The sequence below is a fragment of the Hordeum vulgare genome, chromosome 4H (genome assembly GCF_904849725.1).
Source record: "Hordeum vulgare subsp. vulgare chromosome 4H, MorexV3_pseudomolecules_assembly, whole genome shotgun sequence".
In the NCBI taxonomy this organism is placed as follows: domain Eukaryota; kingdom Viridiplantae; phylum Streptophyta; class Magnoliopsida; order Poales; family Poaceae; genus Hordeum; species Hordeum vulgare.
The window spans coordinates 597491613-597561943 of NC_058521.1; the positions used below are offsets into that span (position 1 = coordinate 597491613).

General features: G+C 48.1%; 6 protein-coding genes across 9 annotated transcripts; 2 read left to right on the forward strand and 4 right to left on the reverse strand.

Moving 5' to 3' along the window:
* Window positions 1-8719: 8719 nt before the first annotated feature.
* Window positions 8720-13057, reverse strand: LOC123449910. 2 transcript variants are annotated; one of them, XM_045127274.1, is made up of 3 exons: window positions 12051-13057; window positions 10184-10373; window positions 8720-9491 (listed from the first exon to the last, which is right to left on the reverse strand). In XM_045127274.1, the coding sequence occupies exons 1-3, from the start codon at window positions 12591-12593 to the stop codon at window positions 8842-8844; spliced, it is 1383 nt and encodes a 460-aa protein (XP_044983209.1). In that variant the 5' UTR covers window positions 12594-13057; the 3' UTR covers window positions 8720-8841. The 2 variants fall into 2 exon arrangements, with proteins under 2 accessions (XP_044983209.1, XP_044983210.1); XM_045127275.1 differs by having other exon boundaries at window positions 10193-10373; window positions 12051-13055.
* Window positions 13058-27290: 14233 nt separating this feature from the next.
* Window positions 27291-28238, reverse strand: LOC123447437 (ethylene-responsive transcription factor ERF024-like). The gene has a single exon (XM_045124038.1). It carries the CDS (start codon window positions 28100-28102, stop codon window positions 27401-27403), a length of 702 nt encoding a protein of 233 aa, XP_044979973.1. The 5' UTR covers window positions 28103-28238; the 3' UTR covers window positions 27291-27400.
* Window positions 28239-37019: 8781 nt separating this feature from the next.
* LOC123449911 (pentatricopeptide repeat-containing protein At5g66520-like) lies at window positions 37020-40181 on the forward strand. Its single transcript, XM_045127276.1, has 2 exons — window positions 37020-38781; window positions 39844-40181. The coding sequence occupies exon 1, from the start codon at window positions 37048-37050 to the stop codon at window positions 38764-38766; it is 1719 nt and encodes a 572-aa protein (XP_044983211.1). The 5' UTR covers window positions 37020-37047; the 3' UTR covers window positions 38767-38781; window positions 39844-40181.
* On the reverse strand, window positions 39452-42586 carry LOC123449912 (protein-ribulosamine 3-kinase, chloroplastic). Of its 2 annotated transcripts, none has more exons than XM_045127278.1 (9): window positions 42325-42586; window positions 41832-41985; window positions 41633-41723; window positions 41159-41233; window positions 40963-41051; window positions 40634-40752; window positions 40361-40501; window positions 40067-40143; window positions 39452-39796 (listed from the first exon to the last, which is right to left on the reverse strand). In XM_045127278.1, exons 1-9 carry the CDS (start codon window positions 42452-42454, stop codon window positions 39650-39652), a joined length of 1023 nt encoding a protein of 340 aa, XP_044983213.1. In that variant the 5' UTR covers window positions 42455-42586; the 3' UTR covers window positions 39452-39649. The 2 variants fall into 2 exon arrangements, with proteins under 2 accessions (XP_044983213.1, XP_044983212.1); XM_045127277.1 differs by having other exon boundaries at window positions 41120-41233; window positions 42325-42582.
* Window positions 42587-43527: 941 nt separating this feature from the next.
* LOC123449913 (riboflavin biosynthesis protein PYRD, chloroplastic) lies at window positions 43528-46097 on the reverse strand. Its single transcript, XM_045127279.1, has 3 exons — window positions 45766-46097; window positions 45026-45578; window positions 43528-44376 (listed from the first exon to the last, which is right to left on the reverse strand). Exons 1-3 carry the CDS (start codon window positions 46080-46082, stop codon window positions 43639-43641), a joined length of 1608 nt encoding a protein of 535 aa, XP_044983214.1. The 5' UTR covers window positions 46083-46097; the 3' UTR covers window positions 43528-43638.
* Window positions 46098-51686: 5589 nt separating this feature from the next.
* Window positions 51687-53919, forward strand: LOC123449914 (peroxisomal membrane protein 11-1). Of its 2 annotated transcripts, XM_045127282.1 has the most exons (8): window positions 51687-51898; window positions 52364-52570; window positions 52667-52741; window positions 52814-52888; window positions 52967-53047; window positions 53247-53321; window positions 53430-53603; window positions 53724-53919. In XM_045127282.1, exons 2-8 carry the CDS (start codon window positions 52379-52381, stop codon window positions 53763-53765), a joined length of 714 nt encoding a protein of 237 aa, XP_044983217.1. In that variant the 5' UTR covers window positions 51687-51898; window positions 52364-52378; the 3' UTR covers window positions 53766-53919. The 2 variants fall into 2 exon arrangements, with proteins under 2 accessions (XP_044983217.1, XP_044983216.1); XM_045127281.1 differs by lacking the exon at window positions 51687-51898 and having other exon boundaries at window positions 52337-52570.
* Window positions 53920-70331: the final 16412 nt, after the last annotated feature.

Sequence of the window (70331 nt, forward strand, 5' to 3'; positions counted from 1 at the left end):
CTATTCTGACCAGTTTTCAGTGCTACTACTCCCTAATTTTGGGTCCCGCTGCGATCCTAACTTTGAGTGAACCCCGACGGTTACGGGGAACTCGTTAAAACTCACAGATTTGGCCTATTATGGCCAGTTTTCTATATTATTATTCACTAATATTGGGTTCTGCTGCGATCCAAACTTTTGGTGAACCTCGAGGTTCAATTACGAGGAACTCGTCAAAACTCACAGATTTGGCCAATTGTGGCCACTTTTCTATGCTATTACTCACTGATTTTGGGTCCCGTTGTGATCCGAATGTTCGGGGAACCCCAAGTCCGGTTGTGGGGAAATCGTCAAAACTCACATATTTGCCCTATTCTGCCCAAATTTCTATGCTATTACTCACTAATATTGGGTCCCGCTGTGATCCATACGTTCGGTGAACCCCGAGGTTCGGTTACAAGGAACTCGCCAAAACTCACAGATTTGGCCTATTCAGGCCAGTTTTCTATATTATTACTCACTGATTTTGGGTCTCGCTGCGATCCGAACGTTCAGGGAACCCGCGGTCCGGTTATTGGGTAATCGTTAAAACTCACAAATTTGGCCTATTCTGACAGTTTTGTATGCTTATTACTCACTGATTTTGGGTCCCACTGCGATCCAAATGCTCGGGAAATAACCCCGGGGTCCTGTTACGGGGTACTCGCTAAAACTCACAGCTTTGGCCTATCTTGGTCAGCTTTCTATACTATGACTGACTCATTTTGGGTCCCGAGGCGACCCGGTCGTTAGGGAAACTCCGAGGTCCAGTTACGGGTAACTCGTCAAAACTCGCAGTTTTGATTTTTCTGCTAATTTTCTATGTTATTACTCATTGATTTTGGGTCCCGCTATGTTCCGAATGTTCGGGGAACCCCGAGGTCCGGTTACAGGGAACTCGTCAAAACTCACAGATTTGACCTATTCTGGCCAGCTTTCTATACAATTACTCACTGATTTTGGGTGCCGCTGCGATCCAAAGGTTCAGAGAAACCGGGTGTCCGTTTACCAGAACTCTTCAAAGCTCGTAGTTTTGGCCTATTATGGCAAGTTTTCTATGCTATTACTCACTAATTTTGGGTCACACTGTGATCCGAACTTTGGGGAACCCCGAGGTTCGGTTGCGGGGAAATCGGCAAAACTCAGATATTTGGGCTATTCTAGCCAGCTTTTTATACTATTACTCACTCATTTTGGGTACCGAGGCGACCCGAACATGCGGGGAACCCCGAGGTCCGCTTATGGGGAACTCGTCAAAATTCATAGATTTGGCCTATTATGGCTAGTTTTCTATATTATTACTCACTCATTTTGGGTCCCGGGGCGACCCTAACATTTTGGGAACCCCGAGGTCCGGTTACGGGGAACTCGTCAAAACTCACAGATTTGGCATATTATGGCGAGCTTTCTATACTATTTGGCCTTGTAAAAATCATAGTACTTAGTCAGACGTCATATTAGCTAAAAAATACATAAATACAAAAAATTAAAGTAGAGAGTGTCAAGGGGATTACCAGATACTTATGTTTCCTCATAGCCAACTCTGGTTTCAAAGGTTTCTTGCACTTGGTGTACGTATGCCATTGGAGCCCACAACTACTACATGTTATTATCACTATCACATGCAATGTCCTCATCACTACTCTTATATCCCTCCTCATTCTCTTCTTCAAACATAGCTTTCAACTTCCCCTTGCTGACATTTCTACTCTCTTGTGTGCACATAGCAGTATGTTGAGAAGGTTGCAGTGTACTACTGTTGCTGTCGTGACATCGAAAAACCTACACCATGATCATCAATGGCAAGAACACCAGGCTCGTTGAGATCATACACAATAGTTCAGTCATATAAGATTGCAGCTAATTCATCTATTGTGTGATTAATGTTGCCCTCACTAACAAATTCCAAAATGAAAGTTGTTGTTGCCCTCACTAACAAATTCAGAACTAATGAATCCTCATATTGCTACTTCAGTTGTTGCATCTTGATGTTTGCTTCAATAAGTTCTAGTCCATGCTCTTTGTTAGCTCGAGCAGCAGTATTCTTCATGTGGTACAGTTCATCATTGAAATTAAATCCTAGTGATGTCAACAATTCCTAAATATTCACATATGTGACATCTGAGCTGCAAATCATCCTATCCAAGTTATGTCCTATCTGAATTATGTCGAGCATCAAAGTAAATCCTTACATCTCATCTAGCATGAGCTAACCTACAAGCCACGGCAAAATTGAATTTTATCAGTGCTTTCGAACCTAGCCCTCTGATTTGAACATGAGAGAAGAAAAAATAGATGTTGGACTTACAGCAATCAACCCGCTCCACTAGTCGAGTGATGGCTTGTGGTGACGTTGGCCACCCACATCTCAGCGAGCCGCACCCGTTGGTCCATGGACAGGGGCGCCTCCTCCTCTTCTTCTTCGTCATCGGTGTAATAGGACGAACTAGAGTTGTCCAAACCCATGTGGTCATCGCTCCCGAGGCCAGGGTGGCCGTCGTAGCCTCCCACAACACCGCCATGTCGGGGGTCGCCGCAGCCATCGCGTGAGATCCGTGGGGAGAGGGGGTAGGGAGAGGGGAGAACAAGAGCTAGGGTTCGTGGGGGTCCGGCTCGGTCTGACCGAGCCCACTAAGACCGACCGCGCCCGCGTCGTCCTAGTCAGCGCACCAGCATGCGCCGATTGTCCAACATGACGCCTATCAGGTGGGCCCCCGCTGTAAGATACATGGTCAATACGCGGTTATACGGTTGTGTGTCCATTTTGTAAAAATTAGGCCGAATAGTGGTACTGAACTGCGACATGCATGAACTATGGTACTAATTCGTTATATGGTGGTGAGAGTGGTATTGTGACGCCCTCGGCTTAATCGTACGCTAATCATACACACAAATGCGTACGATCAAACCCAAGGACTCACGGGAAGATACCACAACACAACTCTAGACACAAATAAAATAACATCAGCTTCATATTACAAGCCAGGGGCCTCGAGGGCTAGAATACGAAAGCTCGATAAACACACGAGTCAGCGGAAGCAACAAATATCTGAGTACAAACATAAAACATGGGGTGCCTTAGAGAAGGCTAGCACAAAAGATACAACGATCGAACAAGGCGAGGCATCCTGCCTGGGAACCTCCTAACTACTCCTGATCATCAGCGGCCTCCACGTAGTAGGCACTGTCGGGGTAGCAGTCGGCGGCGGCGGGGACCTCCATCTCCTGGGCTTCATCATCTGGTCGCAGCAAATGGATCAAGGGGACAAGGGGGGAGCAAAGCAGCGGTGAGTACTCATCCAAAGTACTCGCAAGTCTTACATCAGATCTATTCTAAGTATGCATCAGTATCAAAGAAGGGGGGTTATATGTGGACTGACTACAGCAATGCGAGAATAGAGAGAGAAGGCCTAGTCCTATCGAAGACTAGCATCTTCAGGGGTCTTGCAGCAATAGACGAGAGTAGAACAGGGGGTAACACATTAATAGTCATATTGTTGCAGCAATATTAAAGTGAGGTCACGCCTAAAGATCCTCCCTCGACTCCCTGCGAGGAAGCAATCCCGAGGCAAACTAATTCCAGTTAAGTAACAATTGTAGTTGTAAAAGATCGGGGCACAACTCCAAGTCGTCCTGTAACCGTGGACACGGCTATCCGAATAGTTAATTTTCATCCCTGCAGGGGTGCACCACATGTCCCGTCACGCTCGATAACACTCTGGCCGGACATACTTTTCTGGGTCTTGCCCGGCCTCGGAATATCGACACGTCGCAGCCCCACCTAAGACTAATCAGAGAGGCCAGCCCGCCGGTCTAAATCCTAAGCACAAAGGGTTCGTGGGCCCAGTTCCCCTTCACGCTCCTGCACGTGGCGTGGGCGGCCGACGTCAGTCCTAGCATCCCTTAATCACAAACGCGATGCATCTCGGGACCACTCGGGCGCGCGCCGCTACATTGCTGGCATCTGAAAAGCTTCGGCTGATACCGCGACGTCGAGTACCCATAATTCTTCCCGCGTAGCCGGTTAGTGCGAAAAGGTCTCCGACCAACCCAGATCAAATACCCAAATCCATTAGCATTTTAATTAGGCCAACAACACAGTCTCACGGGAATCCACCCGTCTTACAACTAATCACCAATGATCCCAGTAACATGGTCGAGTAACTGTGTGGTTGCAACATCGGGGGGAATCCGAGGTATCACCCTCGTTGGATTCCGAACGATGTACCCGTCAAGGTGGGCTTAGAGGAATCACCCTCGGGGGTCCCACACTTGAGGGGTTGCACGACAGAGGCGTCATCGGGAATGGTGAAAGAGGAATCACCCTCGATAACCACGACCGACTAGCTATACTACAGAGATATCATCAGGAGTACTTAGTGAGGTGTCACCCTCGGTACTCGATAGTATCTCTGTAGCGTCGTACAACGAAGGGGGTGAATGTGCTATGTCGGGTCTGGCTCGTCGATCAGAGATCGGGATTGAAAACAAGCGGGGCAACTGAACTACGGGGTCAGAGGGGATGACTGCTCCACCTATACTAAGCAGGTTAAAGGTACAGGACTGAAAGTAGCAGTTCATAAAAACAGGCTATGCATCAGATATAGGAGCTAACTACAACAGTAGCAAAATACTAATGCAAGCAGTAGGAAGAAATACATAGGCGATATAGGAATGATCAAGGGCGGGTTTGCTTGCCTTGCTGCTCTGCGGCAAAGGACTGATCGGCTGGGTCGTAGATGTACCCGGCAGCAGCATCAGTCTCGGGGTCTACCGGTAAGAAGAGGGGGAAGAAACAATAAATAATAGCACCGATGCAACACAAAGCATGACATGGAAAGATGCAGGCTAGACATGAGCTAACGCGGGAACATCCGTCAAAGACGGGTCGGAAGAATATCTGACGATATTTTCCGGGTCTCGGGCTACTACCGGTTATACTGGAAACGAAGGAAAAGTTCCAAGTTTGCTATGCTAGGGACGCGTGACAGACGAATAGACCGTGTATCCGGTTTCGTCTCGCTTTGCTGATCAACTTTCATGTTGAAATTAATTTGATCTGACTTACGGATTATTTTATATTAATTTTCAAAGTTTTATTAATTATTTAGGAATTAAAAACAGATTTAACTATTCTAATGAAATCCTATTATGACATCATCGCGATGTCATGCTGACATCAGCAGTTGACTGGTCAACTGACCAGCGGGTCCCGAACGTCATAGGCACAAGTTTTATTTAAGATTAAATATTATTTAATCAGATTAATTTAGTGGGGGACCCACGTGTCATACTCTCATTAGGTTAATTAATTATTATATCTATTTATTTATTTATTTAATAAAAAACATTATTTTAATTTTTTATTTTAGCTATCGCATGGGGCCTCCGTGTCATAGACAGCGGGTGCATTGGCCCCACCGGTAAGTGGCCATTTACTCATTTTATTAATCACAAATACATAACCATACAAATGTCGTATTCCTCTAAATATCCATATACGCAAATACATACATCGCATCTCATACATACATACATACGCATCTAATACATCATTTATTTTTTATTTTCTCTCAAAACTCTCATCTCTGCCCCCTCTGTTCATCTGTTCATTCATCTGTTCATCTCTCAACAGAGAGGAATGGGGCAAAACTCCACCACCCTACGAGACCTCAACGGCGCCGGAAAAGGGAACTAATCTCCGGAACGGAACCGGGACGGAAAACGGAAGGAGAGGGTGGGAGGAGCCCGTAAAAGGGCTCACCGGCGTTGCCGGGGAACGGGGCGGCGAGGCTCGGGGTCGGCCGTTGTGGAGGATGACGAGGAGGCCGATGGTGCGGTGCCGGCAAGGAGGAGCCCGAGGTGGCCGGGCCGGTGGGGACCCCGGCCGATGCGCCGACGGGGGGGCGGCCACCGGAGAGGTGAGGGCCGCCGGAGATGGGCCTCCCGGAAGGGGCCGGTCGACGAGATGGGGAGGGCCTCGGCCGCCGGATCTGGAGGAGTGGTGGCCGGCGGTTGGAGGAGCAGGGGCTCGCCGGCCGGGAGAGGGGCCGACGGGGGAGAGGCTGCCGGCGGGAGGAGGTGGCCGTGGGGGGGGTCGCCGGCGGGAGGAGGAGGCCGTGGGGGGGGCTGGATCCGGCGAGATGGGAGAGGGGCTCGGGTGGGAGAGGGGGTACGGGAGAGAGAGGAGGGTCGTGGGGAGGGAGAGTCGTGAGGGGGAGCGTGGGGGGTCTCGGTGGGGTGGGCTCTGTCGTGGGGGAGGGGGTGGAACGAGAGGGAGGGAGCCTCTCGGTGGGGAGGGGTAGGTGGGACGGGAGGTGTCGGTGGGGGGGTTGGCGGCGGCCAGGGGGCTGACGAGGGAGGGAGCGGGGGCGGCTAGGGTTAGCTGCGGGTGGGCCGGTGAGGCCAGTTGGGCCGCTTGGCCCAGCTCGGCCAAGGGTGGGGGGTGTTTTGCCTTTTTTTATCATTTGTTTTTCTTTCTTTTACTTTCTGACATTCTATTATCATTATTTTCTTATATATTTATATCTTTCTGTTCTAACTATATAGGACTTTTAATACAATTAAAAATGTTCGATTCGTTTCTATAACATATTAGGGAATTTCAACAACTCTCCCGACATTTTTACTTAACATCACGAAATGTTTCTCGTTCGACTTTATTCGTAAATTTCGAACTCGACTGGTTTTTCGACTAACACGTGATCCACGATAGAATTTATGATGGCGTGGCTTCACTAGCGTGGGATTACTGTCGCTTGACTACAGGAGTTACTGTAGCACCAATCCGAGGATGTCACAGGTATCACAATGCAATTAACTCTCTCGAACGCTTTGTGGTGTTAATTCGCCTCGACAACATTCGAAATACTCCCTCTGTTTACTTATACAAGGCCATTATGAAATATACATTTTGCATCTATATAAGGCCATCAACAGTAATCAAGGCAAAAATTAATGGTGTTTTCTTAAACTAACAACTTGTTCAATACTTGCATGCATACAATCATAACGATACTCAAGTACCTCTTCCACTCATGCCCTCCATTATGTAGGCCAAAATCGGTGCCATATTCACTTTTGATTCATTTGGCATCGGTGTCCTCCATTGCCCAGCTGGTGTCTTAAGAAAATTTGTGGGAACCGGAGCAAGTAGTTGCTCCGATGCTAAATTCAGTGAGGTAATAAAAATTCTATATCTTGCATGCATACTAGATGGAAACAGTTTCGTGTGAGAGAAAAACTTAATTACTTAATAGATGTGGGTCAGTCTTTCATTGATGCCAAATTGTGTACATTTTGAGGTCATCTCCAATGGTTCTAAGATAGTTGTTGGTAAATTTTGACACATATAATTTTTGATGATGAGTCATGCAATAAATAAGGAAAGAGGGTAAGGTTGTATTTAAATTAACCAGCATCCTTGCACAAGCTTCAATAAGGAATGAGAGAGCACCTTATTTATTTCGTCATATCTTATTAAACAAACTAGATATAACCCATTAAAGTAATTATATGTTAAGGTGTTGGTTGATGACATGTCATATTTTATCAACAAGTTAACCAACAAAATGTTGAAGATGCCCTTAGAGGGGTGCCAAAAGCTTTTCATCTGACATTCACGTATACGTGGCACACTTGACAGAATTTTGACACCGGATACATAGTGAAAGGCCTCAGTGTTCTTGCATGCATGTAGTGTATTAATGATCCTAATGTATGAAAAAAGCTAGATTATAAAACATGTATTAAATTTGATCTTGATATCCGTAAATAAAAATGAAGGAAGTATATGTAATCATCCAAAAGCGAAAGCCACATAATTTTACCTTTTTTTAACGGACAGCTATAAACCTTTGCCCTCATCATGTATTATAGCCCTCCGTGTCATAAAATAAGATCGGTTTTCATACTATAATAGTTTTAAAACCACTGTTATATTATAGAATGGAGGAAGTACGTATTAAGGATGCCCGTAATAGTAATATCATAGCGAATATTGCTTTTGGCTCCCGAGCTCACTGGAGGCCTTTAAATTCAAACTTCAAATTCAGTGAAAATTTGTATTTTAATGTTTCAAAAAATTCTAAAAAAAATACATAGATAAATGAAGGTATAATACACAAGTGTGTAAATTTTCAGAACAAAATACGTTGAAATGAGGGCTGTGTAAAAAAGACAAATCTAAGGTTGTGTAACACATGTTACTATTCATCATTTCAGATCATGAAATTGTCTTTTTTATACAGATCACGTTTTAAAGTATTTTGACCTGAAATTTTACACACATGTCGGTTACATCTTTACATACATGCATATTTGTTTTCAGAATTTTTTGAACCATAAAAATTTGAATTTGAATTTTTCAAAAATAAAGGCCTTCATGGCTCCTGGGAGCCAAAACGTCATTCTCATACCATAGGTAGTACCATACATGCGAACTAGGCAATTTCGATGAGGTGGCATAAAATTAAATGAAAAAATAGAGGGTTGAGTATCATATATGATACCGTATCATACTAAATGATGTATTACTATGTGTCTTACATGACAATAAATGAACTATATATGATACTAACATATGATATTATGCATTACGGATGTGGTATTATACACTCGTATCATATACTAGTATATGATACTAACCATTACAGACTAATCTGCTGGCGCCACTCCGGTGTACGGGACGAACACCCAAGCATATCAAACCACGTCGAGTTTTAACACTCATCAAAGTTAACGTCCACCCAACGCGGTACAGTCTACCCTTTCCTACCAAACCAGCGGCACACGCACGACGAGCACATTTTTTACACCGGTACGTCAACGCCGTGCAGCCAGTACCAGGTCACGCACCAGCTCGTCCACCATCGCGTCCATCACCAGCCCTTCCAGCAACCCGCCGACCTCCCGCTCCTCCTCGGCGACGCAGACCCAGCGCCGCCCGCGCTCCATGTCGGCCAGCGCGGCCTCCCCGGCGAACAGCACGTCCTCCGCGCCCCACCGCGTCCCGGCGCCCTTCACCCATTCCCGCGCCGCACGCACCAGCACCGACACGTCGTCCAACGGCCTCGCCGCGCCGACGGCCAGCCCCGCGTCCGACGCACGGCGCCGGCCGAGCCCCTCCGCGAAGAAGTCCAGGAGCAGCCGTTCCGTGGCAACCGAAGAAGTAGTGGCCGCCGTGTCGCCGCCGTCGTCCTTGAGGAGTCGCGCGAGGAGGCGGTGTGCCTCGTCAGGTCCGCGCTCCGCTGTACCATCGGCGCCCCGGCACCGTGGTGACCACGTCGTCGCAGCGCCGTGGTCGGCGCCTGAGTTGCTCGTCTGGGTGCGGGCGTCGTCAGATTCCCCGGGCTGGCGATCGGGCGCGCCACCGAAGTGCGCCTCGAGATCCACGGGGCACACCGCGTGCGCCAGGCCGTCGAGCCGCCGGATCTTGCGCAGCAGCAGCTCCTGCGCCTGCGCCTCGTTCGACCCTGCAGCCCCATGCATCGACGATGTTAATTAAATCAAAATCGACGGCTGTGAATTGTTAACACTAGATCCATGAAAATTGTTAACAGCACTACTCCTGATGGTTGACCTAGCTAGCGCTGCTCATACTACTGCGACTCTCCAGGTTCCAGGCTGTGAAAAAACTTATTTACTACTCCACACGATGCGTTGAGTATATAGGAGTATATATACATGATCGACTCGACAAGCGTCACGATCACATGCGACGGCCTAGATCCCGCTGCTCATCGTAGCATGCATCAATGCATGGCGGCAAGAGTCAATTCATGGGAGGTCTCAGCCAGCCAAGGAGACCGGCCGGCACGCCAAACGGGGAGAGGTGCCTGTGGTCCAGTCCATGGGCAATGGGGACTACTCAACGGCTTCGATGGAGCTCTGGAGTCTGGGCCGCTGGCCGATCTGGAGGTTGAAGATTCAGCTGAGGCGGCTTTAATGCCCATAATAGTGTCGTGTCCGAGCATGGTGCCTACACCGGCGTGGCACGCTAGCCAACATTGATCGACCACGTACGGCACCGATGAATTTTTCAGTGTTATAAATTGCCGGAAAACTTGACACATGCAAACCAACACATACGTTCATTGCAGTTAGATGCCCGTCGTGCAATACAGTACGTGGTAATCTTGGAGGGAGAAGAGAAGAGAAGGCTTACGTAACGTACGTTGGGAGTCATCGGGGAGGCAGTGCTGGAAGGAGGTGGCAGGCGAGCAGGTGCCGGCGTCGCTCGTTTCATCGTCGTTGTCGTCGTCGTGGTGGTGGTGGAAGGGGAAGTCCATGACGGACACGGGGCTCAGCTGCTGCTTCCCCTCCTCCGCCGATCCCACGCCATCCGTTAGCCTCTCCTGCAACGCACGCACAGACCGGGTTAATATATTTACCATCTCGGTCATTTTAACCACATACACAGGCAAGTAGAGCAAGCAAAACAAGATGCCAGACGACAGAGAGGACCGGCGGCAGGGATGGAACCAAAAGACGAGCGTCGCGTTGCAAATGTCAGATAGATAGATAGATAGATAGATAGATAGATAGACACTTGTCCTCTTTGCAGCTGACAACCATGGCGGATCATCGGGTCATTTAACTCCGATGGTCGCCGCCGATGGTGGCTGTGGAGGAGAGAACGTGGCTTGGCGCTTTCGAGGCAGCTGGCTAGCAGACGTACACGTACTCGTGAGTGACGTGACGTGGCAGTGCCACCGTGGGCGATACCTGGGCAAGACGCTACCACGGAAAAGTACACTTGATCTGCCAAAATTTATGACCACGAGCGGTGAAGTGGATGGCTCTGCTCAGCCCAAGCAATTATTTTATTTTCTTTTCTTTTGAAATGCAGTCGATTAGAGCTCGTTAACTCCTTAGCGGTGAGCCCACCCGAGCTCACTTGAACTGACGAAACCGTACGCTACAGACAACCGGAGCACGCAGGCGCAGGCACGTCACACACTACTGCTCCCTATTCACTCCACTCATAATGTGACCGTACGTAAACCACTCGATGCGTTCGTTGTAACTTGTCTACCGCTAGAATTAAAGAGCTTTTGGTGTCTGGGCTCAAGTGCCCAGCTGCCACGGTAAAAAAGCGATCCCCATTTCTGAGGCACGTCGCAGAGGACCTTTCTGGGGACAGGGAGTATACCAGCAGACGGGCCCATATGTCAGTGTGTTGAGAGCTGTTAGTGTCGGTCCGTAGACCTGAGTTTGACAGCGACGCACGCGCGGCGCCGGGGGTACGGGTACGATCTTATTAGGAGGGGTGTTTCTTTCCACGGACTTTTTGGTGTAAGGACTAAAAAAAATTCATTTAATCTCATGTGAAAGAAACAGGAGGGACTTTTAAGAATTAAAAGGGGTATTTGAGACTAAAGAAAGAAGTCCCTACAGAAGGGGCTTTTTGAGACTTTTTTAGCACTTTTTCCAACAGTGCCCCTACTTTTAGCATGTCATTTAATAACCTCTAGTATATTTATTAGGGGTAACATGATCTTTTTATATGTCATTTAATGACCTCTAGTTCATGTTTAGTTCTTAAAAAAAGGGATAGGAACTAGAGACTTTTTAGTTGAGAGTAAAAAAAGTCTTAAAACTTTTTAAAGAAACAGGTCCTTAGTCGTCTCCATCACATCGAAATCAAGAGAGAATATTTCGGGCTCACCACTAAACGCACAGAGCCCATCCCATCCCATCACCTATAGATTACTTGAGTCTCTCTACGACCCCTACGTGCGGTGTCTGCCCATGCATTGCTTTCCCGGCGTTGCCGAAAATCGTTTGGAGAATCCAAAGTGATTAAAGTTTCACATGTGATATGTATGTATGTATGTATGCAGTGGCGTTGCCCATGCATAGCGATCGATCACCAAACTCCACTGTATTTACGCCGCGCCAACTAACAAATCGCGCGATGATTGAAGCGGCATTCAACGCGCGGGCACCACCAGAGAGAGCCAAGGCGAGCGGGCGGCAACTAGTCAAACATGCAATGGACTGTGCTGGGCCGGAGGGAGGGGAGGACTCACCGTGTGCTTGGCACCGGCATCGGAGGGGTCGACGCTGCCCGAGCTGGACGACGGAGACGGCGAGGGCGAAGGCTTCGATGCTGGCTTCTCCAGCGCCGCGTCCACGGGCGGCGAGCCTGGGGTTTCCGCCTCCGACTCGGCGTAGTCGGACGCGGAGCAGCTGCTGACGACGGGCGACGGGAGACCGAGGGAGTCCCGCTCGCTGTCGTCGCCATCGTCGTCGTCGTCGTCGGGGTGGCGCCTCCAGAATACGAGCCGCCGCGAGAGGGTCCTGGAGAAGCGCGAGATGGCGGCGAGCGACCGGGGGCTCCTGGGGAAGAGGAAGGACGAGAGCGTCCGCGACGGGCTCCGCCGCAGGTCGGCCTCGATGAGCAGCCGCACGGGCGCCGCCTCCGCCCTCAGCTTCGCCTGCGTGGCCTCGTCCTCGGAACGGACGGGGCACGGGAGCAGTCGGCGCGGGTAGGAGCGGAAGCCGTCGCTGCAGCTGGAGTCGCACGCCATCTCCAGGAAGTCCCGCAGCGTCAGCGGCGCCGTCGCCCCCATCGGTGCCGGCTGCTGAGCGCCCTGCGTGCGCGCGCGCGTGCTACTGCCGGCGAGCTGCGGCGCGCGTCGGTGGGAAATGCATGTGGAGGCTGTGTGCGCGCAGTGCGGGCTCGACTTGTGCCGGCTGCCGGGCCGGCGAGGTTTTGGGGTAGCTGAGACTTGAGAGGCTGAGATGGACGAGTGATGGGGAGGGAGAGGAGGGAGGAGCGAGGTGGCTGCCGGTGTGGCAGCTGTGGGGTGGCTCAGGTTAAGTAGAGGCAGTTCGATGCACGCAGTGGGCCGGCGTTTAAACGAAGCCCGCTGGCTGGCTGGCTGGCTGTTCCCGCTGGATCTTTTCCCGTGGTCACCGGCCGGTCAGTCAGATGTCAGCACCATTGCGATACTACGCGATAAGCAACCTGCCACTTGATTAAGTTCACGAGTGTATTAGTTATGAACCGGAGTGGATACGAAAACCGACTTCCGTAAAATGTATGATTATGTAAGCGTATGTGCTTTTATTTTTATTTTATATTTGATGCGATAGATTTTTTAAATAAATTAGGACATCTTCAGCGCAAACCCTTTTAAATAAATTAGGACATCTTCAACACAAATCCTTAAACCGTGTGCATACGCTTTGAACCACGTGTTTCGGACCGCTAAAACCATCCAACGCGTACGTTAATCGGTCGGTTCAGCAGTTCGGCATATATTTTTTGCAACCCACAAAAAAAGGGTAGGGGTTTGCGTGCGTCCGAAACGTTACCACGCCTCCTTCTGATTGCCCACCCCATCCAAAACTATCAACACACGTTTTTGGTCATCTGTCTGCATTCATATTGTTATAGACCAACCGCTACAGATTGATGTCAGCTTAGAGCGGACGCAACCTTTCATAGTGGATATTGAAGCAATGGGTTGGTCGAGAGAGCGTCGTCCGCTGCACTCTCGACTGAACATGGCGATTGATTAGTTTGGACAATGACGATTTATTATCCGTGCCATGGTTTTTTTTATGATGGACCATGTTAAATTTGTTTTCTACATAATAATGCATTTTATTATCTTTATACACCATGGCAAATTTCTGTTTTGGAATTTTTGTTCCATGATGGCAATTTTTGTTGTTGAACAAGTCATGCTAAACTATGTTTGTATGCCATGGATTTTTTTTTTAAAAACTATGCATGTCATTTACATAATGCAAATTTATATTCAAGCAATTAACCCCACTATCATGGCAAACTTACACCGTTTGTGTGTCTTTTGGCTTTGATCTGCATCATAGCAATTTTTCTACAAGTTCTATCTCTCCACATTTTGCATGCAAATTTTACTATGCACATTTATTTTGGTAATGTAATAGACGTCGGAAAATAATCTGTACATAATATGGCCATTAATTATTGTATTCTACTCCCTCTATCTGAAATTACTTGTCGCACAAATATATAAAAATAGATGTATCTCGAACTAATATACATCTAGATACATCCATTCTTATATATGACGAGTATTTTCGGACGGAGGGGGTGTATGATAATAATCCCTTCATTCCATAATGTGGTATATATACATTAATTTGAAAATTAAACTTTGTCAATTTTGACCAAGTTTATAGACCAAAATGTCTTACATCTACACTACCAAACACGTATAGTATGAAAATATAACTCATGATGTATCCAATGATGTGCATTTGGTTTTCTAGATGTATCTATTATGGTCAAAATTTGTAATGTTTGATTTTTAGAAAAAAAATTATACACACTAAATTATGGAGCGAAGGCGAGTACTCACTGCATATGTCATACAATATTTTTTTTGTATATATAATTTGTTGTTAGACAGTTTTGACAATTCTTTTTTTATTGTGCAAAGATGTATTGTGTTTGGACCAGAAGGCCTAGCACGTTGGGTGGTCTTCCCGCTATATTTTGCGATTGCGCAGGGTGTTTTTCCCCGTATCAAACGAAATCATTTACTGGGGGGACTTTCTTTTGCTCTACCCCCTCCCAGATTTAGTCCTGCATGGAAATAATTCTATTATTAGAATATCTCCAGTCGATTATGGATGTGCTTGGTTGCCTAGAGTGAATAACTACTGCATTTCAGCTACATCTCACGACAGGTTGGTTCAGTAAAAACAGTCAACAAACCAAAATCTGCATGTCGTTTGGTTATGTGCATTACACCAATGGCCACTTTAGGGTCGGCTATTTGGTTGCACGTATTTGTGCTTAAAGGGTTAGCAGATGCAAACCACAACTGTTTGGTTGCATACACATTTATGTTCTACTCGCTGTATTCAAATGTGGTGGCCCATCATATTAGACACAACATCAGAAAGAGCACTAAAAACATATAAACTAGCAAGTAAACAACAGCTAACACTAGATAAACAAGCAACTAAAGAGGCATACTCCTAACAGGCATAAGTTAAAAGACAGCAAGGGCATCCCATACCCGTTGCTTCACCATATGGTGTTGAACCCTGGAAAAATAATTAACAAGTTCTCCCATCATCGCAGAAAACTAACTACAAGTTCATACTAACAAGTTCAGAGGATGAAAGCAAGGTCACCGATGAAGTTGTGCCTGCTGCAGGGCACCCTCACCCGATGATCCTATCATGGTTGTAGATTTGGACCTTGAGGCCTAGGCCGGAGATGCGAGGCACGATGAGGACACCGGGGACGATCCTGTGGCGGCGAGAAAAGTACTGCCAGCCCCCGCGAAGGACCATCTGCCCCTCAAAGTTCTGGACCTAAACACAGAACTCGCACCACTTGTTCGTCGGGAGCTTGACGATGTGCGGGAGACTGAGCGTCAGCCACTCGTTCATCATCTCCACGAACTTGGAAGGGATGACGAGCATAGATCCTCATCATCCCTGATTTGCATGTAAAGCGAAGCGGCTCTCGGGACCCCTCCTCGTGGCTTGTCCTACGATCTCGTCCCCTTGAACGTGGCAGGCTCATGAAGGCGACCCTACAAAGAAGGTTCACCCTCTTGAGATAGTTGTTTTTGGGGATGAAAACCATGGCTCCGGCGATGGCACGGGCTCCTCCTTCTCGCCCTGTCCCACTCCGTCTTCCTCGCCTTGTCAGGTAAGATGTAATGGATTAGTAACAGGGCATTGACAGCATGCTACATTTGTACTAGTACCTAAACTAGAAAACATATTGGTCCTACCTAGCAAGAAAACCATGCATGTAAAAAAATCATGCAACATAGCGCCCATTCCAGCACCAATCTAGCTAGCATGCCCATGAACCCTAAACATGAACATCAAACACAAAACAAGCATCATGAACACCTATCTAGCTAACTAGATCAAAGGCAGCACCAATATAGCTAGCATGCTCATGAACCCTAAGCATAAACGTCAAACACACGCAAATCTAGATAACATGCCCATGAACACTAAGCAGGAACATCAAAGACAACATCTATCGAGCTAACCAGCATATGGGCACTAAGCATGAACATCAAATACAACACCTATCTACCATGCCCATGAACACATTGTACATCATGAGCACTAAGCACTAAGCATGAACATCAAACTCACACCAATCTTGCATGCCTATGAACACTACTAAGCATGCGCATCAAGGCAAAACATTACCTTGCCTATGAACATTACCACGCAAGAAGGCATCGAATCTAATAGTGAACCATGACCAAGATGTGTTGGACTAGTATATTTCCACAGATTCAGATATTGCAGCAGTTCGCCACCTCACTCTGCACCAAAACGCTTGCTCGCCTTTTTTTATCTTGTGAATCTCGTGTTTAGGTGAACCAAAACAGGCTGGGTCTCCATTACTAGAATACTCTGGTGCAATACAAAAAATGATCATTCACCAACGCATGCAACTTTGTTGCAATTCCTAATATATCTATCTTCATCTACTTACCAAGTCATAAGCCTAGACCATGCTATATAGCTTTTTTTTAGAAAAGGGGAGTACCCCGGCTTCTGTATTAGCTCTCGAGCAAACTGCTTTTGCAGACCACATGACACATATGGTAAGCAATCCAAACAAAAAAAAATTCTTTTACAGTATTTCTTTTTTCGAAACGGAAGCTTTTTCAGTATGGTTGTGTGCATGAGGCTGGTCACAATGGGGAGTAACTTAGTAGTAACATCACACACTCCAATACAAGTTTGCTTACGTGGCACGTATTTAATGAAGAGAGAGGTGCTTGTGGTAACTAGCTAAGTTACCGTAACATCACACACTTCAAGAAACAATGAGTCTATAGCCTAATAAATGCAACGTTGCATGACACTACATACATGTTACTCCCCATTGTGGAGGTAGGAACATAGTCTAGGAAAGTGTGTATGTTACTATCTTATGTTACTCCCCATTGTGACCAGCCTGAAGGATCAATGATGTGTTTCCCGTACGTCCTAGTATTATAGCTACGCGTGCTCACAAAGTCTCAGTCTGCATCCATGGATTAAATTACCTCCATCACTGTCTTTAATATTCGAGGGTACTACAAATGCGACCTCATAACTAATCTGCTGACAAGAACGAGCACATGCTACTGTAGAGATCCCATGGCTAGGCGGCCATGCCGCTTCACGAATGATGAAATCTAGCTGTAGTTCATTTAGTATTTGCCAATCATGCGTGTTTGCTGTTTCGTCCACTCGGGCTGTACGTACGTACGTACGTGGTAACCTTTATCGACGGCGACGACCCAAGAAATCGAACATGCCATTCGCCTTGCATGCATGCATGCATGCCACAATAGTCAAGCGCACCACGTTGCAATTTTACATCTTGGGAATTTGACAGCCCATTCACTTTACTCGCTTGTGTGTACCTATACGTGTGTGTGCAGCCGTACGTACGTACGTACATACGCGGTATAGTTAACTTTGTGTGGCATACGAGGCAGTGAAGGCGAAGAAGCCACAACCACGCCATTTTGTCCACCTCGACGAGCGATGTCACTGTAGCAAGTACAGTACCAGTACTGAATTCTACCCACGAGGCGTGCGTGCGATTGACCCTGGAGCGTCGAGCTAGCCTTCGCCGCTGTTTCCGCTGTCCAGCTAGATTCGTCGCCGTGAGGACCATTTTTTTCTTATCTTTTACCCCTAATATAAATTTTAAAATTGACCTTACTTTTTTTTAAAAATGAATATGATTTTTTTTATGACGCCAACATCTCTGACGTCTGGTTTGTATGAGAAACGTCAAAATCCCTGACGTCTGGTACGGGTTGGTATGACCGGCTGACGCGTTGAGTCTGTGACGTAGCTTGGTATCAGACGTCAGGATCCTGCGGCCTAGTCCTCGACTAGACGTCAAGGACCCTGGCGTCTGGTATCAAACGTCAAGGATCATGACGTCTGAATGACATCACACATATTATCAAAATAAAACATTTGTACGATCTGTTGGTACCAGACGCGAGGGACCCGGCGTCTGGTTTTTTGTCATGTCACAGACTCAACAGGTCAGTCGATCATGTCAGCTCACAGCAGACGTCAGGGGCCTTGACGTCTTCTATGCAAACCAGACGTGAGAGATGTTGACGTCATCGAAAGAGAATAGATTTGATTTTTTTTTGAAAGTAAGGTTACTTTCGGAATTTGTTAGGGTAAAAGGTTAAAACGGAAAATTTATCCTCGACGTGAGACAGATTCGATTTTTATCTTCCAGGGCTCGAGACGTGTACGTGCGGACCAGCGGAGGCACACATGTTGATAAATGCAGTGGTAGGGGATTAGACAGCTAGTCTCATCATATGGAGTAATTGATACCAAATCCTGCAAGTAAGAACGTAGTACTGTACTACTTGTAGTACGTGTGTTGACAGGCATAAAATAATGAATCGCAGTGTACTCGCATGCAGGTAGTTTCAATTTTCAAGTGGCTCCAGCTATGTCATTAATCGTGGAGTCAGATTCAGATACTGATGGGCGCGGGAAATGGATTGATTAATCAGGCTTTAGTCCCCATGTCAACTCGCACTGAGAAAGAAAGAACGGTTCAGGAGTCAGCACACATCGGCGTGGCGTAGTTGCTGGATCTGCACCCAACGGCCGGCGTGGCAGAAACAGCAGGCGCATACTGCTGCTGGCTGCATCAGCCCGGCGCCGGGTGCCCGCCGGCCGGGCCGCCGGAGGGGAGGCAGAGGTGGATTGCCTGGTTAACTGCGCCCAGGCCGCCGCCTTGATGCCATGGCCCGCCGGGCTGCTGTTAACTGTTACAGCTACTAGCCTACCTGCCTCACACGCCGGATTGTATGGGAGCGCGGCACGTTCGTTGGGTCGTACGTGATCGTGCGCGCATCACGCGCCCCTCGCGTGCCGGTCTGTGATCTGACGCGCGCACGGCCAGTGCCAGCTGCTCCGCTGAGGGTCCAACTGTAGTGAAGTGCACAGCGCAGACGATGCGCTACAGCAAAGCATAAGTACAGTAGACGGGGTGTGGTGTTGCTCTCGAACTGCCCGCTCTGCCGCTGCAGGCATGACACGGTTCCCCGGCCGGTTTGATCACCGGCTCTTTTCGGAAACCAAAAGGTTTCTTTACCCAGAAGAGGCGTCGCAAAGGACGGTTTTCATGGAGCCTTGTCCTGAGCGAGGAATAGTTATTCTTCATCCCAAATATTCGTCGATGTGGACGGGCATCATGGTGCCCGTTTCAAAAAAATATTTTTTACTGCATAAAAAAATTCAAAACTTTGTACAGACACACATACACATATATACTACACATGTGCAAAAATTCATTTCATTTTACATTCATATGTGGCGTATAAAGAAAAGACAAATATATATTTTCAAATGGGCCAGAATTTTTTGTCTTTGGGCAGGCAATTTATTTTTTGGTACAGCTTACAAATTACATTTTTCGAATCAAAATTTTATGGATCAGTAGTGAATACATACAATTTACACAGAAGTATTTTTTGCATTTTTTGAAACTTTTAATTATGGTTTTTATTTCATAAAAAAAGGCACCGTAGTGCTCGAGCACACAAACTTCGCTTCCTTCTTCACCCCCTCTAATTTAACATCAATGCACTATAATTTTAAGTTCTATAAAATATTGTCTTATCATATGTAAAAAGAGAACATAAAATAATATATAATCGTTGTAAAAAGTATTGTTACTTAAAATTACAACCATAAACATAGTGTAAAATATACATAAAATACAATTTTTCTGGTCTTATTACTTATATTTGTATTTTCTTATGCCAAATTTTACATAATCAATCAATATGAATATAACTATTTGTATTCTATATATTGTTAGTGTATATATATAACTATAAAGTTCCACCCGGCATTAAAATGTACTATAAAGTGTATATATACTATTCATCACCTAGGATGTAGAATAAGTTATTCTTCACCAGAAGTAATCTTACATCTGTTTTATAAATAAATTACATTTGAAATACAAATAGTTACATTCATATTGATCCACTATGTAAAATTTGGCATAAAAAAATATAGGTCATAACACTATCAAAATTGCATATGTATTACACTATGTATTTATGATTGTAATTTTACGTAAAAAAATATTTTTTACGGTGATTATATATTTTCTTATGTTGTTTTACATATTAAAGTAAGGTTAAATTTAAGAAATGTAAAATTATGATGTATTGATGTAATAATAAACGAATAGCGTGTCTATATACATATCCCAAAATATTTTCGCATAGCAAGGTATATGGATCGACCAAGTATGTATAATATTTCCCTACCTTTTTTCACATGAACGAATATATACGTCTGCCGAATATGTAAAATATTTTCTACTTTTCTCACATAGCCGGGTATATACATTGACATGGTATTTACATACATACTCATGAAAGTTTCAAGGTATCTACATACTCATGATATATACTAGATTTTCCTATTATATTCACAATATTTCCAAGGTATCTACATACGTATGACATTTCGAAGTATGTTAGTAGGTATTTCAGATACCCGAGGTACATCTATAATATTTATTTTATATAAGACCTTGTTTATGCGTACATATATATAATACCTTGTTTATTTTATATAATTTTCATTAAGTATAATACTTATGCTATGTGTGTAATTTCATTAGATATAGTAGCCCGTGGTGTGTATATTTCCATTAGGTATAACTAGCACAAATGCCCGTGCGTTGCAACAGGAGAAAAATAAAAAATAAAAAAAGTGTAGTCCATTGATAAAAACGCGGGTGGATACTGTAAAAAAAAGGCATGTACGTAAGGTCTTAGATTATAAAATATGTACAAAGAAAAAACCTAGTGCAAGTATGTCATGTCCAAAGATTATAACATTTCCCAAATATTGATGCTTAAGTTAACATGTTACAATACAAATAGTCGATACGAAATAAAGACAAATATTGATTAGCATTGTATCCTAAATAGTATTTTTTTAATATTCAATATGTAAAATAACAACATATTCAAACTCTACACATTTTTCTAATCAAGTTTCATATATAACATGTTTAAATTAGATTTACGGTTTAAAATATGTTGTTATTTGAAAATACATATTTATTCTGAATGGACTTCGAAGTTATTAACGCATATGTGAGGGGTGTACGTAAATTTTTTTTAAAAGATTCACTCTGAATATAATTTGGACCGCGGGTTATTTAGCACGAAAGTAAGGGGGTTTTGTGTAAAATGTGGAAAAAAGGTTCGGCCTCACTTAAAAACGTACCGCGGGTTAATTAGAGGAAACTAAGGGGTGTTTTTGCAAAAATGCCGCGGCGGACGCCAGAAGCAGTGTGTGCTTTATTATTAGGGGAGATACATCAACGTAATATTTGGAATAGAATTATTGTTAGGATAGTAGTGCAAAAATGGAAACCAATCATTCACAATTAAGGATAGTAGTGCATGTAAACGAAAAATGAAAAGCTATTATTTCATTTATTGCACGTCATGCATAAATAAAAATGGCTTTCCATAACAGATGCCTAGGTGCCCACGCACCTAGGTGGCCAAAACAATTTACCTATATATCCATGCACAAATAAAAATGGCTTGCCATAACAGATACCTAGGTGTCCAAAACAATTTACCTATATATATATATGGTCGCGCTATTCATCATCCTGGGTGAGGAATAGTTATTCTTCACCCCCTCTATTTTCACATCAATACACTGTAATTTTACGTTTCTGAGAATTTTAATCTTATCTCATATGTAAAAAGAGACCGTAAAAAAAATACATAGTCACCGTAAAAAATATTTTATATCACGTAAAATTACAAACTGGTATATATATATATATATATATATATATATACATATATATATATATATATATATATATATATATATATATATATATATATATATATATATACCCTCACTTAAGTTTTGTATGCTGTATGTATTAATTATTAAATCCGAGAGTATGCACGCGTAATATGTAGTTTATAAGAATATTTAGGGAGTATATATATACTACTTTTTTGATAGTATGCTTCGTATTTTGAGTATGTTTCTTTTTATGTACAAATATATACGTATTTTGGAAATGTAATAAAAATCATGGTCCAAATTACAATTTTTTCATGCAAGTCATTTGGAAGCATCTTATATATAATATATCAACATATTTCCAATGATAAATTATGAAACGATAGTGAGTACTTACCATCCTTCATACGCTTTAGAGTTATCATGGCCTCACAACCACATCTAGTGACCTTTCTTGCATGTGTTCTTTTCTTATCTTCATTCAAATCCATCTTGGGTTCATCCTCCTTCTTTGTTCGGAATCCTAATTTTGAACAAAGGAAACGCCTCCAGACTATCACATTATCTTTAGTCTTGTTCTGTCCAATTCGAACTGAAAAACCAACATTGTGTGCATAAGCCTTGTAAAACTCCTCGACCGCTTCCATATTGTCGAATGTCATTCCTACAGTTGGCTTTATGTTCTCATTGCATATGGGTGTACATGATGACATCTAAAAATTATGAAACTCAAGAGTCATACAAGTTACCATTTGTTAGTGGAATTTAAACTAAGTTGTGGTGATAATGATACTCACACAAACAGGGTCGTCCATAGCTCTTTTTTTGGGCGTACCGAACCTATCTAAATTGACCGCGGGAGGATGTATTTCCATATCATGGTGGCCAACCTCATTGCAACTATGGGTTTGCAAAACCAAATCACCACCAAGCTAGGAGAAACAACCATGGCATTGGCGTCAACAATTTGTATCAATGGAGGAAGAAAAAAGTCATACAAAAATCTACTGCTTACCTGTGTAGTATTACCAGTACGCAGGTGCGTGGCTGGGGACGAAGGATCGGTGACACCATTACTTATAACAAGCGGCAGTGATGCATGCTGTGGAAGGCGAGTCACAACCGGCATAGAGCAATGGCTCACGGCCATGTCCGGCGAAGGGCGTGGGATCACGGGCAAGGGCGGCGGAGGGCAAGGGGTCACGGTCGAGGCCGGCGGAGGGCTAGTGCTGTTGGACGGGGCGGTCATCGGAGAGCTAGCGCACATGGCGATCGTCGACGGCACAAGACTAGACTCCATGGCGGCACAGATTCGTTTTCCTTTTTTTGTTGAATCGTTACCAAGCTAGGACGTAAGTGCAGGGGTTAGCTAGGACGTAAGTACGGGGGTTAGCTGCAAAACTGCGATTAAGTAGCTAGTTAAAATCCCACCTTTGTTGTGCACCGTACGTGCTTGATCAGACGGCATACCATGATAGTTTTCAGTTTTTACCGAATAGACGTTTTCACTTGATACTTCGCCTATTTAGTATATATACTATCACATGATAGGACATACCCTAGGTGGTAGCATGTATTTTTCATATTTATACATATATGTGTGTGTGTAACAATACTGGGTTGGCCCACTACACATGCTCTTTGAGGCGAGGCGCTAGTTAATCTTGGAAGAACGAAAAACATTTTGAATGGAATTTAGACAAATCAGATGATTTTTGTGCACATAAGATGATTTTCATTTAAATCAAACCACGTTACGACATTTTTGACATATTTTATTAAATAAAAGCAACCGAAGGTTAACCTTGTCTAAATCTTCATCGGCGTTTGTGCGCCAAGTCCCAGTGTTCCCCATTTCTAGCATATTCACCTACCGTGAGGTTTGAAAAGTGAAATTGTGAGTTGCCGACGAGGAAGAATAAGACATGGGACATAGATGCCTCCATCTTCCATGTCATACAACACTTCCTTGTTGGAGTCTGCAGCTTCAACGTCGCCAGCCGAGGTGAGGTTCATGATAAACGTAGATGGTTCGGCCTCGTGGTCGTCACGGCACGGCGCGAACGACGAGGAGTTGCCGACACTACTAAGGAAAAGTCTATAGATGAAGGTTATTAGTAGCGAGGGGTATAAACCTGAGCTATTACTAATTAGTAGTAGCGAGAGATATAAACCCTCGCTACTACTAAGTTGATAGTAGTAGCGCGTGATAGAAACCTGGGCTACTACTAAGTGGTGTCCATCGTGCTCCTCGGGACATGTCGTAGTAGTAGCATGGGGCATAAATCCTGCGCTACTACTAAGTTGATAGCAGTAGCGTGGGGTATAAACCCATACTACTACTAAGTGGTCTTCACTATGGCCTTCGGGACATGTGTAGTAGTAGCACGAGGTATAAATCCCGCGTTACTACTATGTACAATGTTTTTTAACAGCCCTAAAATCTCGATCTCCTTCCCCAAATCCCTCCTCTCTCTCGTTATTATCCCCCTCTCTCCATAGGCTCTCCCATGCTCGCCTCCTCCTCCATGGTGTCGAAAGAGGCCGCCGCCTCACTTCGCCGACATCTAGGAGCTCCTTGGTCTTCCCCTGTGTATCCATGCCACCATGCCGGAGCACCTCACCCTGGCCAAAACCCCGTTGCACCCACCATCTCCTTCCTCTCTTCCTCGTTTCTCTCTCGCGCGAAAAAGGGCTCCTCCCGCTTTGTATTACAAAGAAACCAACCGATATATGAAACCATAGGTGTTGGGGCAGTACAGTCACACCCAAATAAAAAGAAAGAGAAAAAATAAAAGAAATAAATGTCGACAATGGTGGATTGATAGAAACGAAGAAGCATCGCGACCGCTGAGCTCGTCGAAGATTTCCCACCAAGCTCCAAGGCTGTGAAGCGCCCATACCAATCAACACCTCCAGGAAGGACCGTGACGATGACGACGCTGCTTCCAAGGGTTTCCCTCGGTACACGACGAGGCAAGAAGAAGGGTGGACCCCGACGCCCTCTAGGAAGGTCCGACGGCACCCATAGGTGCCACCGTGTCGGTGTTGGTCAGGCCGACACGGATTTCCCCCGATCCCAAAATTCACCTAGGATGCTTCGGAGCCTGCCACCAAACTGACCACCATCCTGCCAAAGTTGTCAGAACTGGGATTCTGAATCGGATCGGAGCTTCGCTGGTAGGATCTGAATCATAGAATCATAACTATCGGGATCGTAGAAACTTAGATTCTATGAGCAAAACTGTAGAATCGGAGGGGCTAGTTTGGATCATAAAGTCGTAAGATTCTAAGACATGAGTCACGATTCTAACAACTTTGCAGCCTACGCCAACATGGTCTTGAGGCCTCCACGCCGTCTGACCATGGCACTACGAAGTGAGGCGTGCACAGCGACGAAAAGGAGATGAGACTAGGGGCAGCAACACCATCAGCACGTGGGAGGACTCAACCTCCACCGTCAATGACCGTAGCCGACCAGACACGATAGGAGGAGCATACCAGGCACGTGGGCCCATGGGACGGGTCGGGCCCTCTACGCCCATAAAGCTCCCGCCATCGCGCTGCAGCACGCACACCATCGGTGTCGCCGCCCCTCGTTTGAGTTGCTCCTCCCTCACACTACACACATGGCGGCGAAGCCACGCCGGGGGCCGACCCGCTAGGACCTAGATGGGGCCCACTCGGCCTAGATCTGGGTTTGGGGGCGCACCGCCGGCCATCCCGTGCCACCATATTGTCCCGCCACCAAGGTGCCATTCCACCACCTCGCATGCTTTCGGCCACCGCCGCCGGGTCCTCGAGCCGCCGCCTAGCCGAGGAACACCGCTGCCTCCCCATGCCCAGGGCACGGGAGCCACACGTGTGGGGACAGAAGGTCCCGCCGCCACCAACACCACTCGAGGGCATCCATTGGTGGCGGGGGGGGGGTGGAAAGGGGGGAAGGAGGCGGCCGAAGGGGAGGGGGACGCACACCGCCCCAGCCACCTCCCGGGGAGGCGGTGCAAGGGTGGATCCGGGAGGGAGGAGAGGGGTGGATGGGGGACGGAGGCGACCGACGGCCGGCAGCGGCAGGGAGGACCTATGGAGGCCGCCGACGGCGGGAGGAGGACGGGAGAGGAACCCGAAGGAGGAGGACGGGAATCGCTTCTCTCCCTCTCTCTGTCTTTCTTTCTCTCTCTCTTCATTTCTCTCCCTCTCTCTCCCTCTTATTTGACTCACCCTCCCATGCTCATGCTAGTGCAGGTCGTCGCCATGGAAGACCTTGGCCGAGAAAATGAGCTCCACACCGCCGCCTTTCTCTGCCTTGGATCCGGTCCCCCTCCAGCAGCCGTCGTCGAATCTAGTCTGACGCTGCGAGTCCGCGCGACCCTTGCCATCACTCAATCGAATCATTACCGCCATTGACAACACAAACGAGATTGATATTCTTTTTGTTCTTAAAATTCACAGTAGTAGTAGCGCGGGTCACATACACGCGCTACAGATAATTATTAATAGCATGGGTGGTACCCATGATATTACTACCATACATAGTAGTAGTGCGGGGTGGCACGCCCTACTACTACAAGTTAGATGTACCGTCGTAGCAGTAGCACATGCCCCGCGCTACTGCTAGGGTACACTACTACTAGCTTTTCCCTCATAGTGTGACATGCTTGTCTGTGATCGCCTATGCCGCTAGTGTCATATACATGTCCGAGTCCGTTACGACCGGGTTGCAGCCGGTGTTAGCGCTGCATGCAGCCCCGTAGAACGCCACTTGCTCGGCATCGGAATTCGGGTCCTTCGCGGCCATGGCATCTGAGCTTGTGAATTTGTCTTAGATTTGGCCCTCCGCCAGCCTGTGATGTGTGAGGAGGGTGGGGTTGTAGCGTTGCTCCTCATGCGCCAGTCGAAACGCCAACACCAACGATGCCGGCTACTGCTCCTCCGTCGTGACGGCATTGAAGTGTGTATGCGCCTTCTTCATGGTGAAGTTGGCATGGACTGGTGCGAGCGGGGGAGCTTCCCGGCTCATCTCCATCGTTAGGTTGTCGCTGCTCATCTAATGAGGGTGGGGTTGTACATGACGCCGGTCCATACGCCCGCAAAGCTTCCTCTAGTTTGCATCCGGTTTGCGAGATTTCGAACAACCAAATCAATGAGATCAGGTCCGTGTTGGATGGTAAAGTGTGTCCGGATAATTCGGTTGGAATGTTTGAGTGTTGAGGATGCACTTTGGAGATATTCTCAGGTTATGAATGAGTAGGTTGTAATCTTTTCAACAAGGTTGTAATCTAGAGAGATGGCGAAACAGTAACAAACGAAACGGATCGTTAGTGTGTGCTTTCCGTTCTTAGTTAGTTTTTTTCTTTTTTGGGCTACTTAGTTAGTGTATTTCTCACTTGTAAATACGCTATTCTGTCTTGGACGGATGACGAGATGATTACGTATCGATAAGGGAACCACAAAGTTTGCATCATCCTGTGCTTGTGTAGTTACGTATATGCCCGTTCAAGTTATCAACTAGTGCCGCACACCACCTACACAGCAGACAGGAGATGAGAGCTTAAGTGTGTTCGTGTTCCCACAGGCTCATGCCGCCATCGTGCCCGTGGTCGTCGTCCACCGCTGACGCGGCGCCCAGCCTCGGCGGGCTCATCATCAGCCCCTCCGCCATGCTCGCCAGCAACCACGGCATCTCGAAGACGTCGTCCTCGTCCACGACGCGGCCCTGTTCACCCGTCCTGCCGGTCGCCGCCCCAGAGCAGCCCTCGTGGGTCTCCGTCCGAGGAGCACTGCCAGCGCCAGCACGAGGCCCATTCCCGGCGTCGATAACCGTTGCCGCCGCCGCCGCCGCCGCCCGTATGTCGTCGGGCGCGCACGACACCGGCGCAGGCCGCGTCAGCGCCACGCCGGGGAAGTTGAGCGCGGGGCCGGCGGCCTGGGCGCCCCGCAGCGCCAATGCGGCGACGTCGTAGGCGGCGGCGGCCATCTCGGGCGTCCGGTACGTGCCCAGCCAGATCCTGCTGGCCTTGCCCGGCTCCCGGATCTCCGACACCCACTTGCCGCCCCTGAACCGGATGCCCCGGTACACCGGGTGCCTCGTGTCCGCCCGCGCCCGCCTCCCCGTCAGCGCCACGCCGGCCTCCTCCTCCATCCGCACACAGCACCACAGCAATGGCAGCGGCAGGCAGGCCGTTATTGCGTGACGTGCTACTCGGATGGGATTACGGCGAGGGTTTAAAAGCGGAGGGGAGGCCGGTGCCATTGGCGGTGAGAAACTGGAAAGAAATTCCGAGACGCGTCTCTCCGGGTTGCTTCCTTTGCTAGGGATTGGCTTAGCTGGGGAGCACGACGGAGCCAAAAAAAAGTTCAGGTGATCTTTCTTCGCGGGTGGTCGAATGGGGAGCAGCCACGTCGGGGCCGTCCTAGGTTGTTAAGAATGTCATTAGTGCGTCGCCTTTACAGGTTTGTTACGAATGGCCGGTGAGCACACGTGTTGATTTATCGGTGTCATTCCGGTTGACTGGGGATAGTTTAGTGGGTCGGAGGATCACTGTCAGGTTGACTCGTTCTACCGGATCCCTGACCGACGACAGTATCATGCATCATCATAATCCACCACGGGGCAAGATGAAAGGGATGAAGGAGGAGAGATAGATACACACCCTTCTTACGCATGTGCAATGGTTAATATGATAGTCTTATGTAAGAGCATTTCTAATCAATTTCTTTAAAAATAGAAGAGTAAACATTGGAGTAAATCATAGTAAAGGATATTCATTTCACTTAGTTTTCGTTGGACCTAAACAATTCCATAAACGGAGTAAAACTTGCTTTTGGCTTATACATTTCGTCGAACACCTGCTATGCGCCCCCGTGACGATGTTGATCAAGTCGGTGTCAAAGACGGCACACTCTGCGCTCTTGTCCAAGATCTCAATGGACATAGTAGTGTCCTTATGGTGCACCCACATACCCGACGCGGCGACGATGGTTATGCCGTCGCCATGGTTGATGCCCGAGGGGTACAGTATGAGGCGCCAACGTGCAATATAACGGCAGAGACGGAGAAGGTGAGCGGCTGGAACGACGTGCAGTGGTCCTGACGCCGGTCGTGCGGAAGGTTGTGGTGCTCGCGTGCGGCTTGGTCACCTCCATGTCGATGGACACAGTGCACCGACGAGCTCCTCATGGGCACGAGCATCACCAACAGTAGCCCCGCACGGGCATGAGGAGCAGCAGTGGTCGCGCCATGGCTATTGGCCGACAAGCCTTACACGGGCGCGAGCAACACCAGCAGTTGTCGCGCATGGGCTATGGCTGTCGGTCGACGAGCCCCGCACGGGCGTGAGCTGCAGCAGCCGCGCCATGGCTTCTGGCTGGCAATCTCCTCATGGATGCGAGCAGCACCAGTAGTAACCGCGCCATGGCTGTTGGCCGGCGAGTTCCTCGCGGCGAGCGCACAGGTTGGCTAGCGTGGAGAGGCGTGGGCACACACGATGGTTCAGGGGCAACACGATGGGGCGCAGGCGCCAGCGATAGTGGGTGGCGACGGGCGGGAAGTCTAGGGAAGGGGGGCGGCGGTGGGCGTGTGTGTGTGTGTTGGGGGGGGGGGGGGGGGGGGGGGGGGGGGGCGCCCGACACGATTTAAACGGGCCGTGCCAGGCACGCGGCACGCATCGGACCGTGCCTTGAGGGATGGGCACGGCATGACACGTTTATTATTTTTATATATACAGGATAAAAAAAACCTAATATATGCCAAAATCGACCCAAAACACAACCCAATATATTAAAATAGGCCCAATAAACAGCCTAACAGGCCAAAATCAACCCAATAATAGCCTAAAAAAAAAACTAATAGGCTAGCGGGCCTGGCGTGCCTACGGGCCGGCCCGTATAGCCTTCGTGCCGTGCCTGGGCCGGGAGGCTGCGCCGGTGGGCCGGCACGGCACTGCCCGGCTAATAATCGGGCCCAGGCGTGCCGTGCCGTGCCGTGCCTGGCACGATTATGGTGGGCCGGGCCGGCCCGTTTGGCCAGGTCTGGTGCACGCAACTGAGGAGCGGGAATTTTACTCCAACCCCTTTCCACGGAGTATATTTAGGAAAATAAGAGACGCGGGAGTATAATTTTTACTCACTTACACCGGATTGGGGGGTGTCGTAAGGGAGTAAAACCCAACTTTTAGTCCCTTATGACCTTTTATTAGAAATGGTTAAGATAACGGGAGGGTTGTTTTGGCTCGGCGGTTGCATGTGCTCCTTGATGAACAGTAAGTTCACATAAAATATTAAGTAATTTTTAAAAATTCTGATCTTTTGTAGATGTTTTTGTTAGTATAACAAGCATGTTTGATAATTTTCATGCGAAACGGGATAACAATGCTTTCTTGATGAAAAAATCAAAAATATGTGAAATATTTGGATAGAACATTTGGCTTTAACTTGTTCATTTTGCGCGAGGCAAAATTCTTAAGCTTACCCGCTAAAAATCTGTAGGTAGCATTTTGGTGTGACGGTGAACACATATCTTTTTCCAAAAAAATTAAACATTTGCGAAAAACATTTTTGAATAGCACGAGCATATGCTCTCAAGACCTGAATTGCATTTCCTCTAAGATAACTAGCTATTCCTATAATCGCGATGACACATATTGGGTTAAGAGATCATCTCTTAAATAAGAAAAGACACATATTGGGCTAAGAAACACATATTGTACATGTCTTTATGCGCAGTTAGTATTCCTCACTCAATTAAAATAAGAAAAATATACACCCTCTGTAAATAAATATAAAAGTATTTACATCACTAGTCACTGAACGCTTTTATATTTCTTTTCCAAGGGAGTATATTTCAATTCATTTTACCCGAGAGGAGGGCATCCTCGAGATAGAACCAAGGATGTTGCCACCAGCCACGGAGTCGACGTCAGAGGCGAGGAAGAGGGTTCGCTGGTGCGGATGAGGAGGGATGGGTGATCTCCCGTCGAAGATTAGACAACGTCCAAGCTTGAGACGAGTGTCGTCCTTGTCACCGAGGAGAAGGGGAGGAGGCTTGCCAAGACCTTGCTAGAGATGGGAATGACACAACTCATCTCCTCGGTTGTTAAAACATATATCTCCATATGTGGTTTTGGTAATTGGTGACAATTTCTATGGACTAATGGTTGCCTTAAGTTATATTTATAGGATGTGTCCATAGGCACTTCTTGAAGTCCATCTGTTGGGTTCAAGGAGTTTATATGATGACCAAGGTGGTATTCAAGGTATTATCCAAAGAATGGTCATAGAGACACAAGGTTGATCAAGATCGTCGGACAAAGAGTAAATCAAGATGATCAACACATAAAGCGTACAAGATGTACTGAGAGGGATCAAGTGATCCCATGGTATGGTAAGCATTGTCCATTACGTATTTGTGTACTAACCCATGGTCTTCGTGAGAGTTCTATGTGGGGTTAGGTGTGTTTCCATGGGCTTGCGTCAAGAGGAAGATCTCATACAACCCATGGAGAATGACGTCAAGTGGTGGAGGATGGTGGCAATGGACTTGTGAAGATATGCTAAAGAGCGGCTCACCCATAGTGTGTATGTGGGAGCATTCAACTAGTCTTCATCAAGCCAACGCAATCAAGAAAGGTGGTCCATCTTGAGGAAGCCAAGATCATCATCATCTAGCTCAAGAGGACGAGGTGCAAGGTATAGGTTTGCCCTTGATAGGTTTTCTGTTTTAGGATAGATTGTCGTACTGTCAAGGGGGGCTCTCAAGTGAGTAGCTTGATCGTATCGTTCGTTGAGAGCTCAAACCATTTGCATCTTTGCATCATACTTCTGGGTTCTTGTTTGGTGTTTCTCTTTGTGAGTTTTAGAGCTTATGGTCATCTTCATGACAAGCTCGAGTTCATCGAAAACGAAGTCCATATGCATCTTCTATGATGTTTTCGATGTTGGGAGTTTTTACCGGTCTTATTCGAAGAAGGGTTCTCACCATTTTCTTATGGGACTTTTCTCACTTGCTTCTTATTGATATTTCTATCAAGATTTGTGTTAGCCCATGTCGTTAGCTTTCCAACAAACTTGGCTTCGTTGAATTCGGAGTCCGTATGTGAAAGTTACAGCACTTTCAGTATCCAGCGGTAGTACCGCTCCTGGTGCCAGCGGTAGTACCGCCCCCGGAGAGGTAGTACCGCCTCCGGAGCGGTAGTAACTTTTTACTACCGCTCCAGGAGCGGTAGTACCGCCCCGTCGGACTGTTTTTTGCATACTTTTTGGCCTCAGCATGGTTGGTGAACCTACCGAGCGGTAGTACCGCTCCATGAGCGGTAGTATCGCTCTGTGCGGGCTGTGAGGCTTAACGGTTGGATTTTCCCCACCTATAAAAGGGGGTCTTCTTCCCCATTGAGCCTTATCTCTTTAGCTCGTGTTCTTCCCTCATTTTTGACCTTCTTCGAGCTTGCTAACTCTCAATCCCTCCAATGATTCTTGCTAGTTCTTGAGGGAAAAGAGAGAGGAGATCTAGATCCACATTTCCACCAATCACTTTCTTCTCTAAGTGAAGGGAACCCCTTGGGTCTAGATCTTGGAGTTCTTCGTGTTCTTCTTCGTTCTTCCTCTCATTTTCCTCCCTAGCATTAGTTGCTTTGGTGGGATTTGGGAGAGAAGGACTTGGGCACTCCGTGTGCCCTTGCCATTGCATTAGTTGCATCGGTTTGAGTTCTCCACGGTGATACGTGGAAGTGAAGTTTGAGAAGCTTATTACCTTTGGTACTTAGTACCCTAGATAGTGTTCTTCGTGGATGCTTTGGCGTCCTAGAAGCTTGGTGGTGTCTCGGAGCTCAATCATTGTGGTGTAAAGCTCCGGGCAAGCGTCGGGGTCTCCAATTAGGTTGTGGAGATTGCCCCGAGCAATTTGTACGGGTATCGGTGACCGCCCCCAAGGTTTGCCATTTGTACGGGTTCGGTGACCGCCCTCAAGGGTCCCTTAGTGGAATCACGACATCTCTGCATTGTGCGAGAGCGTGAGGAGATTACGGTGGCCTTAGTGGCATCTTAGGGAGCATTGTGCCTCCACACCGCTCCAACGGAGATTAGCATCCGCAAGGGTGTGAACTTCGGGATACATCATCGTCTCCGCGTGCCTCGGTTATCTCTTACCCGAACCCTTTACTTATGCACTTTACTTTGTGATAGCCATATTGTTTATTGTCATATATCTTGCTATCAGTTAGTTGTTTATCTTGCTTAGCATAAGTTGTTGGTGCACATAGATGAGCCTAGTTGTTGTAGGTTTTGTGCTTGACAAATTAAACATTAGTTTTATTCCGCATTTGTTCAAGCCTAAAACATAATTATTTTAAAGCGCCTATTCACCCCCCCCCCTCTAGGCGACATCCACGTCCTTTCATCGGCCTAGACCGAGCATCACGCCTCGCCTGAAACTAGCATCGCCCTGCTTCTGTCAGGCGGCTTTGCCGGCAATGCTCTCTGGTAGCACCGAGAAGAGGGAAGGAGGGAGATGGTGGTCGTTCCACTCATCGCTCGCTACCTAGATCACCAAGGATGACACGGGGCAACACGACCTTTTTCAATTGATATATAGTGTTGTAAGAAAGTTGCAAAGAATATTCTAGAAAAATGTAATAATCACATAAAATATATACTTTGCCATGCATTGCAGAGTGGAAGCATGTTGAGGAGCGTCTAGAGAACGATTGGTATTGGTTAACTCCGTCCTCACAAATATGGTTCTCTATATACTTTCGTTCTTCCAACTCCCAAAAGGGGTCCTACAAAGACTGGACTATTTTGGATCCAATTTTTTTTGACAAGGAGATGGTGAAAAGAAAAAATACAGGTTGGCTAAATGAAGCATGGTTTGTAGACCGAAAGACCAAGGTGGCCTTGGAATTCATGTCCTACAGGTCAATAACAATTCCCTACTCAGTAAATGGTCATTCAAACTTCTTACTGAGGATGGTGTTTGGCAAACCATGCTGTGCAACAAGTATCTAGGTCAAAAGACGTTGTCCCAAGCATTTTGGAAACATGGTGACTCGCATTGGGTGTCCTAATGGTGGCAAAGAAACATATCTTTTGCTTTGGGTCTTCCACGATAATGGACGGGTCTGAGATTCTCTTTTGGGAAGGCATCTCGCTAGGCAATGCTAGTCCCAAGAATAATATCCAGCCTTATACAACATTGCTCGGGATAAGAATACTACTATTGCGCAGGTGCTCAGTTCATCCCCGCCGAATATTTCATTCAGGCGGGATCTGATTGGCCTCCGACTTGTATCATGCATAATCTTTTAGCCCGGCTAGATTCGATTAACCTCACACTAGGCTGGAATGTGTTTCGCTGGAACCTTACTACACCAGGGTCTTGTTGGGGAACTTCGCATGGGAAACAAAAATTTTCCTACGCGCACGAAGACCTATCATGGTGATGTCCATCTACGAGAGGGGATGAGTGATCTACGTACCCTTGTAGATCGTACAGCAGAAGCGTTAGAGAACGCGGTTGATGTAGTGGAACGTCCTCACGTCCCTCGATCCGCCCCGCGAACAATCCCGCGATCAGTCCCACGATCTAGTACCGAACGGACGGCACCTCCGCGTTCAGCACACGTACAGCTCGACGATGATCTCGGCCTTCTTGATCCAGCAAGAGAGACGGAGAGGTAGAAGAGTTCTCCGGCAGCGTGACGGCGCTCCGGAGGTTGGTGATGATCTTGTCTCAGCAGGGCTCCGCCCGAGCTCCGCAGAAACACGATCTAGAGGAAAAACTATGGAGGTATGTGGTCGGGCAGCCGTGAGAAAGTCGTCTCAAATCTGCCCTAAAAGCCCCATATATATAGGAGGAGGGAGGGGGACCTTGCCTTGGGGTCCAAGGGATCCCCAAGGGGTCGGCCGAGCCAGGGGGGGAGGACTCTCCCCCCCCCCCCAAACCGAGTCCTACTTGGTTTGGTGGGAGGGAGTCCTTCCCCCTTCCCACTTCTCCTTTTTTTTTTCTTTCCTTTGATTTTTTTCTTCCTTGGCGCATAGGGGATTGGTGGGCTGTCCCACCAGCCCACTAAGGGCTGGTGTGACCCCCCCAAATGCCTATGGGCTTCCCCGAAGTGGGTTGCCCCCCTCCGGTGAACTCCCGGAACCCATTCGTCATTCCCGGTAACTCCGAAAACCTTCCAGTAATCAAATGAAGTCATCCTATATATCAATCTTTGTTTCCGGACCATTCCGGAAACCCTCGTGACGTCCGTGATCTCATCCGGGACTCCGAACAACATTCGGTAACCAACCATATAACTCAAATACGCATAAAACAACGTCGAACCTTAAGTGTGCAGACCCTGCGGGTTCGAGAACTATGTAGACATGACCCGAGAGACTCCTCGGTCAATATCCAACAGCGGGACCTGGATGCCCATATTGGATCCTACATATTCTACGAAGATCTTATCGTTTGAACCTCAGTGCCAAGGATTCGTATAATCCCGTATGTCATTCCCTTTGTCCTTCGGTATGTTACTTGCCCGAGATTCGATCGTCAGTATCCGCATACCTATTTCAATCTCGTTTACCGGCAAGTCTCTTTACTCGTTCCGTAATACAAGATCCCGCAACTTACACTAAGTTACATTGCTTGCAAGGCTTGTGTGTGATGTTGTATTACTGAGTGGGCCCCGAGATACCTCTCCGTCACACGGAGTGACAAATCCCAGTCTTGATCCATACTAACTCAACTAACACCTTCGGAGATACCTGTAGAGCATCTTTATAGTCACCCAGTTACGTTGCGACGTTTGATACACACAAAGCATTCCTCCGGTGTCAGTGAGTCATATGATCTCATGGTCATAGGAATAAATACTTGACACGCAGAAAACAGTAGCAACAAAATGACACGATCAACATGCTACGTCTATTAGTTTGGGTCTAGTCCATCACGTGATTCTCCTAATGACGTGATCCAGTTATCAAGCAACAACACCTTGTTCATAATCAGAAGACACTGACTATCTTTGATCAACTGGCTAGCCAACTAGAGGCTTGCTAGGGACGGTGTTTTGTCTATGTATCCACACATGTAAATGAGTCTTCATTCAATACAATTATAGCATGGATAATAAACTATTATCTTGATACAGGAATTATAATAATAACTACACATTTATTATTGCCTCTAGGGCATAATTCCAACAGGTCTTTCACCGTAGACTGTATCTATCGTGCGATCACATATTCTAAGGTACAGTGAGTAATAACAAGAAAATTTGAAAGTCCAAGATTCTACTAAAAGTGAAAATCCGTATGTGGTATCTTTATATGGGAGTTTATGTTAATCAAAGACAACCTGGCATGACAAAATTGACAAGGGAGTAAGAAATGAAAATCTTTCAATGCAAGTTTACACGTTCTACGTGGTTAGTCATCCGAACAGCGTCAGATGCTTATAAGTGTTGCCAACATATCTGGTCATTGGTTGGGCGTTATTCCAAATAGTCCTAAAATGCTAATAAAGGTGGAAGTGTATGCCTTAATTTGGTCGTTTTGGCTATATAAAAATGATTTGGTTTTAATGATAAAAATGCTTCTCCTTTGCAGGTTATTTTTTGATGTATGTACTCGGTATGTATATGGTCTATGCTACAACGATCGGAGTACCAACCACTGTTCACAAAGTGTGTACGCGATTGGAGCAGGTGACTACGGAGGTTTTTTCTCAACATGTGTGGTAGCATAACCTTTGGATCGATCGACCACCTCCTTCGACATAGGCATAATGTGGGTTTATAGGACTCTACTGTTGTCGATTTTTATTTCATGGATTTTTATTAGACCTTTGGATTTGATTGTGTGCATCCTAGCTATGCAGAGTTCTCACTGTTACTATAATGTTTTGTATCCGCTTTATGCTACTCCCTCCGTCTCAAAATAAGTGTCTCAATTTTGTATTAGCTCTAGTACAAAATTGTATTAAGCTTGAGACAGTTATTTTGAGACGGAGCGAGTACATTTTAAGATAATTAAAAACAACCTTTATCGAAAAATGCATTGCATTGTTTTCAGAAATTCAGGCCGTGCTAAAAAAATACGGAATTTAGGCTATATTCTGTAGACATGGCTACGCCTGCAGCATTGGCAAGTAGCTGATGGAGCGGTACCCACATCATTGCATCAGCCGCCGCCGGAGGTCCACCTCCGCCGCCGATGCCGCCGCCGACCACCACGGGCACACTCCCGAACAGGGCTCTCCACGCCCGCCTCCTCCGCTCCGGCGCCCTCGACGCCGACCCCTCAGCCGCCGCCCCGCTCGCCGCGTCGGCCGCCAACTCCTCCCTCCCCTACGCGCTCTCCCTCCTCCAAGCCCACCCCTCCACCTTCTCCTACAACACCACCATCCGCTCCCTCGCGCACGGCCCCCGCCCGCACCTCGCCGTCGCTCTCTACCGCTCCATGCTCCTCGGCCCCCTCTCCAACCCCAACAACTACACCTACCCGCCGCTCCTCGCCGCCTGCGCCCGCCTCCTCCCCGCGAGCTCGCCAGCCGCAGCAGCCGCGCCGGGCACCGCCGTCCACGCCTCCCTCTTCCGCCGCGGTCTCGACTCCCGCGACCGCTTCATCGGCGCGTCACTCCTCTCCTTCTACGCTGCCGCCGGGGACCTGCGGGCCGCACGCCAGGTGTTCGACGCAAGTCCCCCCGGCCAAAGGGACCTGCCTCTCTGGAACTCGCTCCTCCACGCCCACCTCTCCCAGGGCTTCTACGCCCACGTGCTGCGCCTCTCCCGCCAGATGCCCGCCGCCGACGAGGTCACGCTGCTCGCCGTCGTCTCCGCCTGCGCGCATCTCGGCGCGCTCGACACCGGCCGCTGGGCGCATGCTTCCTATGCAAGGACCCGCCGGAGTACCACGAGGAATCTGGGCACCGCTCTGCTCAACATGTACATGAGGTGCGGGGATGTCGAGAGCGCGTGGTCCGTGTTCCGCGAGACGCTCGACAAGGATGTCCGGACGTGGAGTGTCATGATCGCCGGGCTGGCCATCAACGGGCTCCCCAGGGACGCGCTGGCCTTGTTCGCTGAGATGAAGAACTCAGGGGTGGACCCAGATTCCATCACCATGACAGCCGTGCTGAGCGCGTGCGCCCATGCTGGCATGGTGGATGAGGGTAAGAGGTTCCTGGACTGTATGCCCGTCGAATATCGTGTGCAACCCACCATAGAGCATTACGGCTGCGTCGTCGATCTTCTTGGTCGAGCAGGCCAGCTGGAGGAGGCATTGGCCCTCATCAAGACTGTCCCGTTCAAGGCAGATGTTGTGCTATGGGGTGCTCTCTTGGTCGCCTGTAGGGTTCACAAGAATGTCGACATGGGGGAGATGGCTGCCATGGAGATACTCAAGTTGGATCCTCATCATGCTGGGGCGTGCGTCTTCTTATCTAATGTCTATGCTGATGCTGGGAAATGGGACCTTGTACAAGGGGTAAGGAGCTCGATGAAAGAACACAAGATATACAAACCTCCAGGATCCAGCATTGTTGAGCTGAATGGTGTGGTTTACGAGTTCTTGTCCGGGGACCGTTCGCATCCTCAGTCTGATCGAATATATGCAATGCTTGATGAGATTTGCAAGACCTTAAGCCTCAAGGGGCACAAGCCTTCAACTAAAGAAGTTACCTTTGACGTTGATGAGGAGGACAAAGAAGTTTGCATCTCGCAGCACAGCGAGAAACTCGCACTTGCCTTGGGACTCATGAGCACGACAAGAGGGGATGTCATCCGCATAGTGAAGAACCTGAGAATCTGCGAGGATTGTCACTCTGTCATGAAGATTGTCTCAGAGGTCTACGATCGGGTCATAGTTGTCAGAGATCGAAACCGATTCCACCACTTCAAGAATGGCTCCTGTTCATGCTTGGATTATTGGTAGGATAAAATCGGAATGGTAAGGTTCTCCAAGAAACTTGCAATCAATTCCATTGGCCATTTTTCTATTAGGATTCACTACTTTTATACAACCAGTAGCTGGAACGATACAAACATAGAAGTAACATTTGTCCCATTCACAATCATAAGATCTTTTGCTAGAATTAAGTTTTTTTTTTACGAATGTAATCTAAATGGCATGATCATGTACTTCAAGATGAGCCATGTAGTAGTTGCTGGTTGACATGATTTATAAAACACTGTGGACTAATTGGCCAAGAAGCTTGCTAAGATTCTGACCGCACTGGGGCAAATTGTTCACCTAACGTAATTCTTTCACTCTCCCTCTCAGCGTATACCCCTTCTCTTGTACTTTACTGACTCAAGGGTTCAACAGAAAAGAAGCTCCGATGTAGATGATATGTTTACAAAGAACACATATTCTTCATTGTTTGCTGCTGTCAACAACAAAAAGTTCGTTCATAAGAGCATGTATATTTCACTTCTGTCCTCATTACACTGTCTGAGGTCCTGTTGGGAAGGCTCCAGCTCCCAACCCCGCGGACAGAGTGCGCGGAGCTGCCCCAAACGCCCTAACTCCGTCCGTTCCATAATATAAGAGCGTTTTTGACACTAAGGGAGTAGTATTTTTGTGGCATGCCCATTTGTGTGCTAGAAACACAGTGAGATGGATTATCACTGATATATTTACAGATATAATAGGAGGTTTCAGTTGATAGTGCTTTTACAACAGAATAGAAGGGTTTCACTGTGAATCCACAACATATCAAGTGGTACACATAGACCATGTCATTCATACATGCGTGCCATTGTGGGGAGAAGCACAGGTGGGTGGGAAATTCCCTCTCCTCAAAGAGAAGATGTGGCTATGCCTTGAGCATCCGCAGGTAGTCTTCGATTATGGACATGGCTGACGAGCGGTACCCAGAGCCGAAAAGGTTGTAGTGATTCAGGTAGTGGTAGAGTAAATACAGGTCCCTCCTTTTCTCAAAGCCTGGCTGTTTCGGCATCACCTGAATAACAGTTCAGCATGTTACATTTAACTTTTCCTTTCCATCAGGACAGTAAATTGAGAGGCCGACCCGGCACAAGATGTGATCACTAAACATGAAGAGAGAAAGAGAAGCAGTCGAGCATTGAGCGGGATGTGTTGGAAAACATGCAGGTGAACTCAACAAGTAGAGCTGGAGGTGAGGGACTTCGTTTTATGGGAGTGATACACACATTGTACTATCCCGTTTTATTACGAAACATGTAGTGGAACAAAATGAGCATCAGATAACCTCGAAATAGGAGCTGTAGAAATCCCCTCCGAATCCAGCGCACCATGACATCCCAAACTCTGCTTCATTGTGTCCATCTGCAGTTAAGGAACAAGCATTAACATTTCTTCAGCGATTGGCTATGAGTTCTAACAAAACTGTGCAAGAAATTCAGTGATTCCAAACAAATTAACAACCACCCGGTTAGTGTTTGCCTTGATCGACACTTTTCTTATATAAAAAAAAGACTCAACGTATTGCATACAATGATTGTGATTCTGGAAATTGGGGCGAGAAATATTGATTTGTACATACAGTAGCATGCTGGATCCAATATTACAGGATCTCCATTAGTATCGGAGCTTATATTTCCACTCCATAAATCTCCATGAAGCAGGCATGGTTCAATTACAGCACCCTCAAACAGTGGATGGATATTGTCAATCAATCGCTGACCTGCACAAGAGGAACTTATATGAAAATGTTATGAACTACTCCACATGTTAATACTCAGTTACTGATGTGTCCATCAGAAGAAATGGGAACATGTAAGTCAAGTTCCATATGTTCCTCCTTTCTCGTATGTACCTTTTTCATATATAGCTGAATCTCCGAACCGCTGTGATATCAACTTCAACTGGTATCCCAGTCTATGCTTCGAGTAAAACTCAATCCAGTCAGCAGTCCAAGTGTTGATTTGTGGAGTGCTACATCAGGAAAATTGGTGGATTAAAAATAACAATATTTCAAAGCAAACATGAGTTGCAAGAAACTACTGGAGGCGGACCTCAAAATCAAATGTCACTTGAGAGGCATACATCTACTCTTGATAAAATCAAATGTAACTTGAGAGGCATACATCTACTCTTGATAAAAGGGATAAGTTCAGTTTTAGAATGCCAAGCGCTTAATTTTACCTTCCAATGGTATTTTCAATGTAGAAACCATAGCCCTTATCAGATTTTGCAGCTTTATGCATTTCAGCGAGTTTCCTCCCTAGAGCTGACTGAAAATAAGTTGTTTGTTAATGATGAATGGTTTAGATAAAAGCTTGCAACAAAAGGTACAAGTTACCTTTTTCTTTGAACGAAAGGGGTTTCGGGACAAGGTTACCTGGTCACCCCTAGAACGACCAAACTGAATAAACTCCATGATGATAAAAGAACCGCCAGTTGGTAACGAACCAACCTGAAATAAAAGGGGTACAGAGTAAGAAATACAGTGGAGAAAAGGCGGCTGTAGGCAGGTGCCAGTTAGTGAAAATAAAGATAGTTCACAATATCCCTGACCTAAGATGCTATTCCTCTGTAAACAAATATAAGGCGTTTTAAATCTAAAACATTTTATATTTGTTTATAGAGGGAGTAACTACTACGTAGTTGCTAGATAAGAAGCAGCCAACGACCTTCAGATGAATATAACTGAAACAAGAATATGTATACCAATCAAATATCAGATAAGTACTATCTAGTTCTGCAATGTATGGTGTCAGTGCAGTTCCGGTCAATGTACGTTTGTTACGATATCTCATACAACTTTATGCATCACGCAACTTATATATGTTCTTGAGTCCGAGTCTTCACTGACCTTGTACGGCAAAGGAACACGAATTGACTTGGTATCATACATTGCCTTCAAGCCCAGAGCCTCCCCTTCAAACATAGCTGGACCGATGCGCCTGGCATACAACAAGACGTTTCCATTCCATCGTTGCCACCAACATCACTACTCGCGCTACTCCATGGTACCATGAGTTAGTTCTGAACATAAATTTGTTCTAGCACACCTGTTGGTCTTCACAAAGAAGGAGCCGGCATCGGTGTCGTAGCGCTGTGCGGCGTTGATGCAGCCACCCCCGATGGAGCTGGTCCCTGTGATCTGCGTGGCCTTCCCCTCGGTGAGGATCCACTCTTTGATCGGGTCATCGCTCATCGCGGCCACTGCCCAATTCCACGAGACAGGGTGAGAGAGTGACAGACACATAGCACATATAGCATTCACAGTCACAGCCATGGCAATGGCATGAATTTGGTGTGGAAATTGAAGCTGGTACACACATAATCACAACTATTGCAGGCCATGGCTGCCACACCACCTCAAACCCTATCCAAATTTCTACGGACAACATTTCACATCAGGTTTGCCCTCGCCGAACTGCCGAAGACCATCGACGCAGCTCGGAGCGTGGCGAAAGTAAGCTTCGGCACTGATCGTACGGCGGCGAGGTGAAAAAAGGTTGCAGGATTGAGTTTTGAGAGAAGTGGAGGAGGACTTGTTACCGACGGATGGCCTGGAGGCTGCTCGACGGGGGCGGGCGGAGCGGCGAGGCGGGCGGCGGCGACGGAGGATGGAGGAGGCGGTGGAGGTGGAGGGCGAGGGGGCGGAGAGCAGCGCCACGTTCGCTGCCATCGCGCTCGCCTTCTTCTCCGAGCTCGGACGGACGCCCGGCGAAATCCTATTGGCTGCCGCCCGCCGTCGCCATCGCCGTGGCTACTGGCTAGGACTGGGAGTGATGAAACGGGTGCTGCGGCTGCCCAGGCCTGGTGTCGACAAGCGCATGGGCTACCGGCCCATTATCTACCCCCAGCGGTTTTATGGGAACGTCCTAGCCCTCCGGTTTACCGGGCTAGGTTTTCTGTGATCTTCTTTCTTTACATCTTTATTTATTTTCATTTCTGTTTCCTTTTTCGTTTTTATTTTTATTTTTTACATTATATAGAATTTCATGATTTTTTGTCAGTTTTGTAATTATTTTTAAAACCATGAAAAAATATATCAAATTCGTGATTTCAAAAAATAATTAATGAACATTTTAAAATTCGAGAAATATTTCCAAATTCTTGAATAATTTTCAAATCCATGCTATTTTTTAAATTCATGTAGATTTTAAAATTCACAAAAAAAATTCTTCAAATTCACGATTTTTTTATTACCATTGTCATGCGATATTTGTGTACATATTTATGGAGGCTAAATTTGAAGAACATGAGAGAGCTCATATAGTGCACATGGATGTTGTTATGATAAATGAAGTCCTTGCATTTTGCTCAATTGTGAAGTATGGCCGGCAAGCCCAAAAAAACGCTTTGGGATGATGCGTATGTGACGAAATCTATAAAGTGATGTATTTGTTTGATTGAGCAATATTGCTGACAAGGCCGACAAGGCGTTTTTGGATTATGCACAAGATGAGTACCTACTTTCAGTCCGACGAAAATGTGTCAACATCAACACAAGCGGATCCCATTCAAGATGGGGTGAATGATGCTACCATGAATAGGATAGCTGATGCTCGTTGTGCGCGAGAGGAAAATACACGAGTAGCTATGTTGATTGATGAAGAATATCATGTGAACCATAAGTATGGGTCCATGTATTTTCCAATAATGTTATGGCTTCACCCTATTTATATTATGTATACACACTAAAATACAGTTATTCAAACGAGCTGTGCGTATTGTCATTGTTTTTTCCTTCACATAAAATAATTCATGAATCATTTATTGCAACACACCCAAACCACACTCGTGACCAAGATATGTAAATCCACATGGCTCGTGGCACGATCATAGACGGAAGAACAACGCCGAGATCTAATCTTCACCATCTCCGGCATCCATCTCCTCCTCCGCGGCGCCGGCAGCATCAGCCTCATCTCCGGCGTCCGCATCATCCTGACATTCTTCTTCCTCCTCTTCTGTTGAGAGCGCAACGGGCACCCTGACATCTCTGTAGCTGCAGACGTAGGGCGCGTCGCGGCCGTGGTACGTGCCGGTCCACCGCCCCTCGTCGACGCCGCTCGCGTCCCAGAAGGAGGCGTACAGGAACATGGGCTTCTCCGGCCAGGGCTCCTCCCCGTCGCGCCGCTCCTCCCTCCGGAGCACCTCCCCGTCGACGCGCCACTCGATGGCCTCGGCGTCCCAGGCGACGGCGTAGTGGTGGAACCCGTCGGAGGAGTCGAAGGGGAGCTCGTGGACGGCCTCCCTGCCGCCGCTGCCGGCGACGAAGAAGTTGGTCTGCACGGCGCGCTTGTCGTTGCCGAGGAACTCGAAGTCGATCTCGTCCATGTCGCCGGAGCCCTCCAGGGAGGAGAGGTATAGGTTGTAGTTGAGTCCCGCGGTGTCGCCGGCCGGGGCGCGGACGGCGGCTGCCACGGCGCCGCCCGGGAGGAAGCGGCTACGGGACCGCCAGCGCGCGCCGCCGCGGTCGTCGTAGGTGACGTGGATCTCGCCGGACTCCGGCGCGTGGCGGCAGGCGTCCGGGGTGTAGTCCACGGCGATGCGCGCCAGCGGCTCCGTGCCGTCCGGGCGCAGGTGCTCGTGCTGGTCGCGCTCCGACGCCATGGTGGTTGACAGGAGAGCGTGGAGGTGGTCGGGTTTTATTGTGCCGCTCCGGCAACGTGCGCCACCGCCCACATGATGCACGCGAGCTCTGCAGCTGCACGAGTATTGGAGTCGAGTAACATGAAGAACCATGTACGTACGTACAATAATGAGCCAACTTGCTATTGTTATGGATGAGAACAAACGACATGAGAACCATTTGCTGCAAGAGTAACATGAACACCATGCAAGAAATATTATCTTGGTTACACATGACAACCAAGAAAGGCTGGATCTACCTTACAAGAACAATTTGTCCATGACAGAACATTTCAACGTTTGCAGCTATCCCGTAGCAGATAGGGAAACAAAAATATGTAAGATGGAAAAAAATAAAATAAAAACGCAACTGTGCAATCTGTCATTGCACTCACAAATGCTACAATGTTACTCGCAATAATTTCCACAAGCAGGAACGAGAACAAAAAAAGGCTGGATTTACCTTACAACAAATATTTGTCCATGGATTCAGCTCGGCATGAATGCAGGTTCAGGCTCAAGTTTACATGGCTGGGTGTTTACAACAGGAGGTCACAAATCATCAGACAGAAAAGATAAGATGCTACAAGTATCCCTCAAGCAGCAAAGTTCCATTCACCTCCTTGTGCTCCACGTTCTTGAGTGCAAACGACTGGCTGCCACCAAACGCCAGGTCACTCTGCCCAGGGCTCACCATCCAGACAGGAGAGAGCTCCAAGACAACCTTCTGCACCAGCTTGTCCTCCTGAAACTTGCTCAGCAGCGACGCCAGGACGCCTCCGGCATCTCTGAAATCCACCAGCACGCTGCATAACCCTCGATCAGCGAGAAGTTGAAGGATGGACTCTAGGTTCATCTGATCGAGGACTGAGACGCTGACTCCCGCTGGCTCCACGGTGACGGGACTATCGGCAAGGACTATGGCGTTAGATGCAGACTCTTCGTCAAGAAATGGGATGTCCAATTTGGAACCTTCTCCCTGCGCTATGATGATGTAAAGAGGCTGCTTGGCGCCAGCCTCGCGTGACATTGGTAAGGCAGTCGCCTTGGCCATGTCGCTTGAAATTATAACCCCGTCGTATTCTTTCGCTAACTGTGAGTAGTATCCTCCTGGTTGATCAGTTCCGCTCCCAATTTGGTTTATGACAATTCCATTCATCGAGAGTGTAGCTCTGGTTTCAGTGTAACAGATAAAACATCAGCAGCAGCACACATGATATTCAGACAAAAAGAACCAACGAACATGATATGCAACAGTACAAAATATAAACATCACCACACTAAAATGGCTGAAGCAATGAGTGTTCTACATTTTCCTAATCGCAGTTGCAAAACACAAATATGTAGTTGGATATTTACCTCAAAGTTGCAAAGGCCTTCCCAGTAAGCATGCGATGAATGTAAGCCTCATTCAATCTGAGGCATAATGCTTCCTCCACACCAACCCTCACATCTATCCCGGCATTTCTGAGTTTTTCAATCCCTTTGGATGCTACAATAGGATTTGGATCAGTCATCCCCACCACAACCTCCTTAACTTTGGCTTTGATTAGTGCTTCAGAGCAGGGAGGGGTCCTCCCGTAGTGGTTGCAGGGCTCCAAACTCACATAAGCCGTTGCATTCTCTGCTAAATCCCCTGCATCTCTCAAAGCAAATACCTGCACACATGGCCACATAGTTATACTTTGCTACGAGGCTATGATATTATCCGCACCATTGTACTTTAGTGGCCCAATTTCTTATGCAGGTAAAAAACATGTGTTCCCTTATGCATGTACCTAATAGGGTAGTTGCCTAATACTACGATGATACTAACTATTATTTCTTCATGGTAGCATTAGCTGAGATCATATTGTTGTGTATGACTGAAAACCACTGCATACTGTTGACATACCGGCAACAAGTGATATTTCCGAAATATTTGTTAGACAGCAAGATGTGGACAATTTATGACATAATGCAGATTGAATAACGGCGCTAGTTGCTTTTACTAAATGGAGTAAACTATTAGTGAAATTAGGCATCATATGAAGATTGTGAACTGCTATCAGGCCAGGTTACTAGTACGGCCACACCAAGATTAGGGGACTGTTTACTCAAAGATTAGGGGAAGCCATTCCATGCTCTGCATTTTAAGAAAATTGACAGATGAGATAGCTGTTAAATCCCCACGCTTGCACAATCTTTCGTAGTCTAAGAGAGTGAACATCAAATTGAGAAGAAGTGTGAGAGGGGCGACCTCGGCGTGGGGCTGGCCGGCTTTGGGGTGGAACCCCTCGCCGACGACTTTGCCTTCGCGGACGATGACGCAGCCCACCATGGGGTTGGGGCTGGTGTGCCCGGCCGCCGTCCGCGCCAGCTCGACGCACCGCCGCATGTAGTGCGCGTCCATGTCGCCCGCCTGCGCCTGGCACCGCACGCCGGCCGCGAGCCCCCGCGCGCCGCCGCCAGCGACCGCGAGGCGGGCGCGGCAGGGGGAGGCCGCGGCGGGGACGGGGCGCGGGGCGAGGCGGGGGCGCGAGAGGGGCGAGGAGGAGATCATGTCAGTCAGAAGAGAGGAGGCGGCGTCGCGCGGTCCGGCAAGGAGACGAGGAGGCGGCGCGTCCTGGATAATCGGGAATCCCGGCGAGGCTGGATGTCGACGGGGAGGAGCGCGATGCAGCTTGGTAGGAGGAGTCGCGCGGCGGCGAGCTCGGCGGGGAAGAGCGGCGAAGGGCGGCGCGGGGCGGAAGGAGACTCTTTTCGTCAGGTGAGCCTAATGGATGGATGGATCCGATCATGTCGACTCGAACCGCAGCATAGGAGAAAAATGAATTTGGGCCTCTTTAATTCGTATGATTTTACAAACATGGGAATGAAAAGAAAAAACAGTTCTGCTAAAACACATCTACTACATGTGAGATAAATATTGCACATACAAATCCTATATCATTGATCTTACATAAAGGTTCGAGTGTTTTTTTTTCCTTTTTATGCTTAATTTAGTCATTTAGATGTATAATAACCATGTCACATTTAGATGTATCTTGAACATACTGAAAAAATATAGAATTAAAATATCATACCCATTTAAATTCTATAGAATTAGCAATGAGTGTTTGATGTCATAGGAAAAAACAAAGCAATTGTAAAAACAGATGTGAATGAATGTTAGATTTTTTATGAAAAATAGCACAAAAGATTTCATAGAAGAAATTTCTATGAAATCCAATTCTATGAATCAAAATACCAACATAGAAAAAGTTCTTACAAATTTTAATTCTTGAGAAATCCTATAGAATTCCTTTGAATCAAAGAGGCCCTAAAGTCAAAAAAAATCTGACAGGTGAGCCCAGAGCCCATAAAACGAAAAAAGAAGAGAAAATGGGATATTTCTGCAAAATGGCGACAAAAGGTGTATTGTTTGTGTGAAGAAACAATATATATTTTTGGTGAAAAAACAATATATGTTTTTTTGCGAAAAAAACAATACATGCTTGTGCGGCAAAGACAAATAAAACAAGTGTTTTTTAATCAAATTAATGTTCTGTGTGCTTCCAACATATATCATATAAATTATATTAAACCATATGCATTCTTTAGAAATAAGTTAATTGCTCCTATGAAGATACGTCAGTTTTCCCATTTACAAGATTTGAGCTTCAGATTATATACTATATATTGGGTTAACTTTCGGATACCTTTTCTTAATAAAAAAACTTGTATATACCTAGAACTGGTACCTCCTCTCTAAACCCTAGAGAGGGGATTTTTCGAGATGCCCCCACCCTTCCTTCACCGGTAGATCGTTACGCCCTACTCCTTCACCGGGAGGTGGGGAAGCCTGAGTATACTAGATGGAAATCTCGTTTTCTTTTTCTTTTTTGAGCCTTTAGTAGGGTTACGTGGCGACATTTTGTTGGTGGTGACAACGTAGATATGACGAATAAAGTTTTGTTAAGCATCCATGTCTCGATGGTGTTGGTAGTGGCGTTGTCGATGGCTTGTTGATGTAGATTCCATGTCCATCTCTTTGGTAGTTGAGGTTATGGTTTGTCATTTGTGGCAGCACCGACAACTTTTCTTCGCATTTTGGTCATCCAACCTCCTCTTCGTCATGCTGGTGCCTGCGTAAGGCCTAAGAATTAGGATGTTGGGATTGAAGAAGGCCTTCTTTCTGGCTTGGAAGATCATTTTGTTTCTCGTTACTAGCTTATACATTGTATGTGTGGATCTTGCAGTGGTAACGGCTTCCATGGCGCTAGTCCGGCGGAACTGTGGTGTTGATGCCTTCCCGTTCATGATTAACACGACCAGTTAGCTTCGATAATGGAGAGGTAGCGATAACAACACACCATTAGATTGTTTTGAATGAAGAAGACGATTGGCCCCAAGTAAACCTGATCATGGACAGTCGAAGCCAACGTGTAGGCTAAAAACAACGTTCGGACCGAGCTCTCGGGCTTCAGACGCTTTTTGTCGAAATATAGGGTGGCTTTAGGATAATTCAACAATTTCAGATAAATCTCTAAGGGCTCATGTTGGTGTGAGACTAAGGAATGGTGGAAAGTTTAGTCCCACCCCACGAGTATAGAAGGAGCTGGACCTCCTTATCAGGGATTCTCTTTCACATGCTATTGGATCTTGAGAAGAGACGCAGTTCCCGAGTGCTCCTCCTCCGCCATCTGCCTCACCATGCCCCGTCACGATGCACCAGGGGGTTGCGGGAGTGAGCTGAGCCGAGCTCACACCTATACACTTATTTTTGTCGATCAAGAACGGAGAGTCCTTAACAGACGGGTCACGAGCTGAAACGTCGGATCATGGGATGTTGCCGACTCGGACGTGATTCCAACACACGTCCTCGTACCCGACCGCGCATATATACTGGAGGCGTTGGCAACCCTAGCCGCCAGAAGAAGAACACATCACATTTGCCATGCCTGCATGCGCATTTGTATATGTTGTTCCTTTTGTTGTTGCTGGCCTCGGTGATCCATCCCGTCCATAATGTACACGGTTGACGGGAGAGCAGACCTTCAAAACACCGCCTCTTTAGATCAGAGGGGCTATTAGATTTCAAGGGAGCTTCTCCTATGCGACCACTCGCCACTGTTCGTCCACGTCCGTTACAACGTCTACACCCGTGTCGCTTTCGTCACTGCCATGGCACCGAAGCTGACCGACTCACCGTCGAGAAACTTGAAGCCGAGATGAAGGCCATTGTCTCCACCGTGACTTCTGCCTGGCCTACTAGAGAGTATAACGCATTTATTTTGCTCTTTTTTTATTTGTGTGCTAGCTGTACTAGCGTTACTTGTAGATATGTCTATTGTTTTTTTGGAACAAAGGCTCCATAAGAGCCCGACTTTGAATTAACAAAGTCATCAATGGACCATGATTACATACTAGAAGCCAGCACAAAGATAAATTAAACAACAAGATACATGGGCGTTGGTAAGCAGCTCACAAGCCTCAGAGCATCTCTAGCAGACCCCATAAAAGGACCGAACCCGCAAAATTACGGCGAGTATACGGGTTCGACCCGTTTTAGTGGCCAGAACACACTCCGTATAGCGTATCCGGCCCGCAATTTTTTACCACGGCCCAGAAAAGAACCCCCCCAACCGGCATATGCGCGGTTTCATAACACTGATACGTGTCAAAACCCTATCATCCGCCGCCATAGCTCCGCCATGATTCATCTCCCACTCCGCCCTAATTTCCCGCTGCCGGCGAGACAAAAACCCATAGCGGGCCGTCCCGACCATGGACGGCCACGGAAATGGAGGGAATGACGCCGAGCGTCGTCGCTGCTGTGCCTCCGACGCCGCACGCAAGCGGGGATCGCGGAGGTGGCTGAACTACGGCCGCCGGCTTTCGAACGCCGCGAGCTCGAGAAGTACGAGCGTGATCTCGCGACCTGATGCATCGGCTCCTTCAGCTCCTCTGCCGGTGGGAGTTCGTTCGCGGACGCCTCATCCTCGCTGACCATCACTCCGATGAAGAGAAGGCCAGAGGAGCTCGTGTCACACGCCGTTAAGCTCGAGGATGACGTCGTCCCGCCGTGTGGAGGGGTCATCGGCCCCGAGGACTACTTCCCCCGGGGCAGGAGGATCACCTCATGTGTGCCATCATGGAGCGCTCGGTGAGGGAGGCGGCGGAGGACGCCGCACACAACCACCGCGAGCTGGAGATCGAGCAGATCTTCCTCGAGCAAGGGGTCACAGCGTCGCAGGCGAGCGCGTCCAAGGAGGCGGACCTGCGCGTCATGAAGGCCGAGCAGGACAAGATCTGGATTGACCCCGACTCCGACGAGGACTGAGCTCCTCCGGCTCCTCCACCGCGTCGTCGCCGCCGCACCCGTCATTTTTGGTAGCCTTGGCTCGGGTACGCTGCACGGCCCGCAGCCCCCCTACCTAGTAGTAGTTTGAAGAACTGATGTAGGTCGCTGATGAAGGATGATATAGTTTGATGAAGAACCGTGATGTAATTTGATGAAAACCATGATGTAGTTTCACCCGCGAACCCTTTTTTCAAATTTTACAGTTTCATATACGGGTCTGATCTTTGGCGCACGAAATGGCCCCGCAAAATTGCTTCGCGGCGACCTGTAAACTCATTTTGCGGGTCGCTCTTTTACAGGATCTGCTAGAGATGCTCTCAGACACACCAAGCTAAAAAAGGATCGATAGGAAGAAGCATAGCTCGAAGATGGAGAGGTCCTCATCGCGAGCAGAACATGAGGGAAGGAGAATGTTGGCTCTGGATCAACACGTCCAACGACGAGGAAGAGCACGCCACCGTCTAAACACCGGAAGCCCCGATTTATGTGTAGATGCGTCTATAGCTTTGCGTAATATGTACTTATGTGACCAAATCAGTATGTGCTTAACACGGTTGATGTTATGCTCATGATTTATTTCTGGACTAAATCAATCAAAAAAACGCTAATATTTCCAACACTTTTCAAGATTTGCTCGAGCTTGAGAAGAGAGTTAATTTTGGACTTTGGGCTGGGCTCAAGCTTGTAGTTTCAGGATCAAGCTTTTGCAAGCCTGGCCCGGCGTATGATCAGTTTAGCTCTCCATGTATTTTCTTTATTTTTTTTCTTATAACAAGGGCGTGTATGTACTGCTGGTATTAATAAATACTCGTATATGTGAGGCCCTTTTAGTAAGAAGAAATAAAAAGTTTTTATGTATCTAAGCTGCAGCCCACTGGCGAATTATCACTAAATCCATTCATGGCCTGGTGTCGTGTCGTGTGGGCGTAGCCACACGCACTGGGAGGGCTAAAATCCAAACCCGTCCGTCTCTCATCAGCCCGGAGGAGAGGGAGCCAGCCCCGTCCGTCCCTCCACGGCTCATCTCCTCTCAGTCCACACAAAAATCGGATGGTGAAGCAGCAGTAGCAGCAGCCGGAGAAAGCAGTTCCAGTTCCCCTCCCCAGCAGCCGGAGAAAGCAGTTCCATCTCCCTCTCTCTCTCTCTCCCCGGTCCGTCATTACCAAGGTAATTGCACTGCCCATCATGCATCTTCGTCATAATCCATCCTATCTATAACCTATTGATGCTTCGGCTTGCGTACTCCCGTGCCGGCTTGTGTAGCCGTTCCCTGTGCCTAATTTCCTGCTGATGCAGTGTTGCAATGGGCTGCTGGCTGTCAGCCTTTCTGTGCATTTCCCGGCCTGCTCCGCTCGCTTCTGTTTCAGTTCCTAGCTTTCTTTTCAAGAAATTACACCCTGCTTTCCTAGAGAAATTCTGGCTAGTAGGGCTAGGAGATTACGTGCTGGTGTCTGCTTCGGCCTCCGGTTCTCTGAATTTTGTTGTCACGCACGGGTATTTCTGAATTTCGAGATGCTTTGGACCGAGTTCACAAGTTATCACGCGTAGTCAATACTACTCCGTAGTAGAAGATTGCGATAAGCTCTGGTTGTCTTTATGAATTTCGTGCCATTAATTTCGAAGTTGATTCAGAGGGCAGGAAGGAAGATGGGCTCGTTGGAGGCTACGAGGGTGGAGCTGGGCCTGGCGGTGCTGTACCTGAACAAGGCGGAGGCTCGGGACAAGATCTGCAGGGCCATCCAGTACGGCTCCAAGTTCATCAGCAACGGCCAGCCAGGCACCGCGCAGAACGTCGACAAGTCCACCACCTTGGCTCGCAAGGTCTTCAGGCTCCTCAAGGTCAGCTCTCTCGCGCACTCACGCCCGCACTCGCACCATGATAATCTAGCTACTTCTCCATCGCAGTGTTATGTTAATTTGGTTTTGGTCCTGCAGTGGGTGAACGATCTTCATGCTCTCATCAGCCCAGCCGCCAAAGGCACCCCTCTCACACTGGTCCTGCTTGGGAAGGTAGGTAGTCCGGCCCTCCGAGTAACGAACTGACGATGATGAACTCACTGGTAATTGTTTCTGTGACTGCAGTCCAAGAATGCTCTGCTGTCGACCTTCTTGTTCCTGGACCAGTTCGTGTGGCTAGGGAGATCGGGGATTTACCAGGTTCGTTGCCGGGATTCAAGCGTCTTGCCCTCTAAAATGGTCCATTCTATCTTATGGGTTTTCTGTTGCTGTCGGTAGAACAAGGAGCGCACGGACCGCATCGCCAGGATATCCCTCTACTGCTGGATGGCCTCCTCCGTCTGTGCAAGCCTAGTTGAGGTACATACATATATCTGCACAATTTCATCTCATGGGAACTCCATGCATGCACATGCTTCGAATAATCTCTACCGTACCTAAATATGTGTAGTAGAGAAGAAATAGTACAAAAGTAGAAATATTTGGAGTAGTTTCTTAGAGATAGCACGCGATATATGTAGTAGCATGCTTTAGCTGATCACATGTGTTATTTGCACAGCTTGGTGAGCTCAAGAGGCTATCCAAGGCGATGAGGAAGCGCGCCAAGGAGCTCAGGGGCGCTGACAAATACGAGGTACTGGTAGTATCATTTTAAATCTGCCGCCCACGATCGACACGATGCGTCTGAAACTAACATGATTTTGCTGTGATTTTGTGACCTTGTACGTACGTACGTACGTAGGACGAGCAGTACCTGGGGAAGATGAAGCAGTCGGACGACCGGCTGCTGGCGCTGGTGAAGGCGGGCATGGACGTGGTGGTGGCCGTGGGGCTGCTGCAGCTGGCGCCCAAGAAGGTCACCCCAAGGGTCACCGGGGCCTTCGGATTCGTCACCTCCCTCATCTCCTGCTACCAGGTATACAGTCACTTGTGTAACAAACCTCTCCTTCCTTCTCTTCGTTGCTCAAGGATTTATTGTTTTGTGACGGTTCTGAACTTTGGGGGTACTGTATGTGTTTGCCGTGTTTCTCGTCAGCAACTCCCGGCCCGTGCCCCTTTGGCCAAAGTCAAGGCGTGAGGAACGGACGCTGCACCACTCTGCCCTTCACTTCACGTGCATGGAATCTCAGATGTTATTATGCGTAAAGCACGTAGCAGTATAGAATGATGATGATGTGGATCCTCTGTACGTACGGTTTTTATACATATATGTACACGGTATGTTATGGGAAGTAGTACTGTAATGGACATGGCCCATCATGTTTCATGTTTCGTGTTTCGTGCTTAGGCCAACTCCAACGCATGACTCAAACGAACGTCTATTTTTTTAAAATTTTATCCATTTGAGTAGGGCAATGGGTCGGCCTCCGTCTGTTTTCGTGGATAAGTCGGGTCTGTAGATTCGCATGAAGTTCCGTCTTCCACAAAAAAAAAGCATGAAGTTTAGGCAGTAGATTAGGTCAGGATGGAGAATAGGGCTGGATCCGCTAAAATGGATGTTCACCGGTGTCTTTTTGATCATCCAAAGCCGTAAATAAAAGTGCTTTGCAACAAGATTTGTATTGTAGACTCGAAAAAAAAAGGTGTCAACATTGGCTTTTTTCTCGAAACGAAATAGACAAATTGCATTGAAAATCTGCACTTAAAAATAATCTATTTCTGTTGAGTAGTCATTTTTATTATATCGTCGCGTATCATCGAATTTCCTTATTCCCGAATCTAAGGACGGGGGAGTTCTAATCATGGGAAATGTCCCAGATCGACGGGAGGAGGAACTATACTTGTTGGTACCGGATTCCAAAAATTTGTGCATCGATCCCCATAAGACAAAAACCTCTATTTTGAAATAAAAAGAAATCTATTCACGTCTAAAATGAGAGATTTTTTGTTTCTTCATACATAATTAGTCTCTTCACATTCTGACGTGCCAAACGTGCGCTCACATCCAGGGAAATGCCCTAGGACTATGCAAATAACCAATTAAATCAAACATTTCAAATAGTTTTACAAATAAAATAGTCCAGTGTTCAAATAAAAACACATTCAAACAGTTTTACAACCCAATCAAAATTGTCTTGAATAAATAAAACGTAAATAAACCGATACATGTACTGGTTGCCAATGTGAGTCCATATGTGCTCAACCAAGTCATCCCGAAACTCATATGAGTATGTCAATCATGCATTTCACGATTAAATTGGATAAATTGTTCAAAGGTTATCCGTTGTTGGTGCTCAGGCTCAACATTTTCATACTAAAAATCAAATCCTCGGTCATACATGATGTCATCATGCTCATTCTCCATGTCATGTTGTGCATGATCACACAAACAGTCACCACCTTCTAAATCTTCTGGGTGCTTTATGTCAGTGCAGGGTTTCGAATGATACCCCATCGTGATTAAATAACACCAAAAAGCATGCTCCATATCCGTCCTACCACTCTCTTCCGAATACGATTGAACATATGTCTCGTCATACGAAAGCGGCGACGGAATTGATGTGGTTTGTCAGGCGCGGTATTCTTAAAGTAGTAGGCATAGAGAGCAGGGTGTGGCCGCTCTCCCTATTGCGGTTTAAGGCAAGAGCATGACCCGAGATTGATCCCTTGAACCGAGGTCGTTGCCTAGCAATGTGGTCACAAATGACCAATGCAGCTACCTCAGCGTCTTCATCATCCAAGGACGAATCATCCGACGAATAAATGAAGTTGTGGAAAAAATACTCATCCCCACTATCCATGGTACCTTGTAAGAAAATTATGGAACCTTGCAGTCGTAGTGATGTAAGAGCACCTCGAGCTCCCCTATAGGCAGCACGCCCGTTGTCGGGAGCCGCCTTGCGGCTATGCAGCAACCTGCCGGAAGGTGTTAGGTTGGATGGGCGTTGTCGACGGGCGTAGCTTTTCTTTGAATTGGAAGATCCGCGAACACCGGCAAAAACTCCTCCAAAACGCTTGTGTGGGCCGGCTATGACATGTTGTGGTCGTGGTTTAGATGGCCTGGCAAGTAAGCGAGGAAGGCGGCCGGGAAAAACGGGTACCAGCGGGCGACGACGGAGATGGCAGGGGGGCGAAAGGAGGGGAGTGGAAGATAAAAAGGCGTATGTGACACCAACGAGCAGGCCAGGGGAGAACAATGATGTGTGTCCCGCCCTTCTGACCGCTATCACTCTGAACGCAAACGCGGTCCGAATTCGGGTTGAAAATAGATCGGCAAAAAACAGTTATTTGTCCATTTGCTTCCATATGTTAACCGTGTTTTATATCCGTTTAATGCGGTTGGATCATTTAGGGTCGCGCGTTGGTAGGTACGTGAACAGGGTTGGCACTTAGGCATATGCCACTTGTTCGCGTCCATCCAACTCAGTATTAACAAACAAAGCCGATCGTTGGTCATGTATACCCTTAACCAGGGCACGCCGCAAAACAGAATATGAAGCAAGCACTTGGTAGTGCCCAAAGCCGCCTCCTCCTATGATACTACCTCCCGGTAGCCGGCGGCCGGGCAAAAGGCGACGCATGAGTGACCGACCAACCGATGATGCACTTGGCCAAACTGAGTGGCTAATCATGGCGATCGGCTGATGAGTCGGCCGGGCGCACGCGTGCAGACGGGATTTCTTCCTTTGCTTTCCCCATCGCGCGTGCTCCACTATTGCACTAATCTAGTCGTGACGCTATCATCATCCATGCCATCCGCGTACGTATCACAGACGCACGCTGGCTTAAACGAACGCAATCATCCACGTCTCGCTCGAAAAGGTCGGGAACCAAATGAGAGCATGGGGCATTCGTATCAGGCACCGGCAACGAGGCCTCCTTTGGTTTTTGGTTTGGAGAAGTTTCATCGAAATTGTATAGGATAAGATTTTTTTTAGAATTGTTTTAGAGCCATTCGGTTTGCAGGATTGGATTCCTATTATTCTTATGTAAGATTGGTCTTTGTCCTTCGCATTTCAAAGCAAATGAGATGGAAATTCGCAGGGACACACACCTGACAAGCCATGTCTAGCCGTTTGATTGACTCGTCATCCGTAAAGTAGTTAGGTCACACGTGAGGCATGTGTCGATGCATCGTCTCTTAGCACGTAATCATATGTGTAATAAAAACATAAAAACAACTAGTACAATGAGTTGTATCTCAGGCTGGTTGTAATGGTAGTATCATACATATGATACTAGTCTATGATACTACATCCGTAATGCATAGTATCATATGTTAGTATTATAGAATAGTTCATTTATTATCATAAAAACACATAATAGCACATCATTTAATATGATACGGTATCATGACATGATACTCAATACTCCCTTTCTTCATTTAATTCTATGCCACCTCATCGAAATTGTCTAGTTGACATGCATGATACTACCTATAATACTCCATTGCAGACAACCTTAGGCTGGTCATAGTGGGGAGTATCATATAGTAGTATCACCCATATGATACTATTGTATGATACTACCCCATAATGCATAGTATCATGAACTAGTATCATAGATGACCTTATTTATTGACATGCATGACACATAATAGCATTGCATTTAACATGTTATGGTATCTACTCCTACCTATGTTACTCCAACCCCCTCTCTTCTTTAATTGTCACTTAGGAATAGCAAACATGCTGATGTGGCAGACAATTAAAGAAGAGAGAGAGAGAGAGAGAGTTAGAGTAACATAGGTAGATACCGTAACATGTTAAATGCTATGCTACTATGTGTCATGCATGGCAATAAATAAGGACATCTATGATATTAGTTTATGATACTATGCACTATGAGGATAGTATCATACAATAATATCATATGCATGATACTACTATATGATACTCCCCATTATTGCCAGTCTTATGTGTTGTATCTAAATTTAATGATTTGTGGCTCATGCATGCATGTGATCGGGTTAGTACCTCCTTTTTGTCTATGACCACGTGTTAAGGTTGTATGTTAATTAAGATACAACCTCACTATCTCTCTTTATTAAATACAGTATCAAATAAGCAAAATGCCCTTGAAACTGCGCTAAGAGGCTTGCATTGACAGAGGCCTAAGAGTACAATAAGTTTTAAGTTTAAATAATGGAAACTTATAATTTTGGTCAACGACTTGAGTTTTCTCGTTTGCTTTTATCAAGTTTCATAGATAAAATTATAAAGCATATTTTTATCGAACGTAGGCAAAAAAAATCATAATTTTGTCGGTCGCTTGTACCAAATTTTAAAAGTTGGAATTTAACATTTATTTTGAAAAGAAATAAAAACATATTCATAATGGATCTCCCTAGATACAAGTAACATGAATATGAAAACATTACTTAATTTGAACTTTTTATTCAAAAGACATAAAGGTTTAAAAATTGAAAGCCAAAAGAAACAGAATGGGCGAGCTACTCGGTGCCCCGCACGTGCGTGCCACAAATCCTCTTGTGAAAATAAACACTAGCATGACCTTAATGGAAAACATTCCCATAATGTGAAAAAATTCCCATAATATTCTATCCTATGAACCAACGAGAGCGTGAAGTTTTTCCTTTAATGGTCATCGTGGGAGTAAATCTTCTTCACTCATAGTTGGCTACGAGGATTTGCCACCTCTACATGATAGGTTCAAATGAACTACTTCCTCCGTTCATAAATTTAAGTTTATAAGACATTACATTATAAACTACATACGGATATACATATACATACTTTAGAGTGTAAAATAGCTTACCATCCGTAATCTTCTTGAATTGGCACACTTCTTCTTTGAAAAACTGCCTCTCTACCCACTCCGATTTGATCTCGGAGGACGACTTGGATAGCTTAGCTGCTTATTCTTTGGATTTTTGTTCCAAGGCCTCGCTCTTAGCGCTCGCATCTTGAAGCTCCTGCTGGACCTCAACCACTCTATCCTTGTGCCCGCCGCTCTCAACCTTCACCGGGCTTAGCTTGGCGACTGTCTGTTCGACCACCATCTTGTGAGCGGGGCCTCCTACTTGGCCTTCTCCAATTCGGCCTTGAGTTTCTCAAACTCCGCGTCCATAGCTGCTCACATAATCAGAATCAAGATGTCATATACCAAAGTGAGACGACACTAAACTATTAACTACAACAAGAGTCTTAGCGGCACACATGAAGCTTACCCTGCTTCTTGTCGAGCCGACTACTAAGAAGGATATGCTCTTCATCAGAAACCTTGAGTTTCTGGTTCAGCTCTGCAAGTTCAAGGGCATTGGTGGCCACAACCTAGGATGAGGCATGCGAGACAAGTTATGGATTAATAAGAACTCGAGCTATCGGGACTGGGACATTCGGCCGAAGTACCCCCTGAGCTGTTATAGTTCAAGGGTCCCTAGACTGTTTTTGTTCATGACTATAAGTTCTTTTGAGCCACAGGTAAGTTTTTCAACTCACCCATGGCTCGGGGGCTATTATACCAATAAGGCATGTAAAATCTTATAAATAAGTCTAACACTACATGGTTTACCTTGAAACCTGCCAACAAACCGCTGAAGGCTCCCTTCAATCCGCTATCAATGGATTGAATGCTTTGTAGAATTGCACCAAATAAGGGTGAGATGTTCATCGGCAATTTATGAGCCGGATAAAGCCTCCTCCATCATTGCACGCCACTTGGCCGCAACCCGCTCTGTCACAGGCGGCATCGGAGGTCCCTGTAGTTGTCTCCGGAGGAAGCTCGGACGAATCGCGACCCCCCTCTCCACTTGCTAGAAGGGGATCAACCTCGTGGGATTCGACGACCAAGGTATGTGTTAGAAATATGCCCTAGAGGCAATAATAAAATAGTTATTATTATATTTCATGTTTCAAGATAATCATTTATTATCCATGCTATAATTGTATTGAATGGAAACATAAATGCATGTGTGGATATATAGACAAAACAATGTCCCTAGTGAGCCTCTAGTTGACTAGCTCGTCGATCAAAGATGGTTAAGGTTTCCTAGCCATAGACAAGCATTGTTTGTTGATACCAGGATCACATCATTAGGAGAATGATGTGATGGACAAGACCCAAACTATAAACATAGCATGTGATCGTGTCATTTTGTTGCTATTGTTTTCTGCATGTCAAGTATACGTTCCTATTACCATGAGAAAATGTAACTCACTCACACCGGCGGAATGCCTTGTGTGTATCAAACGTCGCAACGTTACTGACTGACTATAAAGGTGCTCTACAGGTATCTCCGAACGTGTCCGTTGAGTTAGCATGGATCAAGACTGGGATTTATCACTCTGTATGACGGAGAGGTATCTTGGGGACCACTCGGTAATACAACATCACAAACAAGCCTTGCAAGCAATGTGGCTAAAGAGTTAGCCACGTATCTTGTATTATGGGGTGAGTAAAGAGACTTGCATGTAACGAGATTGACATAGGTATAGAGATACCGACAATCGAATCTTGGACAAGTAACATACCAAAGGACAAAGGAAACATTATACGGGATTAACTGAATCCTTGACAAAGAGGTTCAACCGATAAGATCTTCGTAGAATATGTAGGATCCAATATGGGCATCCAGGTCCCGCTATTGGATATTGACCGGAGAGTGTCTCGGTCATGTCTACATAGTTCTCGAACTCGCAGGGTCTGCACACTTAAGGCTCGGTGACGTTTCGGTATAGTTGAATTATTGATGTTGGTAACCGACTGTTATTTGGAGTCCCGGATGACATCCCGGACATCACGAGGGTTTCCGTAATAGTCCGGAAATGAAAATTTATATATAGGAATGTTGCATTTGGCTTCCGAAAAGATTTCGGGCATTACCGGTAAAGTACCGGGAGTGACGAATGGGTTCTGGGGTTTTGCCGGGAGGGTCCACTCACCCGGGAGAGGACCTAATAGGCCTATGGGTGGCGCACCAGCCCTTGGTGGGCTGGTTAGGCCATTCCAACAATCTATTTCGGCCAAAGGAAAAATAAAAGGAAAAAGGAAAAAAAAGGACGGAGGTGGACAAGTGGGGAAGGAGTCCCCCACAAAACCGAATTGGAGGAGGCCTCCTCCCTCTTAGCTCGACCAAAGCTCCTCCTTGGATTAGGAGCCAAGGGAACCCTCCCTCTTGTTCCTCCTATATATAGTGGAGGTTTAAGAGGCTTTTTGCACCCCAAGTTATTGTGCATCCCTCTCTGCCTCCACCACTTCCTGACACCCCGTAGATAGTTCGGTACGGCACGACGAAGCCCTGAGGGAGTAGCTCCACCACCATCACCACCATGTCGTCGTTCGGTCGGAGAATTCAGCTACCTCTTCGTCTCTCTTGCTGGATCAAGAAGGCAGAGATCGTCATCGAGCTGTACGTGTGATGAACGCGGAGGTGTCGTCCGTTTGGTACTAGACCGGGACAGAGTTTGTGGGACGCTTGCGATTCGGATCGCGAAGACGTTCGGCTACATCAACCGTGTTTCTTGACGCTTCCCGCTTAGCGATGTACAAGGGTATGTGGATCCAATCCCCCCTCTCGTAGATGATCATCACCATGATAGGTCTTTCATGTGCGTAGGATTTTTTTTTGTTTCCCATGCAATGTTCCCCAACAGTAGCATCATGAGCTAGGTTAATGCGTAGCAGATATCTCGAGTAGAACACAAAATAGTTTGTGGGCGTTGATGCTCAATTTGCTGCCCTCCTTAGTATTTTCATGATTCAGCGGTATTGTTGGATTGAAGCGGCCCGGGCCAACATTACTCGTACGCTTACGAGTGACCAGTTTCATCGAATAACATGCAACTTGTTGCATAAAGATGACTGGCGGGTATCTGTTTCTTCAACTTTAGTTGAATCGGATTTGACCGAGCCGGTCCTTGGAGAAGGTTAAATAGCAATTTGCATATCACCGTTGTGTCTATGCGTAAGTAAGATGCGATCATACTAGCTACCCATAGCAGCCACGTAAAATTTGCAACAACAAATTAGAGGACGTCTAACTTGTTTTTGCAGGGTATGCATGTGATCTGATATGACCAAAGACATGATATGATATATTGGATGGATGAGATGATCATGTTGTAATAGTTAAATATCGACTTGCACGTCGATGCCACGGCAACCGACATGAGCCATAGGGTTGTCTTTAATTATTTTTGCGTTTGGTGATGTTTTGCTTTGTCGCTAGTAGTAGCTTTAGTAGTAACAACATAGTTAGCGAGACAAACTCGATGGTACCACGACAATGGAGATCATGATGATGGAGATCGTGGTGTGGCGCCGGTGAAGATGGAGATCATGCCCATGCTTTGGTGATGGAGATCAAGAAGCACAAGTTCATGTCCATATCATGTCACTTATGATTTGCATGTGATGCTAATCATTTTATGCACCTTGTTTTGCTTAGAACGACGGTAACATTATAAGGTGATCTCTCACTAAAATTTCAAGATAAAATTGTGTTCTCCCCGACTATGCACCGTTGCGACAGTTATTCGTTTCGAGACACCACGTGATGATCGGGTGTGATTGACTCATACGTCTACATCGTATCTACTTTTCCAAACTCTTTTGCCCTTGTTTTGGACTCTAATTTGCATGATTTGAATGGAGCTAACCCGGACTGACGTTGTTTTCAGCAGAATTGCCTTGGTGTTGTTTTTGTGCAGAAATCAAAGTTCTCCAAACGTCCTGAAAATTTACGGGGAGCAGTTTCGGAAAATATCAAAAATATCTGCGCCAAGTTCCACCTCAGGGGGTGGGCCAGTGGGCCACAAGCCCCTGCTCCGCCACCACCCCCCTAGTAGCGGTGGGCAGGCTTGTGGGGCCCACACGTCTCTGCCGCCCCCAATCTCAGGTCTATAAGTTGCCTTTCATCCCAGAAAAAATAAGAAGAGAAGTTTTCGTCGCGTTTTCGATACGGAGGCGCCGTCACCACCTGTTCTTCATCTAGAGGGCAGATCTGGAGTCCGTCTTGGGCTGCGGAGAGGGGAAATCGTCGCCATCGTCATCATCAACCTTCTTCCCTCTCCAATTCCATGAAGCTCTTCGTCGTTCGTGAGTAATCTATTCGTTGGCTCGCTGGGCAGTGATGAGTAGGATGAGATCTATCATGTAATCGAGTTAGTTTTGATGGGGATTGATCCCTAGTATCCACTATCTTCTGAGATTGATGTTGCTACTACTTTGCCATGCTTAGTGCTTGTCACTAGGGCCCGAGTGCCATGATTTCAGATCTGAAATTATTATGTTGTCACCAATATATGTGTGTTTTAGATCCGATCTTGCAAGTTGTAGTTACCTACTATGTGTTATGATCCGGCAACCCCGGAGTGACAATAACGAGAACCACTCCCGGTGATGACCATAGTTTGTGGAGTTCATGTGTTCACCAAGTGCTAATGCGTTGGCCCGGTTCTTTATTAAAAGGAGAACCTTAATATAACGTAGTTTCCTTTTGGACCCCACTGCCACGGGAGGGATGGATAATAGATGTCGTGCAAGTTCTTTCCCTAAGTACGTATGACGACACACGGAATGCATGCCTACATCACATTGACGAACGGGAGCTAGCCACATATCTCTCCGTGTTATAGCTGTTGCATGATGAATATCATCCAAACAAATCACCGACCCATTGCCTACGAGTTTGTCCTACTGCTGTTGTTACTTGTCTTGCTCTGCTGCTGCTACTACTGTTGCTACTGCTGTTACTTGTCTTGCTATCGGGGGGATAACCCCGGGGTAGGCTCCTCAAGCCTGTTCCTCCATTTCCGGCCCAATGGACATGAGGGCATGAAGATTACCAAGGCCCAAGTCTTCTGACCGGCTAGGCATCGCCTGCCGGCTGGAAGACGAGGCGGCCACCTTTCTGGCCGCCCAGGAAACCCCTGCCGGCTAGAATCCAGGCGGCCTCCCTTTCAGAGCCGGCCTGGTCCCGCCAGCCGGACTGAGGAGGAGGCGGCCACACTCTAGCCGGCTGACCTAGCAGGCTAGCCGGCTGAGGATCACAAGTCACATCAGATCGTAGTTCAGGACGAGACCTCACGATGAAAGGTAGCCAAGCGTCAGCAACGGTACAAGATTAGGGCGCCCAGCAGGTACGAGCATCGGCGGCCACGCTGCTGACGTACCCCGGCTCTGATTCATCACCTAGCATAGTGTCGGACAGTCACACTCCCACTCCATTACTACACTCGGCGTGGGGAACAGTGGAGGCGGCCGTACTACCTGCCCATGAAGAATCTCGCAGGGCGACGCTTGACGTACAGCGCATGCTCAGTGTCAGCCTTACGTGAGAGCCTCATTGGCTAGCCGGCGGGTTCCACAGGCAATCGAGACCATGCAGCCGGCGGGCCCCTCATCAACAAGACAAGACCCTTGTGGGCCCCTGGCCAGCCGGCGAAGCAGCCAACCGGGTCCCATGCTTGTACCCTTTATCCATATTGTAGGCCGGTGGGTTCGTCTATAAAACCCCCCGGCCGCCCCCCATGCAAGGGGGGCGATCACTTGCCAGTCATTCAACACTACACACTCACCAACCCACAGAGAGCGAGGTAGAGACGAGCCGGCTGCTCCCCTCTTCCTCCTCCCAACACAGCTCCAGGAGCAACATTGTACTCTGTTCCCATACATCAAACACACCAGCAGGATTAGGGGTATTATTTCTACGGAGAGTCCTGAACCTGGGTACATCATGCGTCCCATGTGTGTACCAACCTCGTTCCCCGCGCCCACCTTTGTCCCTTCGGTTCTCACCGACTTTAGCCTACATATGGCATATGTTGTGAATATTCACCGACATTTGGCGCCCGCCGTGGGGCCGATTGCGGCATCGGCTGGCTTTCGCGCTGGGCGGGGCCCCGCACCTACACCACCGGATGCATCGCGTCCGGATCAGTTTGCATGCCAGTGGAGCTCGCTTTCGACGAGGCGACACCCATGATGATCGACGTCCCCGTCCGCCATGCAGATTCGGACGAAGATCCTGATGATGAGGCGCTCCCTAGCATCGTCGTCGCTGCTATGGAGAACCTCAGCGTTCTCTTCAGCGACCTTCGCCTCAACGATGGTCCGCGCTACTTCGGCGTGGACTACGACGTTGAGGCGCTCTGCGCCAGCTTCAGCAGGCTCTCTATCGCTGAGATGTCTGCCCCCGACATTTACCCCAGTAACATCCTCATCTTCAACGGCCCCCCGCCGTCGGTGGGGTTCTTCACCCCATACCACGTTGCTGCCGTCTCCAGCGCCGTGGAGGTAATGGTTATCGGCGTTGGCACCAGCACGGCTCCCGGCAAGGCCTCCGCAGGCGCCGGCGAGCCCGCTGCGGCCGCTGCTGATACTCTTCGGGACGCCATCGCCGGCCTGAAGACACCGGTCACTGCTTCCGCCGACCCTGGAGACGCTCGGGCCTCACTGGAGGAGGCTCGCAAGCGTATCTTGGAGGAGGGCATCGCCGTGGCCTCGGCGAAACGTCGGTTGGAGGCTACACATCATGAGTATAACTCCGCATACGGTCTTACTCCGATTTCCGAGGCCCCCAGCCGGCTTGGATCGGTCCGCAGTCGCGGACGGTTCGTCGCCGAGGTTCTAGGTGGGGACCTGCCCACCTACGAGACTCCTGCGGCCAACATGCGGGCAGCGCAGGCAGCCATGGAGGAGATGGCAAGCCTGGAAGGCGAGGAGCGCGCCTTCCAGGAGAAGCGTGTCAAGGATCTCCTTGACGCCGCTAACCAGCAACACGCTCGGTTCGACCCCGGTCAGGCTCAATCAGAGTCCCCGGGACCGAACTCGGGGGATCGTCGTAACCCTAGCGGCCAGCACCACGCCGAAGGATCTTCCTCGCATCGCCCTTCCGGCTGGAGGGCCGAGGGAAGCCAAGACCAGCGCTCGCAGTGCCAGAGCGAGCACACTTAGGGCGATTCGTAGTACGGGGATCTTCCCCCGCGAAGAACTCACACCTCCGGCTCCCGAGGTGCCTCCCCTCTCGCCACCGGGGATGGTGCCCCCGCCACCCAGGATGAGCGGGACGCTCGTCGACGTATCATCGCCCTGGCCCATTCAGCCCTCCTCGAGGAAGACGGACCCATCGGTCCGGCATGCTTCGGCCACCGAATCCGAGGGGAGCCGTTCCCCCGAGGTTTCACCTTGCCTCGGGATACGCCGAAATATAACGGCACGGCCAAGCCAGAAGACTGGCTGATCGACTACACCACGGCCGTAGGCATCGCCAGGGGCAACAAGCGCGTAGCGGTTCGCTACGTGCCACTCATGTTGTCCGGCTCGGCCCGGACTTGGATTAACAACCTCCCGGCCGGCAGTGTCAACTCCTGGGTGGACTTCGAGGAGGCGTTCGTCCGGAACTTCACCGGCACCTACAAGCGTCGTGGCCGGCCCCGCGAGCTGGCCATGTGCGTCCAGAAAGCCGACGAACCCCTCCGCGACTACGTCACCCGGTGGACTGAGCTCCGCAACTCCTGTGAGGGGGTGCATGAGGTACAAGCCATCCAGTACTTCATCGACGGATGCCGAGACGGCACCCTCCTCAAGCACAAGCTTATGTGCGCCGAGCCCACCTCTTTGGCTGTGCTCATGGCCAAGGCGGACAAGTACGCCACGGCCGACTCCGCAATGCGCATCAAGGTGACCGCCTTGGACAAGGTTGTGCCTGCGCCGGCTACTCCCAAGCTGGTTGGGGACAACCGAGGCGGCCAGAATAACTACAAGCGCAAGGCGGATCAGATGGATCCCCGCTCCATGAACAAGCTAGTGGCCAATGTGGAGGGCGAGGCGTCGGCTTCTCAAGTCGGCCCTCCACGAAAGCGTCGCAATCAGGGCAACCCCAACTGGCTGCCCAAGCAGTCTCTCGAGCAGCTGCTCGAAGCCCCCTGCAAGATACATTCTGGGGCGATGCCGTCCACCCATACCCTTCGACAGTGCAGCATCGCATGCCGGCTGTCGCAAGGGGAGGGCCTGCCGGCTCCTCCGGGTGCGCAAGCGGCGCCCCGTGCGCCGGCTCCCCATCACGCTCTGCTTCCGCCGCCACCGCCTCGCGATGACGGTCCTCACCCTAACGACTATCCTCACCAAGACGGAGTGTTCATCGTCTTCACCAGCGAAGGCGACGACAAACACAGCCTGCGCCAAAGACGGCGCGAGGTAAACGCCACTGTCCCCCCGGTTCCCCAGTACATGCATTGGTCTGACAAACCAATCACTTGGAGCCGGGTGGACCATCCTGCGGTGATTCCCAACCCGGGGTCGTACGCACTCGTCCTCGACCCCACCTTCGCCTCCAAAAGGCTCACCTGCCGATTCTCCCGGGTGCTGGTCGATGGCTGCAACAGCATCAACATCCTCTACCTCGACACTCTCCGCAAGCTCAGGCTCAAGGAGACGGACGTCCTGCCAACCAGCACTGTCTTCCATGGCATCGTGCCTGGGCAGTCATGCTCACCCATCGGCAAGATCCAGCTGGACGTCCTCTTCGGCGACAAGGCCCACTTCCGCTGAGAGTCCATATGGTTTGAGGTAGTGGACCTCAGTAGTGTGTACCATGCGCTGCTGGGGAGACCGGTTCTGGCCAAGTTCATGGCTATTCCGCACTACGCCTACCTGAAAATGAAGATGTCGGGTCCCAAGGGCATCATCACTGTTGTTGGCGACTACTAGAAGTCGCTCGAGTGTGCCCAAGATAGCAGCCGCCTCGCCGATGCCTTGGTGATCGCTGAGGAGAAGTGGTAGATCAACCGGCTCGTGGCCCAGGCTACCGAGCAGCCGGCGATTCCTTCTCCTCCGTCCTAATCGGACGGCGAGGGCTCTTTCAAGCCGGCTAAAGAGACCAAGCAGGTCCCACTCGACCCTGCCAACCCGAAGCACTGCATCACCATCGGGGCTGGCCTCAGCCCCAAATAGGAAGGCGAGCTCGTCGACTTCCTCCGTGAGAATCGGGACATCTTTGCATGGTCCCTCAAGGACATGCCGGGTGTTCCGAGGAAGTACGCCGAGCACAAACTTCACGTGCGACCGGATGCAAAGCCGGTGAAACAACCTTTGCGCCGCTTCACCGAGGGGAAGAAGCACACAATCGGATAAGAGATCACCCGGCTCCTTGCAGCCGGCTTCATCATGGAGGTTTTCCACCCGGACTGGCTGGCGAACCCAGTCCTGGTGCTGAAGAAGAACAACACATGGCGAATGTGTATCGACTACACCAGCCTGAATAAGGCCTGTCCGAAAGACCCTTTCGCGTTGCCTAGGATAGATCAAGTGATCGAATCCACTGCAGGTTGTGAACTGCTTTCATTTCTGGATGCTTATTCGGGCTACCATCAAATCAAGCTGGATCCAGCTGATCGCGTGAAGACCTCCTTCATCACGCCCTTCGGGGCCTACTGCTACACCATCATGACGTTCGGTCTGAAGAACGTAGGTGCGACATTCCAACGCTGCATGCAGCAGTGCCTAGTGCCACAGATTGGCAGAAACATCCACGTCTATGTGGATGACGTCGTCGTCAAGACGAAGCAGCACTTCAGCCTCCTCGATGACCTGCGGGAGACATTCGCCAATCTGCGTGAATACAAGATCCGACTCAACCCCGAAAAGTGCGTCTTCGGAGTCCCAGGCGGCAAACTCTTGGGGTTCTTCGTGTCCGCCCGCGGCATCGAAGCGAACCCTGAGAAGATCAGCACCATCGAGCGTATGGTGCGGCCGGCTCGGATCCTCGACGTCCAGAAGTTCGCCGGCTGGTTGGCTTCCCTCAGCCGGTTCGTCAGCCGGCTTGGCAAGAAGGCCCTTCAACTCTACCAGCTCATGAAGAAGACAACGAAGTTCGAGTGGAATGACCAGGCGGACGAAGCCTTCCGCGACCTCAAGCGGGTAATCTTGAGCCTGCCAATCTTGGCAGCCCTATCTGAAAGGGAACCCATACTCATATACATCGCGGCGACCACTCGCGTGGTCAGCGTAGTCTTGGCAGTTCAACGGAAAGAGGAAGGCAAGGCCCTGCCAGTGCAGCGCTCTGTCTACTACCTTAGCGAGGTCTTGTCCGCCTCTAAGCAAAACTACCCTCATTATCAGAAAATGTGTTATGGTGTTTACATTGCTGCAAAGAAATTAAAACAATACTTCCAAGAGCATGCCATCACTATGGTGAGCACGGCTTCGATTTCACAGATCATGGGTAACCGTGATGCCACGGGCAGAATTGCCAAATGGTCCATCGCCATGGCGGACCATGATATCCGATACGAGCCTCGCACCGCCATCAAATCACAGGTGGTGGCTGACTTCCTATGTCGACTAGGCTGAGACCCAGTTCGAGCCGCCGCCTCCGGACTCCACGCATTGGCGGATGCACTTCGACGGCTCGAAGATGCGGACAGGACTGGGAGTCGGCATCATCTTGACGTCCCCGAAAGGGGACCAGCTCAAGTACGCTCTCCAGATCCATTTCGCCGCCTCCAACAACGTCGCCGAGTACGAAGCACTGGCTCATGGCCTCCGGCTCGCCATGGAGATTGGCATCCGGCGGCTCATATGTTTCAGCGATTCGGACTTGGTGGTGCAGCAGGTCTGTGTCGAATGGGACGCCAGGGACGCCAACATGGCGAGCTACCGCTTCCTCATCCAGCAGCTCAGCGGCCCCTGTTCCCAGGGCGGAAAATAAGGCGGCCGATACGCTGGCGAAGATCGGCTCCACGAGGCAGGCCATCCCAGCCGGCGTCTCCCTCGAGCAACTCCACAAGCCGTCAATCAAGCCGTCTCCTGAGTCGGCATCAATCTTCATACCGGCCGACTCTACGATACAAGCACCGCCGGCTCCGACAGTTACGCTGGCTGTGGACCCCACGCCGGCTGCGCTGGCGGCACCGGCTCCAAATGCGGCACCGACTAAGTCTACGGTGCAAGCGCCGTTGGCTCCACCAACTACGCCGGCTTCGGATCCTAATCCGACTCCATTGGTCCAACCAACTCCAATAGCGGCACCAGCTACAACGACAACCCCGGCTCTATCCGGGCTCGAATCCTCCGAGTGGGTGGACGTCATGGAGATAGATGGTGAGCCGGTTGTAGTAATAACACCATAAAGCTCGGGGGCTGTAGAAGCCCCCAACAGTCAAAACGAAGCAGAGGCGACCCTTGTGTCGGCTCCATCATGGGCTCAGGCCATTCTGGACTTCCTTCTTCGCGGTGAACTTCCTTAGAACGAGGCGGAGGCGAGACAGATCCAGCGCAGGTCCGCCGCCTACGCCATCATCAATCGCGAACTGGTGCGACGTAGCACGACCGACGTGTTCCAATGCTGCGTCGAATCAGAAAAAGGGCAGGAGATCATCAGAGACATCGACCAGGGGGAGTGTGGGCATCATGCCGCCTCCAGAACCCTGGTGGCCAAAGCATTCCACCATGGATTCTACTGGCCCACGACCCTCGAGGAGGCTGTGGATCTGGTGGACAAATGCGAAGGCTGCCAACGCTTCAGCGCACAAAGCCATATGTCGCCTTCAACGCTGAAAACCATTCCCTTATCATGGCCATTCGCCGTATGGGGACTGGACATGGTTGGGCCCTTCAAGACGGCAGGCGGAGGGATGACACATCTTTTGGTAGCCGTCGACAAGTTCACCAAGTGGATCGAAGCCAGGCCTATCAAGAAGCTTGACGGCCCCACTGCTGTCAGGTTCATCACAGATATCTC

Coding starts and splice junctions, on each gene's coding strand:
- LOC123449912 (XM_045127277.1), bottom strand. CDS start 42,454: ATGGCAGCGAACGTGGCGCTGCTCTCCGCCCCCTCGCCCTCCACCTCC. Junction 41,234..41,632: donor GTGTTCCTTTGCCGTACAAG/GTCAGTGAAGAC, acceptor CTTTTATTTCAG/GTTGGTTCGTTACCAACTGG. Junction 40,753..40,962: donor ATTGAAAATACCATTGGAAG/GTAAAATTAAGC, acceptor TTCCTGATGTAG/CACTCCACAAATCAACACTT.
- LOC123449913 (XM_045127279.1), bottom strand. CDS start 46,082: ATGTGGCCATGTGTGCAGGTATTTGCTTTGAGAGATGCAGGGGATTTA. Junction 45,579..45,765: donor AAGGCCTTTGCAACTTTGAG/GTAAATATCCAA, acceptor CACTGAAACCAG/AGCTACACTCTCGATGAATG. Junction 44,377..45,025: donor AGAACGTGGAGCACAAGGAG/GTGAATGGAACT, acceptor ATGGCGTCGGAG/CGCGACCAGCACGAGCACCT.
- LOC123449910 (XM_045127274.1), bottom strand. CDS start 12,593: ATGGGGGCGACGGCGCCGCTGACGCTGCGGGACTTCCTGGAGATGGCG. Junction 10,374..12,050: donor ATGCCGGTGCCAAGCACACG/GTGAGTCCTCCC, acceptor CGTGCGTTGCAG/GAGAGGCTAACGGATGGCGT. Junction 9,492..10,183: donor TGACTCCCAACGTACGTTAC/GTAAGCCTTCTC, acceptor ATGGGGCTGCAG/GGTCGAACGAGGCGCAGGCG.
- LOC123447437 (XM_045124038.1), bottom strand. CDS start 28,102: ATGGCACCGGCCTCCCCTCCGCTTTTAAACCCTCGCCGTAATCCCATC.
- LOC123449911 (XM_045127276.1), top strand. CDS start 37,048: ATGCCGCCGCCGACCACCACGGGCACACTCCCGAACAGGGCTCTCCAC.
- LOC123449914 (XM_045127282.1), top strand. CDS start 52,379: ATGGGCTCGTTGGAGGCTACGAGGGTGGAGCTGGGCCTGGCGGTGCTG. Junction 52,571..52,666: donor AGGTCTTCAGGCTCCTCAAG/GTCAGCTCTCTC, acceptor TTGGTCCTGCAG/TGGGTGAACGATCTTCATGC. Junction 52,742..52,813: donor CACTGGTCCTGCTTGGGAAG/GTAGGTAGTCCG, acceptor CTGTGACTGCAG/TCCAAGAATGCTCTGCTGTC.